Genomic DNA, 71,442 nt, shown 5'->3' with positions numbered 1-71,442 from the left:
AAGACTTTAATCGTCACAAGAAAAGAATAGTCACACAAAAGTATTTTAAACTGAACTAAGGGTGTAGCAAGGGTCTTCTGCCTTGAATTGTCTGTAGGACTTGGAATTAAGTTCTGCAAATGTATCTGTCTTTTCGTCAATCAGACAGAGCAACCTTCTGTACCTAAACCTAGCTTTTGTGAATATTCTTAACCTGAATATTAAGAATCGATCCTAACTTTATGCCTAACTTCCTACAAAGTAACTAGGCAATCTTTTTGACATGAATTTCCTACTCGGGCACAAAGATGTTGGTGTGAGAGAACTGTAATTTTTAAGTCCCCTGTTGGCATCCGCCAGTGCAGCATGCTGTCACTCATGGGACATGCACTGTCCTAGCCCTCTTTAAAAGCCACCAATTGTTTAAAAGTTGTTTGAGTTCAATTTCACCCTAAATTTAGCTGGTTTAGGAACATAACGTTTTCACCTCGTTTCATTTAACAAGCAGTGCCAAATTGTGGGGAAAACAAACATGCCAGGTTTCATTGTGTGGGTGTCAGTCTTTGGAGGTGAAAATAAAGAAGCTTGTTTCTGATTTATGAAGAAGTCTGTAGCAGCTGCAGGTACTCAGCATTTTAAAAATTCAGACAAGTCTACTTAACAAATCAGTGGATGATAAAAGTTTGCTAAGCATTTTTATTGAATGAATGATTTAGAAATGTGGTGGTATTTCTGAGGATAGTAAGCAAGGATTATATTATAGAATCCAGCAAGGAACATTGGTGTGATACATAAAGAATATAAAAAGCATAGTAAATTAGTCTTATTTTCATTGATGTATGATATCACAGTGATAAAATGTTAGATGAAGGGATTGCTCAACAAAATACCTAGATTATTATTAACACATTAGTACAAAATGAGACACTTCATTTGTGGAACGGAGATCCAAAGGATGTCCTAAATTTAGGCACAGGCTGAATTTTTAAAGTGACTGGATAACGTGCTGATTAAAAAGGCCTGTAGCTAGGTAATTTAATGTAGGGGAGATAAATTTTTACTTCTCCCAAAAGTACTAGATGTCAGCTACTGTCAAAAGAAGGAATTGTGGTGAAGAAATCATTAGGTCTTGCCCAGCACAGAAGTTGCATTTTGCTTGCTAATTAGCTGTTCTGTTGTAAAGTCAGAAAGTATATGTTTATTCCATTTCAGGTCATCATCTATGGGTCACGGAAGTGAACAGAACAGGAAAAACTATGTAAATTAAGCTGCTCATACATAAATGATGCTGTGACACCATGCCAACTGTTACATAAATGTCCACATGATCTGTTCTTTGTATCTCATTATTACAATAAAATATATTCAGGAATCAGGCTATGAACCTTCTATCCTTCTCTGAGAGAGTATCTTCATGACTCAGCTGTTAAAGCTGTGGGGTTTTTTTTTCTTTTTATGTATTTTTCTTTCCTCTTCCTCTTTCCTCCAGCTAAATGGAATACTTACAGATGATTTTCAAAATTAGCCTTACGAAAGTTTTGCCAATAAAGGGAATTGACTGGCTAACCAGGCTTGGGTTTTATAATTGGATAAACCTGTGTCATATTGTTTTAATTTTTTATCAACTGCCTCATGTATCTCTAGGTTTTCATGTGCTTTCATCTGGTTTTGTTTCAGAGAGGGTGAATCTCCCAAGTGGATATGATCATTCTCTAACATGTTGAATTTTACTTGTATCACTTTGACATGATTTTTTTTCTGCTTGCCTAGATTGCTATAAGATTTCACGACATTTTAGTTGTGATATCTTGCCAATGTGTTGCATACTTAATGAACTCTATTCTGTTTTCCCAGAGTATTTCCTCAACAACTATTTGTTCTATTTAGTTCAGTTAAAATGAGAAAATCACTTTTTTTGTGACAGTTTATCACAACTTTATCTGGTGAGGACTCTGTTTTCAGAGGCCTTACCAAAAATGTTGTGAACTTCTATGAATGTAGTTAAAGAACATGTCTGTCTGAATCCAAGGACTTGAATAGAGTTGCTGAACTGGTGCTCAAAGGGTCTTAAAATTGAAAGACATATTCTTCTCTCTTGTTTTCATAGGGAACTTTCTCTTGCATTTAACTGAGTTTAACTAACCCTCTCTGTCAGCTAAAATCTAAAACACTGATTGAAATATAGGTAATTGCATTAGGCTATGCTCCAGTCCAAGTCAAACGCACTCTGTTTAACGTTTCCCACTAATGTTTGTTTGGGATTTGAATGCCTGATTTCGCAGACCTGTGCAGAATGAGCCTCCACAGGTTCAGAATACTCTTGAATATATAACCAATCTTTAAACATATGGCCCATGATATCATTTTATTGCAGCGATAAAAGGATGCTGCTTCTCCTGTATTTCATTCAGAGGCAGAACTGTTCTTTCCTGTGGCTGAATTATTTATCATTTTGCGCTGTTTTTTCTGAATTTCAGGTATTTATCTAGTCATCCTCACGCTCACCATGCTGCTCAACTGCAATACCCTCCAGTCTTCTCAGGAATTTGAACCACGATCAGAGCATCTTATGGACATGGAGGACAGACTCCTTCCTGAAAAAATTTCTTGCCGTGTGACATGGCCATCTTTATCAAATGGAGGTGCAGAATTTACTTATTCTTAATGCTGCTCCTGATCCCCCCCTGCATAAGTCTAAATCTGAATAAAGACAATCAGCCAGGATGTCAGTGTTCCCCTGCTTCTGCACTCTCTTCAGCCCGTTAGATGGTTTTCTGCACTTGCGTGTCTTCACTTTGTTAGACAATCTCAGTCCAGCAGCTCTGAGGTCTGTGGCAGAGCTCCCTGAATCAGGGAATGCAGTTGGTTGCACTTAATGTTCTGCCCCGGGCTGGACCCTTCAGCTGTTTCTTTGTGACAAAGAAGAACTATTTTCTAGGGATCCTTCCTAGTATTTCAAGGATACAAATATTCAGGTGCTATTGTATGACTATCCCTAAACTGCCTTTAAAATCCTGAATACCCCGGGGACATATTTATCTCTAGCTTGTTAGCTGAGATAAGAAGGAAAGCTCTGCTTGTTGGTACCACAGCTAAAAGCTCCAAAGCTTTTACCAAGGCCTGAACATCTAGAACTTTTTCTTGGTCATTTCAACAGAACCAATTTAGTTTTATTATTGTAAACACCTTTTCCGTACTCATTTGGATTAGTCTTTGTAGAGTTTGGTTTTGATTTATAGACTGAATTTGATTCATAAAAAGGTAGGTTTAGTGCTGTCAGTTGGGACGTTTGGCATAACTAAAATCTGTTATCTTTTCAAGTTGAATAGTTGCTATTCTGTAATTATTATAGACAATATGGGGAAAAAAAAAAAGAAGATAATTTTGTTCCTACTTTTCTTGCTGGAATCCGGAACGCTGTGGAATATAATTCTGAACAGCTGGTTCTGAATATGTCAAGTTTTGGTTGACTGAATTATTGTTAAATAATATTGAAATAAATGCCTTATCTTAAAGAAAGTAAGCAATGTGATGCCTTATTTGGTAAACAGTCTTGAGCGTCTGAAAGCTAGAATTAGGTTCATCCTTAAAATAGATATTTAAGACTCCAAAAGTATTTTAAATTATTTTAGTCTTAGAATATGCTCAGAGCTCCCATGCTGATTCTTTTGTTTAAAGAGCACTAGCTCTAGCTTCATGCATAAGTGCTGCGGCATGTCTCTTCTTTCATGTTTTTTGCTAAACAAGGACAATCTAGAATTGCCAGACAATACATTAATATCCAAAAATAACTTTTCTTTGTCATTACATTGGCTTTTGGATTGACCTATATTAGGCAAATTTTTTATTATGTTTTAAAAAGTTTTATACATTTTAACTGATAAAAATCTGATCAAGTTCAGCTATCAGTTTTCCTGAATTTGTGCCAGCTACATGAGCTGAATCAGTCTATTTTGAGTTACTCCCAAATAAATAAGTGCCAACAGCATTTAGATTTAGTTGGATAAGTAAGACAGTGAAAGTGCTTTAGAAAGACACCAATACATCGCTCTCCAAAGCTCCATTTAAGACCTGTGTTTTATTTCACTAAAGAGACGGCAGCGTGTGTGAAAGAAGGAAAGGTAGGAAAAAATAGCAAAAAATGAAACTTGGAATTTTTCACTCCCAAGTTTAAAATGTGAAGGAAGGAATACCTGAGGTGGAGAAGCTTTGGGGAAAGTGTATTTAGATGATGATCTCATGACAAACCATCCTGAACTGCTTTGGTTTCATCTTCATGGGTGTGGAGAAGGACATCAGCTTGTGTGTCCCTAACAAGAGTTTTCTCTTAAAGATTAGGGCAGTTCATTTTGCTTTAAATGAAAATTATTTCATCAGAAAAAAAGGCTTTAATTTAATTTTTTTTTAACAGAACTGTTGGCCTCCCACTTGAATCAAACATTACTTGAAATATTTTTGAATCCTATAGGGGAAAAGCCGTAAAAAATGTGTATTTTCTTTCTCATTGCTTCACAGTTTCTTCCCTCCTATCCTTTGAAAAAAAAATAAAAGTAAAATAACACACCTCTGCCCGGTTATCCTTAGTTGCTTGTCTTTCACTTTCTTCCCTCGTAACTGTCTTCTGTCAGGGTGATTTTTTGCCTCTTCACCTACTGACATGTATTGTTCATATATAATAGCTAGGTAAAGTCTGTATCGTTAAAAGAAACTTCTTGCAAATAATAGTATGGGGCAACAGCAGGATATTGTTTGTGGGTCTCTGGAGCTCCAGGGCTTAACCTGTTGAGAACCTGCCCTTAGCAGCAGTGTAGCCATGCTAATACAGTTCTGTCTCTAGTTAATAAATCCTGGTAGTTTCAACCAGTCTGGCACTTGTCTATGGTATAGTTAATCTACAGCCCAGAGAGACTACTCAAAGATAACTAAGCGATTATTTGGCATATACTTTCTTTCTTGCCACATCTATATAAAGCTGACCTCACTGTGTCTTGCTTTTGCAGATGACACTTGCTGGTCTCTCCTAGAACATGCAAGTCTTGAGTTTTTTTGGCTTTGTAGCTGTTACGTGCACAAACTTCAGTGAAACATCAATAATATTTTAAACCTTATCATAAAAACATGCAATACTTATCACTGAACTCCACCTTCAGTTATCGAGTTTATTTGTCGTACAGATTTTACCCATGTCCCAGACGTAGAGCTGGTGTCATGCAGAGCCAGGCTGTTCCTGGCTATGCTTACTGGTGCAGCACTCACATGAACTAATACAGCTGTTCGGCTTCCAGCACTATTGCGGTTACACATTTAGCCTAGCTGTCCCTTGAGCTGCTTCCGTACACAGTCGGAGAACGATACCCCAGAGGCAGGCTTTACCAGTGTAGAAGGCTTCTACGTGAGTCCAGTTTGGTTGCACTGGGCTCTAACAGGTCAGTCTCAGCATGAACCTGCTGGACTTTCAGGTGAGAGTCATTCTGCGAGACATCTCTGTGCTCACCTCCCTTGGTCTTTAGGTTCCCAGAAGGCTAATTTACTCGTGACCTCCATTGTGTGAGTTTCTAAGCCAGCCCTAGTCTGCGATTCTGCCTAAACTATTAAATCTTCCCTGGAGTACTGGGGAGCATGAGTAAGAGCCAGCAGGGCTTCTGTACGACATCTACTTCCAAGTAGCAATGTTAAGCCAGAGCTAACACTAAAAAGATCAGCTCAGCTTGAACAAACTCCATGCAGAGCTACTTAGAGGCATCCCTGTCACGCTCTCCATAACCTCTCACTTGGATACCAGGTTTTCAAAGTTTTTCTCTTCGTAATTTGAAGTAATGGAGCCCTTGTTACTCTAGATACTGAGAGTTCATTGTACGTCCCAGTACAAAAATGGCAGATTTGCCATTTTTAGGAGTTATTTGTAAATGCCGAACATTTCCTGTGTAATGTAATGCAGTTTTTAAATGAAAACAGTGAACATGCAAAAGGACTTAACCTGATTCCACTGAGGGAGAATCTGCCTGTGAGAAATCTCTACAGCAGACTGAAATCTCACTGCTATTAGTTTATTTGCTGGAAGAAAACCAGACCACCATTTTGCCCACTTCCCAGAAGAGAGTGTCTGTGGGTGTTCTCTTTTCTTTCTCACCACTAATAGATGAAATCTTGCAATAAGACCCGACTGCTAGAAAGACTACCTCAAACAAACTATTGTAATGGAAAACACTGACATCAGCCCAAGATCTCTGTTGTTGCTTTTGCACCCTTCCTGTGGTGCAACATCAGTAGAGAATCTATTGCTTATTTCTTGGAACAAAAAAATACAGCAAAAATTACTAAAGCTGGCTCCAGTGCTTTGCTGGATTGTTTTGCTTGTTTAGACCCTTCTTTATGCTAACCTCTAATTACAGTTCTCCTGTGCAAATACAGATAGGAGAAAAAAAATATTTTCAAATACTGAGTTCTCCAGGAACATGTGGTGTGAAGATGATGGGAAGTGGCTTCTCCTACTTGTACTCGTGTGTCCCAAAATAAAGTATTCCTCTGTTTTGGAAAGAGATATTTACGATGTATATTATTCCTTTATCCCAGAGGACAAGGACCCAGCAGAGACACAAAAGCATCGTGATTTCGAGTGCTATAGGAAACCTGCATTCATGAGTCTTTGTTACACTCATTATAGAGGCTGGACACCCGACATTAGCAGGTAAATACATTCAGTTCCTGTCTTTGGACTGTTACGAATCCATTAAGAAAAAACACACAATCCAAACTGGGTTTCTATTCCCTTTAGAGTTTTTTTCTGCTTCCTACCAGTAGAAAAGTTGGACATCAAAGAATTATTACCATAAATCTTTTAGAAGTTGCCCACCTTCAGCTCTAGTCATACTGCCCTTATTTGGTTGTCACTGCCCACCACCTGGAGGTTACTATCTCTACAGGTTCCTACAGAAGTATGTGTAAGAGTGCTCCCTACTCCCCTGGCAAAGTCAAGAAGGTTGGCTGAAACCACCTTCACTGATGGATTAAACTGAACTGGTCCGCTTTGCCGGAAGTGATAAAGGATTACTTACTTCCTTGTATCAGCAGACTTAGCAAATATTAGTGTAACACTATTTTCATCCACCCCAACGTCACAAAGCAGTTACCCTTCTGGGTACTTTTATACAACCTTACCCCTCCATCCATGAAGGCTGTGTTCCTAAAAAGTGCAGTGATTAGTAAGTCAGCAGACAGCAAAGCAGTTTTTCCTATAAGAATGGATGTAAGAGAAGGGAGATACATACAGCACTTAAGTACAATTTAAACATACGAGAACAGTGTATATGGCGTGGAAGGTGAAGAGTCAGAAGCAGGATCACCAACTGGAGGAGATGCTGGCTTTTTGACAGCTGAGAAGTTTCAGTATGATCTGCCACAGATTGCTAACTGTCATCATTACCTCCTTCTTCCATCCTTCGTCCTCGATAGATAACTCAAATTCACTCAAGTTAAAGAAAGATGATGACAATGATGAAAATGTAACCGTCCCGAAATAGGCAGCCAGAAGGCAGACAAGGTTAAGTTCAGGCTTTCAGTCTTATAAAAGTGACCAAGTTTGACAGACACAAAGCCACAAATGGTAGCCCCCAGAAAGCCCGCACCTCCTCCAGATGACAAGCCTGATGATCTTACTGCCTCCTTTTGAATAGTTACGCTTTTATCACTGTCATCATCTTCCTCGGATGAATTAAGGTCATTAAAGCATGAAGGATGGAGAAATAAATGGGGAAATGGTGGTGAGCAGGGAAGGCTGTTCAGCTAAACAGGCTGACAGCTAAAAAAGCAACAGGGCAGGATGTTGCTGTGCTGTGTATTGAGGAAGTGGTATGAGACATTCTGGGGCTGGTCTGCATTCAGCAAAAAGGCAAAAACTTTCCTGATGATAACCATGGTGAGAAGTTCATGTCTAGCTTAAGCTCTCCATCAGGTACTAATACCAGAGTTTATACCATGGAAGTCATGTTCTTCCTTCACTGACCCTGAAAATAAGCTGTAGCATCATTATATAGTCACAGGCTTTTTATTCAGCAGTAATCCTGCCTGCTTTGGTGCATCAGATGAACAACTCAGTATTGTTTTGCCTTTGTAAATCAGTGTGTGGCCCTCAAACTGATTTATTACATATTGTTCTGAAGACAGAGCTATGAATTCTCTTAGGAGTTTTCCTCACTACAGAGCATGCATGTGTCCCACAAAGCAAGTTATTTTACTGTTGTTGTAGATGAGGGGTTGCTCCACATACAGAGCACATTTCAAAATACCTGCTGATTTTAGTTGCCTAATCTGAGGCATTCTGGATCCGGTTTGTTCAAAGTACTTGCAATGAATAGCCCTGCAGATCCCATTGCTCTTACTATGAGTTCTCAAGTCTTTTGCAAGTAAGAGCCTGAGATCTCTGGCCAGGCACACAGAAAATTATGAAACATACAGTTGCAACCATTTAAACACAGTGGAATTTAGTTCTTCGTGGTAGTATGAACTGAGAGCTCTTTCCTCTCCTAGCATCCCTGTAACTACTCACTGTCATTAAAATTCATCAGGAAAACACATGATGATTCTAAGAACAAGCGTGTCCTTGCCTACACAAACTCGGTTCATTCCTAGAGGAAAGGGCTGTGAACAGACTAGAAGGATGAGGAGAGAAGACACAGCGAAAAGGGGCAGCAGGCCACACAGCAGAAATCTGAGGTCCCTTTGACACATGATGTCAAGCTGCTACATGTAGTCACGTAGTGAAGACCATCACAATTCAAAAGGGGTTGCAATCAAGCTGTATTTGTGAGGTAACTGTCTACAGCCACGTGTATAACATGATATGTCTCCCTAGTATGGGAACTGAAGATAAGAGATGCATTTGTGAGAGGCCCACCTCTGGGCAGAACTTGGAAAGGAGGATGCAGCCACCCAGGTCCAAGGCTGCCAAGAGTGCTGGGTGTTCCTCTCTGAGAACACAGCTGGGGCTACAGCAGTGTCACCTGCTATAAGTGGGCCCTGGTCAAGTGAGAAGGTGAGAAACCAGTTGAAGAAACAACAGAGGAGCTGAGCATACAGTAACATCAGAGAGGATGAAGAGACAACAGGATGTTCACAAAGAGAGACAAGAGTCCAAGCCCCACATTGGGCAGAGGGAGGAATATTAAGATCAGTTGTTCTCCAAATACCCAGCTCCCTGAGCTGGAAGACATGGATGGGGAACAGAACAAAGACTCATAATCCAAGGGGAATTGGTTAGTGACCTGCTACACCACTCAGACACACACAAGTCTATGGGTCTGGATGGGATCTACCCAAGGGTACTGAGGGAGCCAGTGGAAGCGCTCATCAAGTCACTTTCCATCATCTATCAGCAGTCCTGGCTAACCGGGGAGTTAGCAAACGTGACACCCATCTACAAGAAGGGCTGGAAGGAGGATCTGGGGAGCTACAGGCCTGTCAGTATTACCTCAGTGCCGGGGAAGGTTGCGGAGCAGGTTGTCTTGAGTACCATCACACGCCATGTACAGGACAACCAGGTGATCAGGCCCAGTCAGCATGGGTTTATGAAAGGCAGGTCCTCCTTGATTAATCTCATCTCTTCCTATGACAAGTGGACCCTCTTAGTGGATGAGGGAAAGGCTGTGGGTGTTGTTTACCTGGGCTTTCATAAAGCCTTCGACACCATTTCCCACAGCATTCTGCCAGAGAAACTGGCTGCTCATGGATGGGCATTCTTTACGCTGGGTGAAAACGTGGCTGGATGGCTGGGCCCAAAAAGTTGTGGTGAATGGACTTAAATCCAGTTGGCAGATGGTCATGAGTGGTGTTCCCCAGGGCTCAGTACTGGGGCCAGTTCTGTTTAGTATCTTTACCAATGATCTGGATGAGGAGATTGAGTGCTCCCTCAGTAAGTTTGCAGATGACACCAAGTTGGGCAGGAGTGTTGATCTGCTTGAGGGTAGGAAAGCTCTGCAGAGGGATCTGGACAGGCTGGATCGATGGGCCGAGGCCACCTGTATGAGGTTCAACAAGGTCAAGTGCTTGGTCCTTCACTTGGGTCACCACAACCCCATGCAACGCTACAAGCTTGGGGAAGAGTGGCTGGAAAGCTGCCCAGTAGAAAAGGACCTGGGGGTGTTGGTTGACAGCCGGCTGAACATGAGCCAGCAGTGTGCCCAGGTGGCCAAGAAGGCCAACGGCATCCTGGCTTGTATCAGGAATAGTGTGGCCAGCAGGAGTAGGGAGGTGATGGTGCCCCTGTACTCGGCACTGGTGAGGCTGCACCTGGAATACTGTGTTCAGTTCTGGCCCCTGACTACAAGAAGGACATTGAGGTGCTGGAGCGTGTCCAGAGAAGGGCAATGAAGCTGGTGAAGGGTCTAGAGAACCAGGAGGCTGAGGGGAGACCTCATTGCTCTCTACAGTGACCTGAAAGGAGATTGTAGAGAGGTGGGTGTCGGTGTCTTCTTCCAAGTAACTAACGATAGGACAAGATGAAATGGTTTCAGGTTGTGCTGGGGAGGTTTATATTGGATATTTCTTCATTGAAAGGGTTGTCAGGCATTGGAACAGGATGCCCAGGGAAGCAGTTGAGGTACCATCCCTGGAGGTATTTAAAAAATGTGTATATGTGGTGCTTAGGGACATTGTTTTGTGGTGGACTTGGCAGTGCTAGGTTAATGGTTGGACCGGATGATCTTAAAGGTCTTTTCCAATCTAAACAATTCTGTGATTCTATGATAAGCTATGCCTCTGGTAGAAGACAAGAGAGATACTGGTGACCTCCACAGGAAGCTAGAGCTGTTTTTCTAACACCAGCAGTTCAGTTGGAGAGCAATGACAGGGTCCTGACAAAAGGAGGAGCAAGCTCTGACAGAAGAGGCGTCTGGGCCAGGCATGCCTGACTGACAGGTGGGAACCAGGGCTCAGAAGGGAAGCAGTGGATGACAGTGCTCAGAGATTGCTTTCTGTGGGAGACAGGAGTACCCATTTGTTGCATGGAGCTGCTGTCTCAAGAGGGCTGCTGCTTGCCCAGGGCCTGGCTTTGGGACATTGGGGATATACTGCTGAGTAATCTGGTCGTTGGAATGCTATGCTGCTGCTCTTCCATATGGGCACTAATCATGCTATACTATTAGTGCAGACTTTGAGGCGGCTACTGCAGGGTTCTGGGGACAAGGGCGAAGGGTATGGAGCTCTAGACAGCATTCCTCTCAACCCTGCTGATCAAGAGGAGCAGTTCAGGTAGGAGTGGAAATTCAGATCAGTATCTGTCTGTTTGGTCATCAGAAGGGGTCTGGCCTCTACGACCATGGGAGTCTGGAGACTAAGAAATGCCAAGGAAAGACAGCATCTGTCTGAAAAAGTGGGGCAAGGGCATGTTTGCCAGCAGACCTGCTAACTCACTAGGAGGAAGGTTTTAAACGAGATTTAAGAAGCATTTCTTCGGAAAAAGATGTGAGGGTCCTGGTGGACATGAGCCCAATGTGTCCGTGCAATGGTGGAAGCTAACTGCATACTGACCTATGTTAGAGCATGGCAAGTAGACTGAAGAAAGGGATTATTAAGCACCAGTGAAGCTACATCTGGAGTACTGTGTCCGGTTTTCGGCCTCCCAAGAGATCTGGCAACAAACCAGAATGGCTAGAGGGCTGCTAAAGTATTCAGGGGGATGGCACATGGATGATGAGAGACTGAAGGAACCGGGCTTGTTTAGCCCAGAGAAAAGAAGGCTAAAGGAGAGGAAAGAGGGGACTCCAATTGCAGTCTTGAAGTAGTTCAATGGATGTTAGAGAGAATGGAACCAGACTCCATCATCATGGAGGTGCACAGCAAAAGGAACAAGAGGCAACTGTCATAAGCTGAAGGAGAGAAAATTAGTTACATGAGAGTAATTGGCTATGATGGAGAAAGACTGTAGCATCTCCACCCCTGGAGTTTCAAAACCCAAGGGACAAGGCTCTGAGCAACCTGCCCTAACTTTGTAATTACTGTACTTTGAGTGGGTATTGACTTCAAGAGCTTCCTTCCAACCTATTTTTTTTAATGATTCATCTCCATTAGTTATCGAAGTTCTCATTTACTTTAAAGTTAGCTCCTTGTCACTACAGAGCACAATTTTCTGTTCACTTAAATCACATTTCATTGTTGCTCTGAGGCTAGAGATAAAGTTCTACTATTTGATGTTTCACAATGAATGTTTATCTGGCTCTTGGTGCTTTGCCAGGGATCACAGAGGAATACTGCGGTAGGGCTAGAGCTGCCATATCACCCAGCGCAGTTATCCACATCCAGCAGCAGATAACGGCAACGACACCCTCTGCGTACATTAACCGGATCTCCCCGATTCTCTCTTTGCAGGTCACTACGATGGGAATGAATCACTGAAGCAAAGTGTGGTTTTATCACCTTGACAAAGTTCCCATAATTGCTTTCTCATTTTGAGTCTAATGGACACCGTTCATCAGTGACTGACTGAGCAAAGGCAGCTCCCGCCCCGCAGCTGATTCCACAAAGAGATGGGTCCCCTTGCCGTTCTTCCACCTGTCACATGTTAAGAGTAAGGATCACCTACCAACTGGGGCAAAAAGTCCGGGTCACTCAGCGTGTGAGTATTGCTGCCTGTAAAACAGGAGTTATCTCATGCAGCGAAGTCAGAAACGAAATGAGGTGGCGTGGGAATTTTGGCTGAGCAATCAGGAGTTGCCTGTAACCTCTGCACGAGCCCTTGCTGAGGATCAGCTGCAGCTTCACAGGGACAGTTACGGTGAACTGGTGCCAGCTGGGTTCCATGCACGGCCACGCTCCTGGTTCTCAGCTTGCTTCGCTGGGTATTCTGCAGCACCTGTGAGCACAGCCACTGCTGGGATCGTACCTTTCTGCCAAGGCAGGGAGCAACTGCGAGGCTGGGAGCAGCCACCCGAGATCACAAGGACTAAGCAGTGGTTCAGGGACAGTGCAGAAAGCTGCATTTCTGAGAGCTGTGGTTTTCTCTTGGGTGTAACACAACACAGCACAAACTCAATATGTTTTGATGCAGGATTGGCTGGAAAGGTGCTGTTCTATAGCGCAGCTACCTTCAGGTCCAGTGCGACAGCAGGACAGAGGAGGTTCTCTGCCAAAAAGTAGCTCATCAAGTTGGTTTCAGTTTGCTCGGTTTTAACATAGGTGCTTTCCTACTCTTCCAGACACAGCAGTTACCGTTGTGAAACCATGCATTTCTTTAAAGTTGTAAGAGGAAAAAAAGAAAGCCAAAGCAACTCCACACAGTCTCTTCACTATGCTATGGTTTACATTATGGAAATAATTAAGAATAACATATAGAACTAATCAAGCATTATTTCTACTCAGTGTTATATTTGCACTCTGCAATTTCTTTTCTTAAGGACAAAAAGGGTTTCAAGCACTGGTCTGTCCTAAACTATCCATAGGCACTTCGGGCAACAACAGTGTTGAGATTCTTCAGCCTGTACATACAACATAGCTGGTAAATACTCTTCTAAAACAGCGGGCAAGTAAGAAACTGGCAAACCAGACATCACGCCATAAATACACCACCAAAAGGGAACATGTGTGAGTGGCACTTGCCAGTGCTGACAGCTCAGAAAATCATTTGTGCGCAGGCAGGTACTGGAGGACGCACTGTGAGATTGCCACACTGATTTTGTACATGTAATGCATGCACATGTGCAGATTTGCTGTGAGATAAGGGATTCTAGCATTCCATTAGCCATTAACATGTAGTAAAATGCTCTGATATGCAACTGTTTAGACTATGAGCACTGCAATTCTTTAGGCTTTAAGCCCTAAAAAAGTCAGTAAGGAACCTCAGTAGCTTTCAGGTGGATATAAAGATCTGATATGGAAGCAGATGCTTTCTCACAGCTGCAGGCTTTCAGTAGAAAATCTTAAAGTCCTTTCTTTGTCTGCAGAACTCCTACATCAGATCTGTTTTGGCTCCATCTAGAGATCCATTTACAAATTGACTGTGGTACGGTCACCTGCCATGTTCCCACAGGCTTTGTGTAAGAGACCAAAAGGTACGTGGAGTTGAGTACCTACAGCTATTTTTAGATTACTATTGGTTCTAAACCACATGTTCTGCCTTTCCCAGCCATTCCTAGAATGTGGACCCACAAAACACACATGCTTAAAAGGGTCTCTCTTTGTCTAACTGAACTTTCAGAAAGCGACCAAAACTTTCTGCGGAGGTTACAGCTTGACATGTGCTCTGATACATCCACTTCATAGGAATTCAGCAGCATCCAAAACCATAAATTTATCACATTACAGGAACTGTATGTCACTTGTGAAGGCTCCAGCTGGATAATGGGCAGCTTTTGGACAGGGAGCTATTGTATCTTCCCAAACCAAGCCTGCAATTTTAATGACATTTAATGTAATAGCAATATTGTTGGATCTTGGTCTAAGCACAATTGCTTGAAATAAAATAGTTTCAACACACCAGAGCAATTGCCTCTTTGTAGCCTTCACCTATGAGCAGCTTCGTCCAGGGGTGTTACCAGGAGGAACATTTCCACTGCGTGTTACAGCAGAAGGAGCTTTTCTGTCTCGTAGAGCTCTCGGCGCCATTACCTTGGGCATCTCGATAGGATCTTGAAGGTCATAAAGACCCAGAAGCTACTCATACTACTTCTGTACTATGAATACACAGGTTTAAGTTCAGCACTTCAAGAGGGCACATTGCAGATGTTTAATTAACAGGAGTCCTTGGGAAAAATAATCCGTGGAGGGAGAACTTCATCATCCTGATTCCCAGCTGGAGAAAAGTCCTGCTTTTCTTTGGAGATACACAGACTTTTGTCTGCAGATTTCCTTCCATTTCCCACGTAGAACAACCGTTACCCACACACATTTATCTATATTGTTAAAACACATCATTTAAAAAAACAGGAAGAATTCGAATTTCTGTATGCTTTTTCAGAAGTGACAGCTTATCATTGAAAAAACAAAATTATGTTCACTTCAAAAGCTCAGCTTCCGAGCAAAAGTTAAGAGAAGTTTATTCCCATTACAAAATCTTGGTTCAGGAACATTCAGATTGAAAACATGGTAAGAAACTAAATACTAGAATCAAGATCTGCATTTTGAAAAGCATAATTCAGGCAGAAATAGCCCCTTTTCCTCAAGCACACACATTTTCTGAAAGAAGAAAAGAAGGCAACAATGGAATGAACAAAACCAATAATAATCTAGGCATTTAGCAAAAAGTGTGTTTAAATCTAACTACGTATCAATGCTTGTAAAGCAACGTGATTCACTAAGATTATGTTTTAAAGATGACATGTATGTGCCATCACTTGATTTACAAGCTCCATTCATTTTACAGCTTCCTCACTACAGTAACAGACTTCCAGAAAGTGCTAGCACAGCATCCTGAACCAAAACTCTGCAAATTTATCTCAGGTCTTGGCCTGCTGCTCCAACACAACTGATTACTAATCTAGATTACTTGCACAGCGGAGAATCAATGGGCTTGGTGAAAAGAAGCACGTTAAGGGAAGGGACAGAAATCAAAGTGTTATGGCGTTCCCATTCCCTGTTTTTTCACAGCTTAAGTTTTCAACCCAGGAGTAAAAACTGTAAGAAAAGAAGCCAATTTAAATAAAAAGAAGCAAGTAGTGAGTACAAGAGGGCCTTGCTCATCCGAATATATGAAAAAGAACAGACCTAAGAGGGAGTAGTCCAAGGGTATTGCTGCTGTGCTGGTCCAGCCCAACCCTCACTCCAACCAAAAACTCCGCTGGCTCAGACTTGGCTCAGGACCCAGTTCCCTTTGCAGACAGGTACCTGAACTGGTATTTAAAGCGTACCTACCAGCTTAGTCCTGCAGGACTACAGGAGCCAAAATTGTCTCCTAAAATTCTCCTACTGTGCCTGTCCAGAGTAACAAACATTTTGGCAGGGCAAAGAATCTCTGTATTTATATCGTCTAAATTTATTTAACATCCACTATAGATATCTATAGACCAAAAGATACTCGAGCCAGCAGGATAATTCAGACCATATGTAAAGCCGAGTTCAAAAGAAAGCATAGCCATTACTCAGAAAAACTCAGTTTCTAAGAAGCATGGGTCATTTGTGCTGCAGACTGATAAATGTGAATTTGAACTCATCTCAGCCACAGAAAATTACTGAGTACACAAGGACAACCTCTTCCCCAGCAAGTGTGCTAGACTGATCTGCTGAAAGAGCACAGACTGTTACCATCTCTCCAGGTACCTCTGAAAACCTGAGTGGGGGATTGATGTTCGAGAAGACTAAACCCAGGACAGGATTTTTGTCGGTAGGTCCCAACCTTGCCTGCAAGGACAGCTCAGCTGGGGAGTTGTGGGGAGGGAGAAAGCGATTGCAGTTTTATAACGGTAATTTCTCAGGTACATCTTCCCCCAATTTGTGATTGTAGTGACCTGGTTCTGGAGCCCTCCCTGGTCACAGCCCATCTGCTGGCACAAACCCTGTTCCTAGCCACAGCCACCAGCTCAGAAGCTTCCTCCCAGGCTGGAAATCCCCCTCCTGTTCCAGCGGGATGAGCTGGGGCTCGGCCACCAGACTGCCAGGTAAACCTTGGGAAGCCACATTGTCTGCACAGGCATTCTCCCAGCAGAAAGAAAAGTGTAGTACTGATGTCAGTAATGACATACTTCGAAGTCCACTAAGAAGAATGCTGTCACACAAAAGGCTTTAGAAATGGAAGCTGTAGAAAAGTAGTTAGAAACATTTACCCTTAATTTGGGAAAGCCAGGGACTGCAATCCAGCAGCGCAGAAATGAACACCTGACAGCAGAAAGCCAAATGTTAGGACAGGGAGGCTAGCAGGCAGTGAACTCAGTCCTTCTTCACAAGGTGTTGGAAACAAGCTAGCCTGGAAGTACTGTTCAAAATATGTATACTCTGGGGTCATTCACTTCATTCTACATCGAGCCAGCTAATTTTTAGTTTTATATAGTAAGTAAAAGCAAATGAAAGGATTAAAGGACTGTTGTGGGTTTTTTTCCTAAGACTACCTAGTTTACCAAGTTTCATGTCCTGAAAACAAGTACTTGAGAGCAACAGTTTCAGAGACAGTCGTGAGAAGTTAAAACAGCAAAGATCATGCAGAAGCTTCGAAGAACCACCAGGCTCTAAACTGACAAAGCAATCATTAAAACTAAACCAGAACAATTATAAAAGCAACATCATACAATCATAGAATCATGAAGGTTGGAAAAGACCTCTAAGATCATCAACCGTCATCTACCAGTTAACGCTGCACTCAAGCCAGAGCTAAACCCCCCTCACCTTCAACACTTTGGGTTATAAACAAATGCAACACTTGCATCCTGCCTCCTTTAGTCTTCTAGAGTAAAGATTGGTATAGAGCTTGACACTACTACAGAATTAGTTCACTTTCTTCTTAACACATAATTAACATTTCCTCTGCCTAACTAAAGCCAATTGAACTGTCACCCACTGTTTATGCTGCTTTCAATCCTGATGGCTTCTCCCACAAAGGGGGTGTGTGTATATTAGTAGACCATTTGTATAAAGAAAAGCCTCACATAATTTTTCTTTCACCTTTCACAAAAATGTATTTCAGTAGTAGTAGGGAATAGCAAAAATAATAATAAAAAATAATTTCTGGTTAAAAAAAAGCACTTAATATTATAAAATTAGAATTGGTACAAGGAAGTGCCAGTATTACATTCTACTGGTTAAACTCCTTATCTTACAGTTCAGTTAAATAACACCTGGCAAAAGAAGCGGGGGGGGGAAGTCTATCTGTTTTTCAAACTAAAACTAGAGATGCTTAGAGCCTTCCTTGAATCCCATTTTCCCGCTTGTCTTGGCTCACTGTATCTTATTTCTTTCTGTTTTGGAGGCCTTGTTGTGTGATATACAGTATTAGTATCAAAAATTTAAACATGCATTGCGTTGAAATTATTAGGTACTACTGTGGTATTCCATACATCAGATATTCAGAGCAATCAGGACTTGAAAACTTCAATGGGATTTTATCGTGCAATAAAAAAAGACCGTCATATTGTGGGTAACAGATGCCACCAGATACGGCCGAACGAGGTAACCCTTGCCCAGCTCCTAACGAAGCGCAGTCAGAGTGAAAACGCGCCACGGGTAGAGCTCCAGGACACCGCTGCGGGGCCCGGCGGCAGACGCTCCCCACCAGACGGCCGGTGCTCCGGGCAGAGCCCGAGGGCTGGTCTGGTTGTGCAGAATGCCTCCGGCTGCCAGAGCAACTCGGGGTGGGAAGCATGCGAAGCATGTGCCATGCTGGCCAGTTAAACTGGATTTACAGCCCCTCTGCGCTGCCAGAACAGTGCTCAGCGAGCGAAGAGCAATACTGCTGCTCCCACCTCCCGCTGCTCCCTCTCCTCCTCTACCCTAAATCTTGCCCTGCGCGTGGCTTCTTCCCCACATACACCCCGCGGCCCTACGACTGTACACTCCCTTGCTGCTCATTGTTTTCCTCCAACCAAGTACCTGCTTGTGTCATAATGAAAGATATTTGGTGTAATGAGTAGTTCATATTAAGAAATCCTTAGCTGATAAAAAACTGCTTCTGTGGGGTTTTTTGTCTTTAGAAAAATAATTCAGGGAAAATCGCTTACAGCTCTGAACTTTGAAAATTGGCTTTTATTTGCAATATGACCAAGGTCACAAGTACTTCTAGTTTTCATGGATCAGACTGGAAATGACTGGTGTGATCACCTACAGACAGACTGAAAACTGATGAAAACTTTGTGTAGAAAACTGTTTCTGAACATCCTTGTTCTTTCTTAGCACCTGCAATCCATGCGCTCAGTACTTGGTTTTTCACTTTTCAGTCGAGAAAAACTGCACCATGTAAGAGCCTGCTTACATCTAAACCTATGTTTGGGCAGGGCAAAAGTATTTTGGGGATCCTAGACGCCTGGAGTAGTCTGGTACGGTACGAAAGCTTTTAGAAAATACCAGTATGCCAAGAACGGGAACTTCACAAAAGAGAACTGGCACAATCACATTAAAGATCCCTGAAGACACAGAAATTCCCACCGCAGCTTGCACATAGTGAGCAAGAGAAGCTCCGGGACTGCCCCCAATGAGTCTCTTAAAAGTGCAGCATATGCTTTCTTTAAAGGAAGAAAAAACCCCAAACCTCAATTTAGAAATGACCACTGACAAAATCTGGCACAGCACCAGTTAAGTGTTCCAGTGTCCAATTATGTTCCATTAAAATTGCTTGCTTAAAGCCAAAATTTATCTGCCTTCAAGACATTTCATCCTACTACAGCTTTGTTAGATCAAAGAATTCTCTGTTATCAAACTATTTTTCTCCATGGAGGTAATTATAGGTAGATACTAATTTTGTAACCACGTCTGCCTTCAAAGTAAGCTCTCCAAGCATTACAAGGCACGTGCTTGACTTTTGGCACAAGAACTGGATACTGCATTTGGCACCAGCGTAAGCACTACTGGAACAAAAGTGGCGTTACCTCCCCCATACCATTTGATATTCCCTTTCTAACGCATCCAAGAACTGCATTTGGCCAAGTGGGAGCTTATGTTCAGCCGACGATCCATCACGTCTCCTAACTTTCTCCCAAAACCCCGATTCTTGGGATGGGCTCCCACTCCATTTCCAGATGTACACTCGGTGGTAGCAAAACAGGCTGTGTTAGCTGGACACCGGCAAAGAAAGAACACCAATTAACCGTAAAGCCTATAAACCTTAGCATGCCTGAAAAATTTGTGAGTTGTTAGCATTTCAGTCTCCTGTTGCTGCTCCAATAGCTATTAGGTAAAGATTCTGGCTTCAGTTCTGAGGAAAAAAAGGAAGATGTTGGTCATTCTGAAAGAGGAGAAGAGTTAATAGAATTTTACTCCAGAATGTGTCAGCAGCTGGCAGTTACGGACAGTGAGAACACAACTGCATGTTTGCAAAAACGTGAACTTTATCACAGAATGTTGACAAAGGATCTGCATTATTTATTGTTTAGAGACCAAGTGATTGTCTTCATCAGCTACATTTTTAACTCAAATTACCTCATAAATGCTCCAAAATGTACTATTCCTGCACTAAGTGCACTGTGCCTCATTTCCAGGGCGAATTTTGACCTGAACTATCGGATCATGAGCTGTTTCTGTAATTGCCTACTACAGGACATGCCTGAAGTGCAATACTAAAAAACGCGAAAGCTGGGCTAGTATAAAATGTGACCACCTACGCAGGATTACCGGCTTAAACACAGATACACTTTAATATTAGTTCCCACACTATGTTTTAACATTTCGCAGCTGTTCTCTGAAAGTGCATTGCAGAGGCAGGTAAGAAAAATTAGTTGCTCGAGTACCATGAAAACCAAATTATCTTTCCCCCCGCCAACGCTTCAGTGCATGTATTCCTTAAAACAAAAACTTGGGACCCACAGGGCTTTCTCATCAGACAAACAAGGTCCTACAGCACTCATTAACTTCATGAGTTCATCTTTTGTTCTCTATACCTATCATTCAAAGTTTGCTATCCATTTGTATGGCTTCATTCTATCCAGGAAATGCATTTCTATTAAGAATATACTACAATGTGTGTATGAGTCAAAGGAAAATAACTGAAAGCCTTGTAGCAAAGTAATGCAAGAACTCTACCAACTGAAACAAGGATACCGAAGTCAACAACAACTTTTCTCAGGTACATCCTCCCCCCGTACCCAAATTTCATTGCCCACTGGTGCAGATTTAGGCTGAAAGGAGTCAGACTGTTCTCTTACAGGGTCAAGACAAGAACTGAGGTTTCCCATTAATGGTGTAAAGTGATTATTGTAATTTTCACCATAATATTTTTTTCCCCTTCATCCCAACTTTATGAAAATGTTTTTTCCTTGTAAAACGCACTGCTTCTCATTTTACAAAGATGCCTAACCAATGAAGTACTTTTATGTTTTTCACCTTGTTCACTCATTAAACCCTTTTCAAGCACGTATCAGTAGTCTTGTTGCTTGCACCGCACAGCTGTAATGATGCCCAAGTTCTTCTGATTCAGTGCAGTTACCAGTTTAAATGCACAAAGGTGTTGGTACTTCCATACTTGGACACAAGAAGCTGTGTTACCAGATTTTGGAGCTCAAGTCACAATAGGGGAATTGTCACTAAGTTTTAAAACTTGGTTGTTCAAGTATCCAGAAACACGACCCCACCTGACACTCAGCTCTGTAGCCAACGTCCTAAAACATTTAACAAATGAAAGCACGCAACTATTTTCAGCTAAGCCACTACATAATTTCCTGAGTTATTTAAAAACTAAACTAGCTTTTGACAAGCTTTAATAAACTAGGATTGTTGCTAAGAAGTTTTGAAGTGCAGAAATAAGCTTTTGCACAAACTGAAAGTAACCCAATGTCAATGAGTTTTAAATGGACATCCTTCATCGGTGATGCATGTAAACACAGCTTGCCTGTAGCTGAGAAAAGCATTTTGGTCAGAGCAGACGCTATCTGTTGATCCGTCGTAGAAAGCGCCTCGGCAGGCTAAGGCTCCCTCTGTGAATTGCTCCAGAGACCACAAGTCAGTCCGATGCAAGCTGAGCTACGCGTTTCTCCAGTCCCTGGGTTTCAACCCGTACTCTACCAGACCTACGCATTACCAACAACTGTTCATATCCTCATGAACCCTGCAGTCCCCACTTCTATAGTATCTGAAATAAAACATTGCAAACAAATTACGTAAAGCTGAATAATTATCTAGAACATGAAATATAATTTGCTATTTTGTGAAGTATTTGATGTTTCCTTCGGTAAAAAACACCTGACGATGTTCAGAGCTGGAAGTAATTATTATCATCTGAAAATCAGGATCCTAACAAGAACTGATTTACCCTTGCCTCTTCTTTACACGCACAAAAAATCTTCTCACACACCTTTCTGGTGCACTACAACAAAGTAGGAATCATGTCCACTCAACAGCATACAGCTCAGTTTGTCATTTACTGTACTTTTAATCACAACAAAAATAAGTAATTGCTGCCACTCAAAAACTAATCTGTTACCTGCATGAATTCTTCCAAATTTTCTTCCTGCAAATGAAGATGAAATAGTACTATCTATACACTGCCAGTTCAAACTATACACAGCTCTCTGTAACAGGTTACTCCAGAGTTAACTTAGCAACCACCACCACCAGATAAGAGGATCACAAATAGAGACCAATTGAGATGACACACTGTTTTGTGCAAGATGGTTTTATTAACAGACCAGAGTTTGAAAGATTGCAGCTGGGCATCCAAATCTGAAAGGGGAAAAAAAAAAGTAAGCATTACTAGACATGCATAGAGCTGAAACTACTTTGGCCACACGAAGAATTAATACATTTCTACAGTTTGTAATTTTGTCTGAAAATACTAATTTTATTTCACTGGTAATAGTCTTGCACACCATAACTAACTTCTGTATTAACACCTCTCCACTCTAACAGGATAAACATTTCTACCTTGAACTACTGGTATCTATTTTCCTATTTGCCTAAAAGCATAGCAGGAAGGAATCTGATATTTGAAGAGATACTGAGGCATTGTGCGCATTCTAACTTTTGCTGCAGTGACTCTATTTTCAGCACATTTCAGGGACTGTTTATATACAAAAATGAAAGCAAAAAGCAGACTTGAGACCAGTTCCTGTCAAGTTTGCTTGAGAGCTAATGAAATTCACTATTTTGTCAATACCGAACTGTCAAAAATCAGTATCAAGTACTATGCCCTTTTTCCCTAACCTATAAGAAGGAATCAGTACTGGAAGTCTTAACTTTTTTAAAATTTGAGAGTACCAGTGAAGTAATAACAAATTAAGACAAACAGCAGGAAACCATCTACCTGTAAGGAAGAGGAATACTCATCTTCAGATACATGGCCCTTCAGAATGACAGTACTTCAGAGTACTGCCAGTATCTCATCTGAATCTACTGCTCTAGTCACCCATTACTGCAGTAGAAACTACAATATTCTTGTATTTTCTACATGTAAGTTACTTGTATTTTAAACATGCACTCTATCCATAACAGTAGGAAAACAGCAGGAATAGCAAGTGTAAGAAACAAGATCAGTTATCTTAGCTTCACACCATAGGTCTGTTTGTTTGCAGTCCCAAACAGAACAACTAACTGCTTGTAAACATAAAATAAGAAACTCCAAGGTCACTTCCGAAATTGAAAGATGGAGTAAAGCCCTGCTGTCTGCTACTTACGTGGGATGCTGAGCTAGAAGTCCAATGAAAAACATGAGCAACCAGCCGAATATCCCTAATTTCTCTGCCAATGTACTACTCCTCATAGCCATTTATAGCCACTGCAATAGTGAACTAGAAGTTTCCCTCCTGTAGGAAATCTCCTGAAAACTCAAGACCACCAGGATACTTCTGATGTCAGTGAATATGGAGGAGAAAGGATCTGCACTGACAGAAAAGCTGCAGGATTTCAATTAAAAACAGCAGTTTCCATCTTATGCTCAGAAACCAGACAGAAGCATGCACTCAAAGTAGTTTTGCCCAATCTTGGTAAGCCTCCTGCAGTAACTTAAGGGAAACATCTGCCAGTGCTGAACTTGTTTACATTTGTGCCACCAGCAGTAAAATTTCTACAAGAATGCTAGTATGAGTAATCAAACATGCACCAAACATTGCAGCAATTCTACTTCTCTAAGTTACCCATTTCTTCCCACAGTTGAACTAAAAAGCTTTACAAAAACACCGTCCCCAGTAAGCAACTATTTCCCTAAACCACAAGTTTCCACGTGCCATGTAACCAGTGCTTTAAAACTCTGCTGCTTCACAGATGGAGACAACAAAACAACATGCAAGAAGCTTGGGGGAGGGGAAACTGAGGAAGAGCTTACAAAAAAGCAATCAGTCAAATGGAAAGATTATTTCACAGGTCTCCTTTAGCTCCTTGGACAGCGAGCAGACCTCGATGAGCTCAACTTGCTATGCCTCGTCAGCTATAAAAATATTTTTAAAAGGCTTCAGAAAAAAAAAAAGAAAAAAGACTTCTCTCCCTTCAGATAATTTGATTTCTGAGAACTCATCCAAACAGAAGCTGCACTTGTTTAAGCTGTAAAGTCACACCACTATCCACTACTTTTATTAACCAACTCTCTGGAAGTTAGGAATTCCTAGCTAAACTGGACATCTGATTTCTAAACCAAATACAAACCAACCAACAAAAAACCTTCTTGCCTTTGGAGGAATGAATTTGAGGAAAACTGGGTCTTTGCCTGTTATTCTTTCCAACCATCCTAAGACAACAAAGTTTTCTTAAATTCCAGCATATGTGTCATGCCAATAAGGCATTTATCCTTGACTGAAAACAAGATATGGGCAACACCAAAGCTAGTTAAGTGTGTAAAAAAGGTGGAAAAAGAAACAGGAAGTATGAGAATGCTGAAAAAAGTGTTTTGGCTTTGAACAGCAGACTTCTCATCAAAGCAGGAACAGCAGAGTGACAACAATAGATGGTAAGACAGATTGTTTTAGCTAGATACTAACTTCAGGACTCAGCTATTACTGTCAAACTGCTTTAAGTGTTAATAATCCTTCCCATTTCTAAAGGACAGACTACTCAAATAGGCAAATTAAGTCTTTCAAAATTACCACGTTGTTCACGTTAGCACGAAGGCTTAAACTGAATCATTTTGAAGGCTGAACAAGCTGCACATTTAGACCACTAAAATGGTCTAGACCACAGTGCTAAACAGGCTTTTATAGCAGAAATCAGACAATCTCAAAAAACACCGTACTTGCAATCAAAAGACTCTGACCCTATTAACAATTCATTAATGAGGGCTGAAAATTTTAGCGAAGTTCTCCAGGCTTCCCATCATAAAACCCAACTAAATTTTTTTTTTAAAAATAAGCTACCGGTAATGTTTCTTCTTCCTAAACGTATCAGCTATAGTGAAGATTTCATTTCTTCACAAATGTTAAAGCTTTAGTAGAACTTTGAAAATAAAATCAGAATGCTGTATTGCCCAAGTAGCTTTATACTGTAGGTACCACCCAAGCATGAGTGAATATATATCAAACCTGAAGGTTCAACTAATAACGGCAACAGCCTACAGAGCAGAGACAGAACAGTGGACAGTGTTGGTATTATCTCACCATTAGTTCATTCTCCTTATGAGTCTGTTGATCTGATCTTCTCTGTTACCAGCATCCCCACCTTCCACGAAGTGGATCGTTTTCTTCTTCATTCCACCCCGAGGAGAGGATAACTTGAAGGGCCAAAGGAAGTTGTTCACAACTTTGAAGTTCTTGCCAACAGTGTAAATTTCATGGATCACATCTTCCATGCAGATGATGCCAAGCTTTCCTAAAATTCAGCAATGTTGTTTTCAGAAGGGCTACAGCGCTACTGGTCAATGACAAGCTAAAAATTATAAAATTATTACTGTCATACCCACTTATTTAGATCAACTTAAAGAAGCCAGAAAGCACTCACTCTGTCATAACACCCAATAACCAACTTTTCAAATTAAAATGGATTAGCTGCAGTCAACTCAACATTATTTAGTGGTTACATTTGGCAAGAGGCATCAGCTTCAACTGCTGAATATTTCTACTAGCAATGAGGAACAACAAAAAACAAACCCCACTTAGTGCAGCTCAGGAAAATAGACTGTGTTCTTTAAAGAAAAGCTAGATGAAATACACTTAAACCCTAGTTACGCATAGCTCAGGGTAATTCACTGAACTACTCATGGTGTTGAATAATACAACTGTGTTTTCTTAACGCCTTTCCAGAGTCTTCAGTGACATGCTACCGGTTAACTGCTTGTAAAATACAATGCTAAAAAGGAGAGTGATTATTGTATAATACTTTAAGTTTTAGAATCTGATTATCTACTGCACTGGAAAAGAAACAAACACGACAGTCAAATTTGAAGTGATGCACAAATCTAGTGCCAAAAATGGGACAGACATGGGTGTCTGCTTTCATTTCTTGCATGACTGCAAGGAGGAGCCTCCTAAAGCAGTCTCTTTCCTGATAACTTAGCACCATGCTTTGTTTTTACTAAATACACTAATAGCTTTTACTAGCCAGTTCTTCTGACGCAAATTTTAGCAAGTCTGTTTACCAGACCATGAAGGTCTAAGACACAAGCAATGTCTAATATTAAACTTCAAACTTTGGAGGTATGTATGATAAGCTTCTTTCCTGCTGCAGCACCTTTTCATTACTGGAAGATCTACCAGCCTATTAAAGGTCAAGCAGTTTACATTTAAAATGCTGAAATTGGATTCTTTACACTGGTTTTCAATACTTTGTAACAAAAGTTACTCCCAACTTGCTTTTTATTAAGCTATTAAGACAGAAGTAGAGACCATTAACCAATCGCTACTACTCTTCAAGGACAAATAAGGACAGTTGTCCAGCTAAGCACTAATCATCCAAATGCAACAAGTTGCTTGCTTGTTTTGTTAAGTGAAGCGGTATTTACCAAGGCGTTTCTGGATCAGGGAATTGTCGGTAAGCGCAATGCGCTGCTTGTGAATCTTGCCATAGCCACGTTTGTAGATCAATTCATGCACAGACTTCAGATTGGGGTAACTGAAACAGTAGAGTGAAAAAAACGAAACAAAACAAAAAACTAAGTCTTCGCAAGCCGCATTCCAAGTTAGCAGCCCCGAATGAAACTTCCATAAAAAACAATTTAAGGTTATTTCAGCAAGTGCGAAATGTAAATACAAAAGCAACATGAGAAGTAAATCTTACTCACACCAAGTTCCCAAGAACACGAATATGGAAAGTGTAACCACATGTAGCACGCATTACCTTTTAAATCACTGCCTTAATCATGTTTTCAATTCAAAGCAAGGGAAGCACACAGAAGATGTAAAAAGATTTTGAACATAAGGGAAACATGCAAGTCTAGTGTAGCAAAATGCAAAAGGCACTCAGCATTTGCACCCTGACTTTATAAAGTGGCCATTTCACTCACCCCCATGCAATATAGGGTTCAACAATCCGCAACATGTTGATAGAAGCTTTGTTGAGTTTTACAAACGTGCCATTAAAAATCTGACGCAGGCGAAGAAGCTGCAGCACCTTGCGGACCTTAGGGCTGACACCATTGGTACTAGAGAACAAAGGTAAAAAAGCCTAAATTATCTCTGTCCCACAAAACACTAAGTATCAGGTGAAAAAAAATCCACAATAATATTGTTCCCATACGAAACACATCACTATTTTAACAATTACACAAAGCAAACTTAGTAAATAATTTGCTACCTCTATATATTTCAGTATTAAGTCAAAACATCTATTTCCATATGAACAACTGAAATAAGCATTATACTGCAACAATTTTGAACTATCCTTGCACTCTCCTGAACGTAATTCTTCCAATCACACCTTTTGTTAGTTTTCTGTAAAACTTTACCACAGGAGAATTAAACAAACACTTCAAGCAAAGCTTAGCAGCATGTTAGGGAATACTGGCACGTAATTTTATCGAGATTAAGATGAAACAGAACAATGTCTACATGTATTTGTAGCCTTGTGCTTTCTTACAAATCAGGGATTCCTAAAAACAGTAGACACAGCCAGCACAACGATTTTGGACTTAATTAAATGAGCCTTTGGTGCACATACAACATACTGCCAACATACAACTTTCCAAGCCACCAGTGGAAGCCTCGATTTTATTTACATATTTAAGCCCTCAGACAGATAAGTCAATTTCAGTGCTTTTGAAGATAAAATTGTTTACACCTGTATTCAATCTTACCCTCTTATCCTGATCACAAATGCCAGTTTTGGTTCTGCTGGAACATAGTAATTGCCAGCCTTCCGGGCCATCCTGGCCATACGGATCTCCTGCCTGTACATGTGCCTGTACTCCTTGTGGTAAGCTTGGGCTCTCGTATAGATGAGTTTTCTTTGTGCCTTACGGTACTGAAAGCAATTGAAAATAACTTAAGATTATATAATGCCTTTTAAAGACATGAAAATCACCCTCATGTAACGTAGCATATTCTAGAATTACCCACAAATAACAGAGATTCAAGTAACATCTGCCCATATGACAGAGTTCAGATTCACTCTCAGTGATATTCTAGAGAATCTGGAAGACTGTTACACAGCAGCGCTGCTTTACCTTGAACAACGTCATCACACACCACGCTTACCCTTGCAAAGGCTATAACCTCTTGCCTTGTAGAGGACTAACTTTAATCTTACAGATGACCGTACAGTTGCCCTTACTCTGCTCAGAACCTATTTGTTATTGATTTTTTTTTAAAATACGTTAGTATTTAACACCAAAGCATTAAGAAAATATTAACGTGCTAGACCTAAATACTGTAAGTTTCTGTACTGTGTTGCATCACCAGTAGTAGCTGATATTGCAACAAATGAAAAATTCAAGCAAAGGAGTAAAAAAAAAATTCACCTTTTTTATAGCCAAAATCTTCTTCTGACGTTTGGCTTTTACAGCTGCATAAGCCTGCCGCTTTTTCAGCAGGCTTTCCGGTACAGATGGCACCTTCTTTGCTCTAAATCAAAAGAGAAAAAACAACTCCTCTGTTAGCTGAAAGGAAGAAACTGGGCTCTAAAATGGCACATGACAAACATCAACACAAACTCTTAACACAACGCGTACGCAGGGCCCACTGCTTCGAGCCAGCTCACCGAGGCATCGTCTATGCTCCCAGCGTCACCGGGCCTCAACGCAGCCTGAGCAGACCAAGTTCTGTGCCGGACGCAGAAACCTGACAGACCAGCTGTTGGGCTGCACACAAACTACACACGCAACCGTACGGACCGAGACCACTTGAGCGACGAGAAGTTTCTGCCCTACTTTGCTACAATGTGACTTGTTATAAAAGAAAGTCTGTTTCAAACGCATCTCCATCAGATCAGTAAACACCTCGACGTGTATTTTCAGAGAAAAACCACTATGGCGGTAGTCTGAACTTTATTTCACGTTCACAGCAGCTTAAGTTTACTCAGACTTTACGCTCCGACACTGACAACACTCACAGGACCGGTGCTGACCCAGCCATAACCCCCGGGCGAGCTCCTGCCCGGAACACTCCGGGCTGCCCCCCCACCCCGAGCCCCCCAGCGCCGTGCCGCCCGCCCGGGGAAACCCTGCCGCCTCGGGGACCGGCTCTCCCTCCCCACCTCGCCGACAGCCAGCGGGGCAGCGACCGCCGCCTGCGGAAGGCACAGGGCCGGTGGTGGCCGCCGCCCCGCCAGGCCCTACCCTCCCGCTGCTCCCAGGCCAGGCCACCTGTGCCCCCTCCCGCGTCGCCGGCGGAGGCGTGGCGGCCGGGGGACGGCAGGCAGCGTCCCGGTGGTGGGGGCAAGCAGCAGGCACCGCCACAGCTGCCGATGGCGGAGGATTATACCGGGCCGCGCCGGCCACTTACTCCTTCTCCGCCATGATCAGCGCCGGAAGAGAGAGGGCGAGCGCATGCGCAGGGCCGACCTAACCCTCCTGCCCGCGCGGGCAGGGCCCTGGGCGCCGGCAGGACCCCGGGTTTGGGCTTCCTCGGCGGTGCCTGACGGCGGCGCGGGAGGCGGGGTGGCCGGCGAGTGCCTGAGGTAAGAGCGGTCGGGACGGGCTGTCAAACCCGGCCTGCCCCGCGGGAGGCTGGCAGCACGCTCTGCGGCGGGCCGGGGCGGGGTCTCGAACCGGGGGCTTCCCCTGCCGCGGGCCTAACGGCCCGTGTCCCGCACGGACGCTGCCGCCTATCCGCGGCGCCGAAGCGCTTCCAGCGGGAGAGCCCGGGCTGCCAATGGATGGAGCCCGGCGTGAGGAGCGCGGCTCCCGGCGCGGGGTAGCGCCCACGGACGGCGTTTCGGTTCGGATGGGTGCTGCTGGGGGCGGCCGCGTCGTCGTTCGCTTTTGTGAAGCAGCATTACTGCGTGCTAGTGCAGGCGCCTGTGTCAATTTTATTAAAGCTACTACAAAAGGGGGCAATTAAAACCAGCATCGCGCAATAAAACACCCGCGGTATCTGCCGAAGGAAGGGGCCGTCTGCGCTTCCTCCCCAGAATTTTAAAGCGGGACGGCGGGGCCCACCCGCGGAAAGCGGCCTTCCTCCCCCCACGGGAGAAAAGCGCCCTGAGCGCGGCGGTGCTCCCGCGGCGCCGCCTCGGGTGGCGGCCGGCCGGGTACCAACAGTCCTAACCGGAGAACAGCCGGGTTCTCCCCTGGAGCTCAGCGGGGAAACCCGAGTGCTGCCGGGGCCGCAGCCTCAAGATGGCGGCGGGGCGGGGGGCGCGGTGCACCCTGGGACGTGTAGTTGGCGCCCTCCCCCTTCCCCAGCGGGAGGCGGGGTTCTGCCCGCCCCCGAGCGGCGCCGAGCACCGGCCGGGCGCGCTCCCGCTCCCATCGGGCGAGGCCGGGGGCGGAGCGGGGCGAGGAGGGGCCGCGGCGGGGGCGGGGGGGTCCCGGGAATGCGGGGCGGGCTGGGCCGGCTCGGGGGAGGGGCCTGGCCGCCCGTCCCGCCCTATATAGAGGGGCCGAGCGAGCAAGATGCTTACGGCTAGCAGCGGGGCCGCGGGCGTGCGGGGACGGGGAGGCGGCAGCGGGCGGGCAGCGCCGTGTCCGGGCTCCCGCCTTGGCGTGCGTGGCTGAGGCAGGGCGCGGAGGGGGAAGAGCCCGGGACCCGCGGGGAGCGGAGCCCGCTTCCCTCACTCGCGGCCCGGAGGTCCCGGTCAGGGGCGGCCCCAGGTGGGGGGAGGCTCCGCGCCGCCGGAGTCCCGTCCCGTCCCGGGTCCGGCAGCATGAACATCGTGCTGGAGCTCTTCGTGGTGACTTTCCGGGTGCTGTGGGCTTTCGTGCTGGCCGCTGCCAAGTGGCTGGTGAGGCCCAAGGAGAAGAGCGTGGCCGGGCAGGTGTGCCTGATCACCGGGGCGGGCAGCGGCCTGGGCCGCCTCTTCGCCCTGGAGTTCGCCCGGCGACGGGCTCTGCTGGTGCTGTGGGACATCAACACCAAGAGCAACGAGGAGACGGCGGGCATGGTGCGCCACATCTACCGGGAGATGGCCGAGGCGGCCGCCGCCGTCCCCGGAGGTAAGGGGCGGCCTGATGGGGCCCGGTTGCTAAGGCTGGACCGGGCCCGGGCGCTGCCTCTCACTTGCCCCAGGGTGGTGGTGGGGGGGGGGGGGGGGGCGTGGCCGAGGCTCCGCGCCCGGGGGTCTCCGGAACGGAGCCGCTCTCACCTGCCCGCCGACGGCCGTCGGCGGGCAGGTGAGAGCGGCTCCGTTCCGGAGACCCCCGGGCGTGGTGGCATCAAACCCCGTCGGGCCCGGGCTCCCTGTTCGGGAGCGGAGACCCCCTTCGCGTAGCCTGGGACTGCGGCTTTAAAACCTGCGGTGGTTTGGCGTTTTGTTGTGTTTTTTTTCCTTTTAAAAAAACCACTTTGGCAGCGGTAGCAAACAGCCGCCGCGGTGACACCAAAGTAAACAGAAGTTTTACCCTGGTTGGGAACGCGTTCGCCGTTCCCGCTCGGCTGTTTGTTCGCACGGCGAAACACAAGTAAGGGTTTTATCTCTCCTCCTCCCTCCCCTCTCTGTTCTCTTGTCCGTGTTCCTTAGCAGCTGGAGATGGAGAGAAAGACGCGCTGCCCCACTGCCGCTTGCAGGTTTACACATACACCTGTGACGTGGGCAAAAGAGAAAACGTCTACTCGACGGCGGAGAGGGTCCGCAAGGAGGTTGGCGAGGTGTCCGTCCTGGTTAACAATGCCGGTGTGGTCTCCGGGCACCATCTTCTGGAGTGTCCCGATGAGCTTATTGAGAGGACCATGATGGTCAACTGTCATGCTCACTTCTGGGTAACTATACGCTCCTTTCCGATGCTCTTCCTGTCAGGTTAATTTAAAAAAATTAACTGCTGTTGCCTAACTCCCATCTCCTAGAGTTTTGCACTTGCTGCCTTTTGTTTGCAAGCTCGTCACTTTGTGGGTTTCTTATTTTTAACTTACCGTTCTGTTTAACAGGAATGGTGGGTATTAAAGTTATTAACAAATAGTTTTAAATCAACTGTATCTTCCTAGAATCCAGAGTTCTAAATTGAGTGCCCTTTTCTGCAGCCCTGGACGTGAAATCCTTTGCAAGCATAACCTCTGAATCTGATTAAAGGTTGTTACTGTTAATGAATGACTTCTCAGCCTTCCTTCATAGTCTTACGCCAGCACGTTAGCAGCTCAAAGATGCTGTTTTAATGATGGTTGCAATAGCAAATGTGCGCATTTCTGGGGAAAAAAAAACTTATAAAACTCCTGCTGGAAATGTTGCTTGGATTGCCTTGGAGGCAAATTGTTCCTTTTGAAGGCTGGGAGGGAAGGCGAAAAAGATCTCTCGATAAGTCAAGCCAAGAACACTTTTTCAGGAATCCTGCATATTTGTCCTCATAGCTTTCTCTGAGGGCTGGCAGCAGAAGTAAGAAAACCTTTAATACGATTTCTGGGGTGGCATTGTCTCCATAACTAGCAAATGCTAATCAGGGAGAGCGAGCTATGTGATCTTACTCTTTCTGTCTGTCTAAACCTTGTTTTCCTGTGTGGTTTATTTTTAAACTCATTGTAGTGTGGAGTTACATAAATTGAAATGTCGAAGGAGGGCATGATGCACACACGGGTTAGCATTAGCTGTCAGACTGAGCCCATTGTTAGTGTTAAAACTGTTCTTTGGTCCTTCAAATAAGGTTATGAAATACACTTGCATAACAATCAAAGGATTAAGCAATCTGAAATATACTTCAACTTAAGCCTTCTTTGGCTGTTCTTACCTTTTCATAATAATTTTTTTTAAAATGCCTCATCTTCAAAACTTAGAAGGGCTTCCCAAACCTAACTTTTTTAACGCAGAAGTGAAATGCTGTTTCATAACCCTGAAGGAGCCCCTTCAAATCTGTGCTGTGAAACACTTAATGGCAGAGCAGTCTTCTTCCAATGTGTTGCAAAGCTTGCAGAGAGAATACTTAAACTTCAGTGCACATGAGATTGTGTGTTTAGAAACTCTTTTAAACTCTGAAAGTGTATTTTAAGGCAGTCTGAAGAGTTCTGAGAAAGTTCGTATGACTTCTTACAGCTAAGAGCTCTGCTTGTTCCCCTTGGTAAAAGTTAAATTGATACATAAGTAAACAGAGATGTACGCTAGATTTAATGACTGTTATTGATGTGGTTTAAATGCTGATTGACAGAGTTTCCAAGAACTCTAAATTATGACATCACCATGAACTAAAATATGGGAGGATTCTAAATTCTCCAGCTGTTCTTCCTTCAGGCCTAGGTCATACATTTATTTACAACATTGTTTCAGAGACCTTTTTAAAGCACCCTCTGTGTGTTCAAAGTCTCTTACAGTAACAGAAAAGCTAAACTTAAGAGTCTAGTATTGCTATGATTAGGTTTCCATAACAGTTTCATTCATCTCTCAACGTTACAGTGTGAAGTGACTTTAAAATTAAAAAAAAAAAAAAAACACCACTCCAAGAAGGTATAGTTAGATCTGCACTGTGGAACTTGAGATCTTGGCTTAAACTTCTAAGGAGCAGTCAACACCCTTTATATTTAGTGGAGGATCTGTTCATATGTACACTTCCTGCAAATCCGGTGTCCTGCTTTGCTTTTCCTTTTATTTTTTTTATGCTGGCAAAGCTTTTCTCCTTGTCTTCCCCTTCATCATCCCAGAAAACGTTGGCTTGACCAACAGTGGGTGGACTTCTGTTAAAAATAATAGTACTTAATTCATACGATATCATCTGAATCAGCTGATTTGAAGCCAACTTTTTTGATGCAAGTCAGTGCTGACTTAAATAGAACAATGTGTCTAGATGTGTGAAGTCTTGTACAGCTAGTCTTTTCCATGTCAGCTAAACCGGTGGTCCAAAAGCAAAGCTAATACTCTGGAGCATTATGTAGGCTTTTAACTATTCTTGGAGGGCGTTTCGTCCAAAAAGCTGTAAATGGATTTTACAAAGACATGGATCTTCCATGTAATGTTGCTTCAGTAGTTAAGTATACTTTCTGGGGTTATGGGTTTTTTTTGTGTGACGCAGGAAATTCTTCTTCATCCCTTGAGCAAGCCCCCAGTGTGCTTCTATGTAAAAACCTAAAACAGGGCTCCGGTACTGTCCCCTTGAAACACCTGAAATAAGAGTGATTGCCCGCGCTCTATGCACAATGCAGGTGATCTGAGCTTGCTTTACGTTAGCAGCTACAGTCTGAAGGCTGCGCAACATCTGCAGTAGGCGGTGACATGAAAGTCTGTCGCTGGTTTGCTATTGTGACTCCAACTGGGCTATGTACCATATCGGAAACTGGCAGTCGAGAGAGCTTTAGCAGCATGCCACAGCCTAAACAGATGCTTTCCATTTTGCTGACATTCATGATTTGTATAATCCTTCCTATGAGTGTTCTGTATAAACATGTCACCACTGCATCGTGTAGCAATTTCCACAGCATAAAATCCACTGCAGTATTAAAAACCTGTTATTTCATGCTGTGATAACTTGAATGCTTCTGATATTGAAAACGTAGGGACAAAATCCATTCCTGGTTTGAAACAAGCCAGATCTGGTTTACTATAATTTGCAGATGCCTAAAACTATAGCAGGAATGTAACACTATCTTTCCTGCCAGTCTGTTGCAAGAATAATTACTTACTTGGCTGCACTTGTCAATTACTGGAACTGAACTTCTGCAGGCTAGGAAATTTTCTTTCTGTGATATGTCAGGATTCGAATTTGAAAAATCTTAAATCACACTGTACGATAAAGCTGTTGTGTAATCATTTCTAAGCAAATATAGGAATAACAGTTTGTCTTTCTTGTGGTTTTACAATAAAACTAAAGTGAAGTATCAAAATACTGTGGTTTAGGTTGTGGAACTGTATTTAATAAAACCGTTTGAACTCTTGTTTCAGGACAATGTGAGATTCTTGTACCTACTCTGACACTTTTTTTTCCTGGAGGAATAATGCTATTGCTGAATAAGTAGGTTTTAATATTGTACATTAGCTTAGTACCTGGGAAATCCTTCTAGATTTGATTGTTGAGTGGGACTCATGGAGGGGCGGGGGCAAGGTGGTAGTCATTGGCGTCTGAAGTTCTGTGACATGAAGGTCCTTCTGTACAGCAGACCTTCCGTGATCAGCATTTCCCTATCATGTGGATCCTCCAGAACTTTCAGCTTAAAGCTTTCCTGCTAGAAGAGTTCTCTTCAACTTACCAAAAGGGGGAAGCAAAAGCATTCAGCTCCATCGCGGTCATATTTATTTAAAAAAAAAAAATCCGTGTAGTGAGAGACTGGAGCCCAGAGCTTGAAGACTTGTGTGCTGCTGTCTTAACCAGAGTAGTTATGTTTGATCACAAACTACTTGATTTTTTGAAATTGTGCAGGTATTCTTGTCTTTGTAGGAATTGAACAAATCTTTTAGGTGGCCTGATGTTGATACAGGAAGAGATAAATACAGAGTAGCGAGGGAGATACTATTAAAGTAATTGAGAAGTTCGTAAGTAGTCTATAACTTCTAAAACTTGAATGTACCTTGGAAAGAAAGTTAATGCAGAGTTACTAAATCAAATACCTGTTTATGCAGCTGCTGTAGTTGTCAGTCTAATTAGACTGACAGGATTGGTAAAGCCTTGGAAAATAACAATGGTTTGCAGTTACCTATAATGTATCAATACTTACATATTGTTATTCTAATTTCTTCAAGCTCCCTGGTGTTAAATAAAGCTCACTTATGCCTGTGATTTGTTTAGTTTAAATATGAAAGTGTTGTGCTTAGTGTGCACACTGGATCTTGTACAGAAGAAAAGACAGCTTAAGTTACGTTATTTGCAACTATACCATACTGAGTCTTGTGGCCTGTTGGCAGAGCAGTTTGATTTTTCATCTCTAGGGTTCTAGTGTCTGTGATCAAATATAGGCACAATATTCTACCGACAGACCAGCTAGATACATTTAGCATTTTGCATGAGTGGAATTAGCTGCTTTAATTGAAATTTCTTTTTTTATTTCATGATAATGTATTCCAAGATGCGTAAGTTTACTTAGCAAGTTTAATCTACAAGCTCTTGACTTTTTTCTGAAAAATTAGTTGGATAAAGTACAAGTAAAACATGTGCATGTGATCCAAAAAGTGTCATCAAAACTAACTCTTATCTTGCAAAATGATTCTGACTGCATGCCATTAGTAAATTACCCTGGACAGCACATGTGTTCCATATACTGTGGTAGCATGCTGAGTAGTGAATATGAAGTAGAAAGCAGTCATACTCTTAGCTACGGAAGTAGTTATATTAGTTGTACTTAGAAGTGCTTTGGTATGATTCTGAAGTTCATGTGTTCTTAGGTTCATTTGTCAAGAAAATAGAGGGAATCTGTCAATGGAGAAAATACTATCTTCCTGATGCATGCTCTAGAAAACCGCCCTTTCTCATTTTATAAAGGAGTGTACTTAACACAAGTTTTAGAAAATAAATGGGTGAATATATATTTCTGGAGCTTGAGTGGACACAAGACTACTGACTTAGAGCTTTCCTCACAGATTTGTTTTATGGTCTAACAGGAGCTTGTCTAGCATTGTGTCAAGCACAGTTGTCACCAGCATGCAATCTTCAATTGTAGTCTTGTAGTCACGTTTTAGTTGTAGTGATCGTTTTCAAAAAAATCACCGAAAGTTTTTCAGTTTTCTGATCCTTTTTTGGGGGGGCACCAACCCAAACCATTTAGTTAGGTACTTGGATGTCTAAGCTTTGGCTGTAAAAGCAATCTTGTTTCAGAGTAGACATAGATGAGGATAAAAATGGCTCTTAAGACAGTATACTTACCTGAAGAGTCTGCAGGTACCATTAAGCACGTTGGGATGGGGTTGTAGCGGGGTTTTATGCAAAGCGCTCCTGCATCTGCCTTGCGTAGGAATCCTACAAATTCAAGCACCTACAACTGGGATCCTAGAGTGCTGCCCACCGAGCTGTAGTTGTTCCACAAGTTACTCAGCTCTAGTCCCTAAGGTCTCTTGAGGCTGTTCATTTATGGTTTTCCATTGTCTACGGTATCTTGATGATAAATGAGTAGTTACATACCAAGGAGTCTGAACAAAACAGCTTACAGCACTCTTGACTTGTTTAATTAGCAACACTTCCATCAGGGTAGTGGGAAAACCGTATCGAAGATTCTTTGAATGTGTTACTCACAGCACCAACCTTCCTACACATACTTTGTGTGCTAGACTTCTTCCTTGCATGGTGGAGAATGCTGACCTCTTGTTCAAATGGCAGCTGAATTCATGCATTTCCCTTCCTTCTTTTTAATGACATAAAGTATTTGATTTTCATTCCAGTCAGTTAATGAATCAAAAATGACCATTCAGAATGTTTTCCTTAAACAGCTTCAGTTACGCCTGAGCTTTTGTGACATCTTCCTCAGGCATACTTTGGAAATTAATTTGCTGTGCCATTTGAAAGGTGCATGGATCTTAGACTCTCAACAGAAAATAGAGATTCTCAGATTGTGACCAGTGGATTGTTTGTTGCCTGTAGATCGGTGTCCAAGATGGTAGCATAGGGTGTGATCAGCTAGTTACTTCCATGTGTTATGTGAAGCTTGAAGAGTTTAGGTGAAAACAGTAATATATTTCACAGAAAAGCAATGTGAAAGTTCCATTAAGGAAAGAGAAAGTTTTCCTGAAGAGACCATGCCAAGACTTCTCAATCTGTTTGAAACATATTTGAAGTATTAATTATTAGTGGCTTGTCAGCAAACCGTGTGAATGCTTTCAAGGATTGCTGATGTACTGTGAAGAAATGGTCCTGGGTGAGCGATCAGGGCGATCATTAAATGCCTGCTTCTAATGGAATGAGGTAGGTTGGCTGAATAAGCAAAAGCTGCTGCACTGACTCTGGTCTGGTATTATGCTGTTACTCATGAAGGATTTGGGGAGACAGGAAAACTCTGAATGGAGCGATAGTTTTTGCCAGCATGGTGCCTAACCTTGCTAGAAGTGGAGAGAGTGGCTCTTCACTCTTTTGGTGAAATACTTGGTCTAAAAGATTGTATGTATGCCTTCCTTGTTCTGTGGAGGTTAGGAAAGCAGCAGAGTTTAAAGTTCCAGATTCTTCTATCTACAAGTAACATCTGCCTTTTTTTTTTTCTTATGAAAAGCAATGAAGTTAATGAGATCTCATTATGTTATTAATTTTCTGTAATAACCAAGTGACTATAGCACAATTCTAGAAGACAAGCATGTTCACCTGCTCAGCTGTGGAAAAAAGCAATCCTAATTATGGTCTGGCTAAGTGTCCTGCTAACCCAGCGTTTGAATCACTGCCTAAGACCTGTCTTACCTGATCTGTGTGGGTGATCAGTCCTTTTCCCTAGCTCTCAGTGTCATCAATTACTCTGACTAGACAGGTTGAAGAAAGATGAATGTTATGTTTTCTAGCACCATCCCTGCCACTTTAGCACTTTTAAAATCTTTTCTGCTTTTATCTTTATCAGCTGCAAAGTATTATTCTTTCCCAATGCTTCTCATGCTTTGATTTCACTTCTGGATTTTTTTTGGGGGGAGGGAAGGAAGGTTTATGTTACGTATCTCTAGTATTAAACCTTTCCACAATCCTCTGTGTGTAAAAGCCAGAGTATCACTCTTTTGATAAACCTTGCTCCCTTGACCTTTGAGGTTTTCTGGCTATTCACACTGATGGTAAAACTGAGTTACTGACACCCATCTGTCTTTTGTGCAAAATGGTAGAGGTCTTTCTGCAAAGCCAAACTGAAGCTGATTTACTTGTGATGCTACATGCTTTTACCTGTGGTTGTAGGCGTCTTGGTCTTTTAAAAAAAGAGAAAATGTCTTTCAACATGCAGTTGCGGTATAGGTGAGTAGGCATAGACTTTGAGATTGGTAGAATCTCAGTTTCTGAGGGTTTAGTTTGAAAGAAGATATGGCACAAACGTGGGAGAGATTTACATCTGTGCTTACACTTCTGAATGAACACTTGGTTCTTGTAAATAATTATATTAGTATAATGATTTATATGCCAGTCAAATTAACACTTGACATGAGTGAGTTATCACAACTTGGATGGGACGGCGTGGTAGGCCAAGGAATGCCGGAACAGCTGCGGAGCCGAGGTGGCTGACTTGGTGTGAGCCTTTTGAAATTCAAGTTTGTTTGGCTGTTGAATTCTGCACCTAAATGTGCCCTGGTGCTGGTCACTCCTGCCATCTGTTTGAACTTGTGTGATAGCTTCTCGAGCACTCCCCTTTCAGCACTGGTTTGGAAAAGCGCTTAAGTGTATGCTTAAAAATAACTCATCCAAAATTTCTGTTGACTTAGGATGAACCTTCAAGGCAGCTTAGTGCTGGTGAGCTGTCACGTGGGACCACCCCTTGGATCTGCATCTTAACTTGCACTAGTTTGGATATTCATCTGATCCTTGGGTGAGCCAGTTTAGCTCACTAACTTGTCCAGAGGGCGGGGAGGAAAGCTGTTAATTTTCTTGTCCAAGTTGATTAGTTTTTCTGTTTAGAGGCTAGAATCACCTCATCAACATTTCAGAGTTGCATTAGCCAGAGTGTGTGAGGTGTGTGTGTGTTTGGGAAAGGGTCAGGAGGAACAGGATAAAACCGCATAGTTGTGAACAGGACCTCTGCGGCTGTCTAATGAAACCTCATTCTTGGAGAGACTTTCTGGAGTAGGATTTACAGGCTCTAAATAGTTAAATAGTCATAAATGGCTCCAAGGTATAGCAAATCCACCACTGGCGTGATAGTCCGAATGTAACAACTTTGACTTCTAAAGAGATTGCAGTGTTTAAATTACACACTATTAAAAACCCTTAGATAAAGGTCACTTAGTATCGATGCAAGGCAAATAAGCTACAGTGGTTAACACAACATTATTAGATGTTTTCAGAAAACTATGATTACTGTTGCATACCGTTGAGAACAACAATCGCTCTGCCTACTGCGCTGTCTGACTTCTGTGGAAAGCAGTTGGACTAAGACTGTTTGAATGTGGAAAAAATGGGCCAGAGCCGTGTTTCAGCTTGTGGGAAATGAGCATAGTTTCCACAGGCAGGCAAAGGAAGGAAGTATCTCTTGGTCTTTGAAAACTCAGCCCCATCAAAGTGAGTAGTTTGGTTAAAAAGCCTGTGCAAGTACAATCTTTGAAAATTGTATTAGTTGCTCTTTTGGTTGCTGTATTGCCTGGACTTTTTTTGTCATTTTAACCTTTGTTGGCTTATGAAGAAAAAGTTTACCTGCGAAGACCATTTATTTTCTGCAGACCCGTTTTTGAGATGCATGAAGCAGGAAGACCCTCTGTTTTTTTAAAAAACCTCTAATCTCCATGCATTTTAAAAATGTTGTTTCTTAGTCAATGACTTCGTAGTAAGCTGGGGCCTTCTGGGGTCTTACTGTTGCCTCAGCACACTTTGAAGATAAATTTCCATTCAATTGTAATATCTTCTTTATTTTTCTGTTTCCACTAATTAAGACTGTTATGTGAAATGGGAAGCTTTCCTTCTTTTCTTGTTCATCTTGTGAGATACTCAGTTATGGCATAATCACTTTCTTTTTTATAAAGTAATTGATTCAAAACAATGACTTAATGAGTTGGAGAGGATGAGTAAAGTGACTCAGCTTTCATCTGCATGCAAGTACTATAGAATTGCAGTGCTGTGGAGGTACTGGCCTTAAGGTATCTATGAAATGTGAGGCAGGCTTCTTCTGTTAAGCCACTTCTTGAACAGTCTGTTGCATAAATTGTAAAACATGAATGATGACTTCGTATTTTCCGTAAGTAGTTGTGACAGTACTGTTCTCTAGTAATTTTTTGGAAACATGCAGACTAAAATACCAAATTTTACTAAATATTCCAGAGGATGACTAAGCTTATGGCAAGCTGGAGAAAAATGTGTGTTTCAAAGTTGGATTGTGTTCTTGTTCACTGAACAGAATATTCTGAGCTCTTATCTAATAGTTGTTGTAAAATGAATTTGTTATGTGGATTTTTCACTGACTCATAGGGGCATGTTTTCATTTTTGTCAAGATTATCAAATAGCTGGCAATAAATAACTGCTCTCCAAATGGTTGGACATTTGCTGCAAACTTGTGCTAATGAAGGTGAGGGGCTAATGTGTTTGTTACACTAATGTCAACATAGCTCCAAAACACTACAAATCCTTTGACGCGGCCATTTGTCAGTATATAAACAAAGTAGAATTTCTAGTCACTTGACTTCAACAGAGCTTAAACCAGCTTTTGTGGAAAGGAGTAGCCATGTGTTGACTTCTTGTATCACTTGGCCAACAAACACTGAAGTAATTTCAAATCTGACATTTGAATAAATGTAAGTTAGGGTGTCTTTACTGACAGATCTGCCTGTGGAAGAATACGAGATTGGTCGTGGTATCTACTGGGATTGTAATGTAAGTTCCCGAATTTACAGGAGCATAACTGGGCTGTCACAGCCATGTTGGAGCTCTGTGATAGTCTTGAGTATGTGGAAAGCTCAAATGCTGACATGTTAGGGCCGAGCAGAAGGATTCACTTTCTTTAAACTGCATGTTACTTCTCAGTGGCTGCTGCCAACCATGTAATACTTGCTCTGAATTGAATAGTAATTGTGGTTTGGTAACTATGATAGTCTGAGAATATAATAAGACTAATATTTGTGGAGAATAAATATCAACTTGTGTAATCACATGTCTTTGGGCAGGAGGGAAGAGGTCAGCTTTTGAGCATGAGTACTTAGAAAGCTTCAGTTCTCATGCTTGGTTATGCCTTAATTTTGTGCTGGCTGGAGAAGTCTCCATTTGTTCCCAAGGTGCACTTCAGTCTAGACTTGTATCTTGCTTGTTTTGCAGTGTTAAGGCAGACTAAACACATAGCTGGGCCTCCAACAGCCCTCTTACCATGCCATCTTACTTACTGCTAATCCTTCTCAGCTTTTAGATTAGTTTGGCATTTGAAATCCACAGCAAGCATCATTGGCAACTTACATTCTGCGCTTTTACATTGCTTAGGCAGAGACACCGTCTTTCTCCCTGTTCATTGCTGGCTGTTGAGAATCCAATATGATTGCTCTGTCCAAGCTTTAAAAGCCATTAAAATGCAAAGCAGGCAGAATTGTCTGTGAGGGCTCAGAATACCCTTTAGAAGCTGGGAAGGACATGTAGTTACTGGACAGCATCTCATAGCCAGGGGAACATCGTTAGTTCTTGAAAGCAGCGTGGTATGAGTATGTTCTGGACTCAGCTGAAAATATGTTAGTTCCACAAGAAATTCATCTCTGCACCGCTTCATTGGACCCTCTCTCCAGCTGAAATGACTTGAGACCGAAGGACAAATGGAAGTAGAACAGACACTGTTTCAGACAGAGCAGGATAATTTATTGCAGGCAAGAGCTCCTGTAGGGGAGATACAGGAGAGAGATGGCAGAGGCGTCAGCATCCTTTCCAGTTAGTTAAGATTCTGTGTTGATAATCTTGCAGTTAACATAGGGACAAGGAGTGCAAGGTCTCTGCTGGTTTATGAACTTCTTCCTCTGTGCGAGGAAGAGAGAATGGGCTGTTGAGCTGGGAGATGGTGTACTTGACTCAAGTGGAGAATCACAGAATGGTGGAGGTGGAAATGGGCCTCCGGACGCCAAGTCCCCTGCTCAAGCAGGGCCACCTAGAGCCGGTGGATCAGGACCATGTCCAAACAGCTTTTGAGTATCTCCAAGAGTGGAGATTTACACAGCCTCTCTGGTCAACCTGTGAGAATGTGCTTCATTTTTTATAGCAACATGAAATCAAAGATTTGCAAAAACTGGAGGGAAGTGGTATAAATATACAATTAGTGATTTAAACATTAATTAATTAATGATGTATGCCGCTGCATATATATGAAGCGGTTATACATGAACAAAGTGATATTTGCAAGTACAGGTGAAAGTAGAGAAGTTGGTGTGCATGTGTGGTAGCATATATACAAGCATGTCCACTAAAGGCAGCTAGATGCTTCCACAGGAGTGGTTGGTGGTGTGTAGTCATTAGAAAGATCAGAAGTTGACGAGACAGGCCTGAGATCTGAGGGTAGAAGTAATTTAAAAAGCATGTAAATCTAAAATCTGTTTCCTTTTACAAAGAATATAAAATTTCCCAGGAACAGAAAGATGGAGACTGCATACCAATAACATGAAGGCTCTAACTTCCAGTTGCTGGTAGAGAAATAACAAGAGTAGTTCAGCTTGAATACCTGAACTTCTTCATGCCCAGAAAGCATACAAAGTAGTGGCCTCTAAACAGAAGTGAAGTGTTCTTAAGCAGAAATCAGGGCCACCTTTGGCTGCGTTACATGTGCCTAAGCCCCTGCCCTATGTAAAGGTGCTCTCAAAATCTAGAGTGATGCAATGGTGGGGGTGCAGAAAAGGTTTATGTAAGAGAGCTGGGAGTTTGATTAGCAGCAGACCACTGTAAAACTTCGGTAATGATACCTTTCCCACTTTGACTCTCAAGAAGAAAGTTTTTGAAGCAGGAATTGTATTATTTAGGTGGCGTTCTTGAGTGCCTAAGCTACACTTCAGATGAGAGGGAGAACAAAGCTGTAGTCTTAGTTACCCAATTTGGGGTAAGATCACAGGAAATGAAGCCCACAAAAGAAGGAGGAAGGGGAGACAATGTAGTGACATGATAAGGCAACAGTAACAAAAGTTTCTGTTGCGATGTTCTGCCCTAATCACTTTTCATATCCCACTCTCTGTAGACAAAACGCTTTTTCAACTAAGTCGTGTTAACAAACTATACAAAAGGTGATTTAGCCAGGCAGTGTTCAGTCGCCCTAGGCAGGGCATAATTAGTTCTAGTAGTAAAGAGTGGAAATCAATGATTAATGTTTGAGAGATAACTAGTGGTATTAGTTTCCTGTGATTTTTTTTTTTTTTTTAAATAGCATTACTTATCTTATCTTTGCTGTCTACCCATTGTAAACAGCTTTGTGGCACTAAGTTCTGATTAAGGAAACTACTTAATTCAGTTTCAGCTTTCTTCTGAGATACTCAGCATGAGTTGACTCCATGTAAGAGGAACCACTGCAAGAACTGAACCATTCACAGAAACAGTACTAACTATTGGCTTTGAAAATTGGATAAATTTTGTAACTGGACCCTAAATACTACAGATGCTAAACAAGGTATTAGTGTAAACATAGACTGTAACATACTTGTTCTTTAGCAAATGTCATGACAGACGTTTGTTACTACTAACAAACCCACTTACAACTTCAGTAAATAGGATTTAACCTAGTTTTATACAACTTTGGTGCTTCTCAGCTTATTAAATGTGTCTGAGAAGCAGGAGGTTTTATGTGTATGGATTCATCGTGAGGGTGGAGAAAATAGGGACATTAATTACTAAAATGAATTAATTAATAATTAATTAAAAAGCAAGTGGTTCAAGTAATAGCTTATGTTTTTACAAAGCTAAGACTTCAGGTACTTCAAAGCAGTATTTCATGCAGAGTTGGAGAGAGAAAAAAAGATGCTTATTTCTCTGTAAATCAAAAACAGTTTTAAATTAACTGATGTTGCTTTTCATTGTGACTTAATTCTTCAGGGTATTTACTTTATTTTGTTACCTTCACCTCTTAACCCAGGTAGATCTTATCTGTAGTTTCACTCTGTCTCCATATGTAGGATAGCCAAAGTATTGGTGTGTGTGGCTTTACTTCCTTGTTACTCGTCATCATTATAGACTCCTGTTTAAGTCTATCTCGTTCTTTCATGAGCTTCTGGTTGCAAGGCAACTGTAACATTATTACTGTGCCTGTATGTTAAGCATTAACTGCTGTTGCAGTTCAATATTAGAGGAATCCCCATGGCCCCAAAACAGTGGGTTTTTATGTGAAGGACAAATAAAGCTTTAGTGAGAAATTGAAGGTTGTGTTGCCTGCCAGGAGCTAAATAACTAAGGGACTCCTTTCGAAATGAAATATTGGAAGGTCTAGCTTTTTTGTTTTGGACGTAGGGCCTGCCCAAGGCACACTGGAGGGCAATCCTTGAATAGTTTCCTTTCATGCTTTTAATACAGCTGTCTATGGAAGCGTGGCTTGAGGACGTCGTGTATCTCCTGATACTTTTTGCTCTGAAAGGATCTGGGTAGATCCATCAGCAATCCAGAGAAATCTGTGACTTACTTTATTACTTCATTACTTTAGGAAGACTGAGTAATTCTGGCCTATTTTTCATTATCATTTCTTGAGAATAGAAACTGAATATCAAAAATAGCACTAATTTCCACAGCTATTCAAATATTTACTTAGACAGTGGCTAATTATCCAGAATGGGCCCAGCACTTCTTGAAAACAGTCAGCAGAGACATCTGAGCTCTTTTAAAGTACAGCTTTGGTCCCTTATGTTAGCAAGGTCAACAGCAGTGGTAGACTGCTGTCTACCTTCTGTACTCAGCCTGTTACTAGCAGAGCCATGTCCTTTGTACTCTGCGGTCTCTCTGGTGTTCAACTCAATACTTGGTGTTTTCACGTAGTCTTAGTACAGTTACTGATCTTGCCTTAACCTAATATTTCAGAGATGCCTGCATAATAGAATCTAAGCAGGATCTAGAGATAATATGGGAAAAATAATAGAGATGGTAGTGCAAATGAAAAGTAATTACTCTCCATTCTGATTGGAACCAAATAAAAAAGCTAGAAGGAAAATAAATGGTTAAATCCAGGCTTGTTAACTGCATGCTTTGGTGCATGAGAAGGCATTTTGGATAGTATAGCCTCTAACTTCAATAAATTCTCTTTTGAGAGCTACACAGTTCTAGGGTATACTTTCAAGGCTTCATCTAAAACTATTTGGTGATGGCTTTCACTGTAATCCTGTAAGTGAAGTTTTACCCTGTGCTTATAAAATGTATTTAAAGTGATTATGTTCTGAAATAAGATGGGTGGTGTGGCTAAAACTGAAAATAACTTCAGGCTGTCTACTGATAAGCTTGCTGTGGGTTTTTTCTGGCTTTCAGGCACCTCTCCTTTTTAACATACAGTAGTGAATTAGTGCTATACTACCCAGTTTGGACAAACCTACATTAAGGCAAGGCTGCCACAGCCTGTCTGCAGAAGAGTTAGAGGTGCTATTTTGTCAGACCTTTGTACATTCCTTCCCAGTTACTGGAGTGGAAAGAGAAATTAGGGCATGGGGAAATCTCTGGATTTCATTCCATGGTGGAGTGAGTGGACACATGCTATCCCACACGGGAGCAGGAGAATCTGCAGCGTGTCCTGTGGTCCGTGAAGAAGAATGGGAAGAAAAGAGGCTGAACATCCATGCTGAGGAGGAGCGAGGATATAAGGTGTATTTCAGACAAAAAATTTAGAACAATATTTTCTTGTTGCTGGGTCCGTTGCTTCATGATAGCAGCTATAGGATTAGCTAACACACATGGCAGCAGTCTTTTACGATCTCTGGTACCTTAGTCCCCAGAGTTGTCTGGATGAGTCCTGGACTAATCTCACCAATTTTGCTTCTTGGGTATGGCTGAATAGTGTTTAACATGAAGATGAGCCAGTACATTTATCCAGATGTTGCACTTGTTTGCAATGTTACGCAGCTGTTCTGGCAGTCAGGAATAGCTGTGGCTTGAGAGGAAATGTCTTAACTGTTTTGGAGAAGTATAGCAATGTAAAAACTCACCTGTTTTGATCAGCCCCAGATAAATAACCATGCTCCATCCTCCTTACCTGAAGGGGCTATATAGTAAATGAGCTATTGCTTTGGCATAAAGGCATTTCTGCCTTACAGTAAAGCAGCTTGTTTATACCATCAAAATAGTTTAAAAGGGCTGTTGAACATTTACAGAAGAAAAATAGAAACTTAAAGGACCTCACATGTTGGTACCCACTCTGTTTCTTTTTTTGATATAAAGACAACTCTAAACACGAGGTAGCAAGTGCTTTTCCACTTCAGTGTGCTTTCTGCATTCAGTATCCATTGTCTTGAGCTGCATACAGCTAACATTGTTTTCTGTGGATGCTTGCTTTCTACTTTGAGTAATTAATCCAAAATTTAATTAAAAAAATCACTTTCCCAAACACAGTATTTCTTCATATTCTCATTTGCTGTATTTAGACTAATTTGTCTTGACATTGCAGCTGTGCTGCTCTTTGTGTTGCACAATCTTTTGAGTTTTGTTTCATTAAGAATGGAACTAAAGAATTTGGGGAAGGGGAGGGAAGAAGTGCTAGACTGTTAGAAGTTAATTTGCCGTAAACCAAAATGTTGAGAACAGATTATGAAAGCTATGAAGTGACATGTAAATGCTTGCTCAATTTCACACTTGTGAGAAATAAGTCATTAAAGCTGTGTGCACATGAAATAGATGTTTGGTTACAGCTACTGGGAATAGTTTGTTCGTACTGGTATATTCAGAAGCATAGAGAAAAATGCTTAGAGGATTACAAATTGATCTCTAGGCTCCAAAAACCTTAAACTAGCTGGAAAAACTAGCTCTACTCTCTGTTCAGAACAACTTCATATGTTCTATGTATCCTACCTAGCTGCTGTATCTAAACTATACTGCAGCTTAGAAAACACGTTTGCATTATGCCTTTTGGGTTTTCATTTTTTCTAAAAATAAAAAAAGAAAGAAAAAGCTAATTCTGAGTGAAAGGGATGCTTAACTTTAATTTCTTGATGTTGAACACTGGATAACTTTCCTGGTTCCTCACCCTGATGCGGCACAACACAATTCCTTTCGTCTGTTGTATTCTACTTACTGGTTTCTCCTCAGTGTTGAAAAGTGTGTTATGTTTGTCATTAATAAAGACCCAGCTCTGACTTAAGTACTTAACTGTTGTGGTTAAAAGTCTTCCTCTGCAGCTGTAAGAGGTAAAACTGAAACTTAAAGGATCAAACCAGAAGGCAGATAGTTTGATTAAATCACTTGATTTGAATTATTTTGAGGTCCTGGTTCATGACCTCTAATGTCATGGACAATACCACATGTCTTGCTTGGTATCTTCTAATACTTTTTTTTATGGAGGATTAGCGTGTCCATGCATCACCTCGGGAGACTAATGTGGGCTGTGCTACCTGTTCAGACAAACTCCAGATGGGAAGGCCACCCAGGAGGCATCTTGCCCCTGAACCGGTCAAACTCTTAACTAGTTTCTCAACAGCACAACAAGCACACAGAAGACATCAGATCTGGTAGGCAGATGTAGCTGAAGCCAAAACTAGGTTGATCTGGTTTATGTAACATGCAGAAAAACTGGGGACCAGAGTGTGAAGGAAGCCGCTGTGATCAAGAAAGTGAGCTGTGCCAGGAGCTCAGTAAGAACACTGATTTATTTGGGGATTGCTTATACCACGGAAGAGAATAACTTCGCTTTGGGATTGTTTTTCCCAGCAAGAGGAGGCTGGGAGAAGCAGTGGGCAAGCCTTTACTCTGAGGCTGGAAATGCATCCCCCCCGCAGGGTGTGTCTGCCTCTGACAGGGCTCATCTTCAAGGGCTGGCTCCCAGTTGCAGCAGATGGCTGGAGGATGGCAGTGGCCGCGATGACTTTCTCTGGCATCCGCTTAGCTGGGACATTGATAGCTGGCTGCTAAGTTTTGTACGTATGGTAGCTGTGCTGTCTTTATAGACTGCCTCAGCTTCACGTTTTAAATGGATTTGTGGGATGAAGTCCCGTGACAAAGTACAGGGGCCTGCTATGAACAGGCTGTTTCAGAACACTGAGGTTTCACGCAAAGATTTCCATGAACTGCTAATTGTCTTCAGAGCAGAGGAGCTGTGTTTTTCCTATGTGGCTGTAAATGGCCTTTTAAGAGATGACTTACATGGAGTGACTGTAGTTCTGCTGCTGGGAGTTGTTCAGTCTGCACTTGAAGACACTTTTGGGTGACGTCTTCAGCAATTCAACGGGGTTTTTTTGTCACGTGCTGATGTCCTCTTGAGTGAAAGGGGTTACTTTAGCCACAGGCTCTGAAAACTCAGTCTTTTTAATCTTCATACTCTGAAGGAGTCTAGCATGCTTAAAACTGAACTTTCTGAAGTTTGCTGCTCTGCAGTTGCTCTGGGTATTATTTCCCATGTCTATGTATACTCTTGTGAAAATTCTCCTTTTCTTCAGCCATAGATACATATAGACATTTATGGACACCTAGTTACAGTTCATCATACTCAGAACAGTGTTACAGTAAAGCCAATATAAAAGCCAATCCGACTAAGCTTGGTGCACTTCCCTGTTGTTTACCTCTTGGAAGAAATCATTGATTCATGCCTGGAAAGTGGTAGGGGGGAAAAAAAAAAAATCTGTTACTACTTCTTTCACTTCTTTCTCTGCCCCGAGACAAACTCCAAGGAGAGTGCCCGTTCATTTCTGTAGTTGCTGTGGTTTCCAGCCAGAGCTTCAGTCTGTATTATCAAGCTTTCTGGCAATGCGAGGTGGCAATCAGTCATTCCAATGCGATGTGGACAGATAACTGAGACGTAAGTGGAAACTGCTGATGGAGCTGACTAATGCTCCAGAGGGGAGTAAATTGTTAGCAAGACTGAGTTGGGAGCATGGATCCCTGATGGGGATGACGTGGAGGCTCAGGGCTAGTGTACGCACCGTCGGTGCTGGGGTGCATAAGGCAGGCTGCAGATAAGTAACATGCTGCAAAACTTCAGTGCTGTCCGAGCGAAGCCTCTTGCCTTTTCAGATGGTGCTGCCCTGTGATGGCTGGGCTTTGTTGCCATGCGACATGGGAAGAGAGGCTGAAACTTCGTGTGCCTGGCACAGATTAGTTTAACAGAGAGCTAAATTCTTGTCCGAGGCTCTGCATAAGAGGCTTAGAGATCCCTGTATGAGGACAGAAACAAATGTCAGGCAGCTTGCTCTCCGATTATTTTTTATAATTAGCTTTGTTATGCAGTTATGACAGAATCTAGGAGTTGTATGAATCAACAGTAGAAAAGGCAGGGAGTCAGGAGGTCTGTTAATCTTCTATCATCTGCCAGCTGTCCAGTGAAAACACTCTTTTGTGTGGTGTTAGGAGGTCTGGATTAGTCATTTAACACCTGCAGGCAAAAATGTTGTACAAGAACATGTGAAAATCATTAGAGCAAAACTGTCCTGACGTCTGTGATTGGAAAATGCAGACAGCATAAGAATGGAATTAGATGGATTCAGCTGTAGTTTGCACGTCTCTTTAAGAATGCAGCTGACACCACTCAGACCAGCAATTAAGCAAGTAGCAAATACTTAAGGGGCATTTGCATGCTCTGTGTTTGCATCCAAATTATATGGGACGACCAGGTTTCTGGAGGATTAAATATTCATGGTACCGAGTGAATTAGAATAGAATAATAGCTCTATCATGAATAGATTTATATATTAACTAGGGATGTTTGTGATTAAGAAGCATTGTATGAAGTTATTTGGCATTTTAAAAGTGATCTCAGAGTACACTGACAACCTAGAAGCTGAAGTAAATCATAACAACACATACCATTTTACTACTTCATTGATTTTTTTTTTTTTTGCATATGTGGTGCTCTGTTTAATATTTACTTAAAAAAGGAAAGCGATGAGTCAGCTTCAGAAAATAGACATGACAAAGGTAGGTATTCTAGCAGAGGTGATCTTCTAGCAAGTGCATTCAATTTATTTCTTAAAACTTAATTTTTTTGAACATGTTAACTCTGACTTGGGTTTTTAAACAGAAACAAACTTTGTTATAATCCAAGCATAAAAATTGGAGGTTCAAATCGAAGTTTCATCTCGAGACTTGCTTTTGTTTTCTTTTATTTGTTTTGAAACTCTTAAATTAAGGAGTTGATAATAGAAAGGTATATGTTGTCTTTTTAGTTAGAGCAATGCTTATGGATATTAATAAAGATGGAAAGTAATTTAGACTAGTAGGTATTTACTGTATTTTATATGCAAAAGTAACATCCAGCAAAAACTGCCTCCAGTATTTCTTTTAATGTAATGCCCACGATGAGGAGTTAATTGAATAAAACTAACCATATATAACTTCCAAAACACATTGTCAGTAATTAGAACTATAATTGGCACTGGTCTTAACACAAATATGCTGGGTGGCATAATTAAACACTTTGCATTCCTTTTTCTGTCTTAAAATGGAAGTCACGTTTTTTTTTAGGGTCAAATTATCTCCTTCTGATAACTAGTCTCTTGCAGAAAAATAAACACGTCTGAGCTCAATTGATCCTTTAACCTTAGGATTTCTGGAGATATAATCCTTGCTGCCTTGCTGTCTGAATTCACAAACAAGCTGTAGATTTTCTGCTGGCATTTTTGACAAACTCAGAAATTCAAAACCTGTACAGTGATCTTACTTCTAAATTCTTGATAGTAAACTGAGATAGAGGTTTTGAACAGTTATCGCTAATGTAGTATGTTCATGGTGTGGTTTTTTATTTTGTTTGTTTGTTTTCTTTGTAGACCACTAAAGCATTTCTTCCCAAGATGCTGGAAATGAATCATGGACACATTGTGACAGTTGCAAGTTCCTTGGGATTGTTCAGTACTGCTGGAGTGGAGGTTTGTTAGACTGTAACTAACAATAAATGTGGCACTTCTTGCTTAGGACAAGTTTTTTTTGTGTTATCACCTAGAGAAAATAAAGTCAAATCTGCAAAGATACTTGGAAGCTATGGTGCTGACTATCATATCAACACATGGCTCCCTGTGAGTGGGATCCGCAGGACTCAGGCAGCCACCATATTCACCTACTTTGAAGCTGAACTTGCCACTTTCAGTGAAAGCCTAGGATGGTTAAGGGTTTTAAAATGCTAAATGATCTTTGAATTACCTGCTAGATTTAGGAACCTGAAAGGTGCCCACCTATGTACTCCTGTCAAGATCTTCAGTGCTAAGCTTGAAGCCAAAGGCATGGATTTTCAAAAGTAATGTTTTCCATTTCTGTGAGGAAATGGCTGCCAGCCTTCCTTCCAGAGAGAGTATTACGTCTCAGCTGCTATACTAGGCTCCCAGTTACAAGTTTTAGGTTGTCTAGTTGCCAGCAGCTGCTTGAGAACACCAGTTTGTGAGACTTGTTTGGTACATAAAGCTAGGTTAGGATTAGAGCCTATTATCTTGCTTTTTGGGTCATTAGCACAAACGCAAGTGTGAACAAAAAGCATTCAGTTAGTGAAAATTAATTCATGTGTTTAACAGAATAATGGTCATTTTACCCATAAGCACAGGCTTCTTTGCACGTAGGTAAGGCTCAGGCCAGGGGCTTGAACTGCAGCATTTCGTAACAAATTGATGAAGCTAGTGTAATTTAAGGCTGTTTTACCATCTCGAGAAAACTACAAAGAATTTCCTACACTGTGGGTGTGACCACCAGGAGAGGTGAACACATCCAATGGAAAACTCGAATGCTACTGCTGTCTATGCAATTATTTTTCTGTGTTGCTGAACTTAATATTTTTATGAGATACGCAAGCTATATCCTCTTCTGAAAATGAAATAATACACTCAGATCTCCATTATGTTTTCTGTTGAAACTAACCTTAAAAATAAAGCATTTAAAATTTTTACATCTACACCCTGCCAACTCTCCAAGCTTTTTCAAATGTGACCCAAGGTAGTATTAGGTATTTCAGTCCTTTGTTGTAACATTTAAAATTAAGCTAACTGGTAATTGGAATAACTTGCTGTGTGAGCCTGACTGATTCAAAGACTTGAATCCAAGGTAATATCCTCCTACATTCAGATTTCCTGCTTTCATGGTTCTGTGCTAATTGCCTCAAAAGTAAAGTGAGAAATGAGTTGATGTGATGCTCTGTTCAGTGGGTGTCTTTTGTTGTTGCTTTGAAAATCTGTGCGGTACCACCTCAGATATGCTTTGGCTTTGAACATGATTCAGATCTGTCCTTTTTAAGTTGCCTTTTTGTTTTTTTGCCTTGTTCGTTGCCAACGCAGGATTATTGTGCCAGCAAATTTGGAGCTGTAGGTTTCCATGAGTCTTTGAGCCATGAACTGAAGGCTGCTGAAAAGGACGGAATCAAAACAACTTTAGTCTGCCCTTATCTTGTAGATACCGGAATGTTCAGAGGGTGCAGGATCAGGTGAGTTAAAGTCTTCTGCTGCCCAGTGTTTGTGGCATCATAAAAGTAGTTGAAGGTAGCTAAACTGCTACCATAAAAATATTAAAATAAGTATTATCTCTGCTTTAATATACTTTAGTGTGATCTGTAATCCTGACTCCAGAAAGGGACTTTCTGAATTCAGTGAGTATCTTCTGTCCTTTTGTACTTAGGCAACACAAGTTTTGAACTATAGTCTTTGTAACTGAACAGTGGATATAAAAAAAATTGAAGTCTTTGTCTTTGCTGAGGCATTTCAAAGAAAGTGAGGTAATGAACTCTTCACTGAGGTCTGCAGTCTTTCATGTATCTTATTAATCTGTATTAATCAAATATTTCAGAAAAGAAATTGAGCCTTTCCTTCCACCCTTGAAACCAGAATACTGCGTGAAGCAGGCTATGAGAGCTATCCTTACAGACCAGCCAATGATCTGCACACCTCGTCTCATGTATATGGTCACCTTCATGAAAAGGTAGGACCTGAAATGCGAGTTCCTTGGCAGTACAATCTACAGAATACTGATAAAAAACATGAGTGTGTCCGCTTTCCAGATATAAACACTCTCCCACCTGCACAGGCCACGGGTGCTATTGTGTTAGAATTCATAAGTCTCTTCCTTGGCTTGCATGAGTGTAGGTTGCTTGCTTGGGAAGCTCCATAAAACTGGGATTCTGTATATTACGCATCCTTGTTTTACCCTTCTGGTATCTTCCTTTCTGCTTAGATCCCTGTTTTCTTTTCAAGATAATTTTCTTTCTACTGTTTGGGTTCCTCTTTAGGAATAGGCCATGAGGCACCTTCCAGCAAAGGAACCTTTACCTGTTTGTCTGTAGAACTAGTGTGTAGGAGGCCCTGCCTGCAGATTCTCTAGGACTTGCACAGATACGGTAGAGAAGCTGAAACTCTGCACATTCGGAACCAATTTTCAGAGTCTGAGTTTGGAGGAAGGGCTATTTAAAGGAATTACCTCCTTTGCCCTGTCTAACGCCCGACAGGTTTTGGATGGGAACTCTGTTTAATCTGTAACAAGGCTGACATTTTGGTGATGCAGGGTAATACCGTAGTTGGCTCAATTCCACTGATGCAACATCACTTGCATTCTAGTTTATAAAGAACAGCTTCACAGCTGTCTGAGGTTTTTTTCTTAATCTGTAGTGTGTAGGAGGAACCTTTAAAATACAGCATTGTCTTATTTTCCTTCTGCGAGGGATGGTTGAAACTGAGAACCTTGGTGATTTTTATTCCACTACAAGGCAGTGATGCTCCTCTGCCTCAAGGCTCTCGTGGTGGATGGGATCACCAAAGACCAGAAGAGCCTTCGATGCCCACCTCTTTCCTGGAAGAAAGTATGGATGTGTCTCTTCTGCCAACAAATCAAGGCCACTGTCAGCATCTTTAAGAACTTGCTTCTTCAACCAGAAGCGCAGAGGGTGCTCTCTGCACCAGCAGTGTCTTATGCAGCAGTAGTCACATCAAAGGCCTTTTGGGTTGTCTTGTGTTCAACACTTTAGCTTCCAACAGGGAGATCAAAGCTTCTGCCTAATCCATGCCCCAGGCAGCAGCACTTAGATCAAAGGCCCTCCAGTGGCTACTGCACAAGCGGTACTGCTGGCAGTGAGGACACCTGTACCAGTGGCATCTACTTCTTTGTGCTTCAGTGGTCATTACTCCTGATGGCTAGATTCTGTGCATTGCTTTCCACTGAACGAGTGGCTGCCACTGTTCCCAGGGGCTGAGGAAATCCCATCTTAGTCCTTCAGTAGAGCCCCTGACTAGTATGCTAGAAATAAAAGTAGTATTTTGTGGATGTGGGAAGGAGGAGAGGATCTGTAGCCAGGTATCCATCACATAGTCACCTCTTGGAATTTTATCTGGAGGGGGAAAAGGGAAATTGCTCTCTTTAGTTTGGATCTCTCTTTTTGAGGATGGATGACTGAGTTTAGAACTTGTCAAGGTTGTTATGTTGTCGCTGGTGATCAAAGAATGACATTAACTAACGCTAATCCCTCATTCAAGAATATCTTGAATGTCTAATGACCTCTGCTGATGTGGCCTTGAGCAGATGCTTTGCTTTTAGCAGGCCTTCTGTGATGCCCTTGCCCCCTGCCCCCCTCCTTTAAAACAAGCTATCACACTGCTTGTGAGGAAGTGGCAGGAAATCTGGTCTAAGCTGGAGGCATGTGAATAAGCAGCTTTCTCCTCCTTTCTGCTCGCCTGTGTGGTTGGGACCCTAGAATTTCTATTTTCCCTGTAAGCATCCCTGTGAAATAAAAATCCTTAAGTCTGTTAGCAAGCCTCTCCAATAGCTATGATGTTGCTTTTAAGAAGACCAAGTACACAGTGTAAATAGAAGTTTTGTTTTATACTGTCTTCTAACAGCTTTATAACCTCCTTTTCACAGTATTCTGCCCTTTGAAGCAGTTGTGTGCATGTACCGGTTTTTGGGAGCAGACAAGTGTATGTACCCTTTCATCGCTCAAAGGAAACAGGCTACAAACAACAATGAAGCAAAAAATGGAATTTAACACTGTTTTGGATGGACTAACATTTAGAGGTGAATATGATAACGTCACATGACTGAATTGCGAAGTGCACTTGCATCTAACAGATGCAAATGTCAACATCTTACTGTGGCATTCTCCTGGGTCCTAAACCTGTGTACTGAACTCTAAAAATCAATGGGGTTTTTTTATATACTGTAAATAAAACTGACTAGAGTACTTGGAAAATGTGATAGGTAAGCAAAGTGAATTTACAATGTGTAGCTGCCATCGTTGTCCTTTAGAATATCACTGTATGTACAGTAAACTAGTCATACTGCTTCGGGTGGGGATGCACTGTGTGGTGTCTCTTCTGAGCCTGCCGAGGTTTGCAAGAGCTGTCTCCAACCAGAAGATGCAGTGTTTCAGAAGTTGTTTGTCTTTCCCTGTGTTATTTGGGAAGGGGGAGGGAGGGAATCTCCAGTCTGAAGCTACTGCTCGTGAACTTTTAGCAAATTCAATGGCAGTTTCTGAATGCATCCCTTCACTTGTTCACCCAAGCTCTCTAAAGGACGCATGGCCAAATTGTGGTGTAATTCTCTTTTGTAGCAATCGTGTGTGTTCTATTTAAACAAAGATAAAAATAAATTTGTAAATCTCTGCCGATTCAAAGGCAAATGAATGTCTCAAATACTCTCAGAGCAAACTTTTACTGGGCATCTGGTTTTCTAGGAGTGCAGTCAGTGATTTAAACTGACTTTTTTCAAGTCACTTCATTTGAAATATGCTGTGTTCTGTTTCCCTCTATATGTCAGAGTCCAATCTAATATTATGGACTCTATGTTTCTTTTCTTCCTCCTCATTCTTCCGACAGAGTTCCCCCACCCCCTGAGGAAGCTGTTGTATTAAATTTCTGTAACTGGACTTGTGCCTAAAAGACAAAGCAGCTCAGCTGAGATACAAAATGTTTATGTAAGTGCTGGTCAGATGCCAATAATTAGCAAAGGAAAAATAGAAGAACTCCTGATGCAACTCTACATGCGGAATATGGAAGGGTGTAAAGATTTTTTTGGCGTTCTACTCACATTGTAGAACAGGAAATGACATTTTTACAGTATTTTTTGTAAAGCAAACAATTTTGTGCCTTGAATAATTTGGTAATCTATATTAGTGAAGCATTGTAAAAGTGAACTTCTACCTCTGTATCTTAATGTATACCATCCACTTGTAAACTACTATCGGACAAATTGTGATTACTTTTTTAGAATGTCGTGTTAAATAGTGACCAATGCCTGTGGTTATTAAAGTGAGCCACCTTTTCCTTAAAGCAGTGATTGTAATGCTTCCTTGAAAGACGAAACTAGTGCAAACTACTTGTGCCTGTCCCGTAGCTCTTCAGTATCAAGACAGTTCAAATATTTATTGCTCAGTTCCTGTATCTACTTTGTCGGCTACGTGGTTTACAGTGTAATCTCTTCAGTCTATCAGTAAGTGCTGTGAAATTAGGCTTTAGGAGCTGACTTTTCTCTAGTTTCTAAACTCATCGATGAAGTAACTGGTCAAACAGCTATTGAAGAATATTCATTTTGTTTTTCTATGCGCCTTCATTTAGATCTGCATAAAAATGACCACATGTGGATGCAGTTTAAATGAATTAAAGTCAATGTAGTTTCAGTGCAGCTGCAGTTATTACTACACATATATACATCTCATACATACAAAAAGAAATCCGTATCTGTGTGAAGAATAGTGTTGCTAACTAAGCCTGTTTAGAAATTAATCTAAAGTAGAAGCAATTGTTTACATTAACCCTTACTTCAAATTCCATGCTCTTTTGGAAAAGCCTCTTAATGACTTCCCTAGGGCCAAATTAACTCCCGTGTTCTTACAGCAAAGTCACTAAGAGCAAGTACAACAAATTTCATTCTATTACATAGCATGATTTTAATGCACATTTGTTTTTCTAAGATGTCTCGGTCTATATTGTTGTCTCAGACTAAGATGCAACTTTTAAAGTTTGATATATTGATAATCAAGACACTCTTTAGCCTGACAGAAAAGGAAAAATAAGAAGCTGACCAGTAGTATTAATTTTCTATAAAACATCAGGCCAATTTGCAGTGGTTATAGACTTACTTAAAAAGCAAGTTTCAGGGCTTGTAAGGGTCTGCTTTAATTATCGAATACATTGTCATCCTCGTTTCTCTGAATTTACTACCATTCCAGAAATATCCCGGTCCCTCTCAGTTCTTGAAGTGTGTGGCTGAGGGTGGCTCATGACTGGTGAGCTCTGTGAGCGTGTTTCTAAAACTCGTTCAGACCCTTAACTTTTAATCTCCTGTGCAAAAGACGATTAGATACATACAGAGAAAGGGGATACCAGGTACCTGGTAGATCTGGAAAGAACTGATAAGTGCTGGTGGGGAGGATCTTTGAGGCTCATTTTACATTATTCTGGTTTGTCAAGTCATATCAAAGCTGTTGCACACAGCATCCCTGGAGACAGCTGTGGCTCCAAGCCTAAGAAAGTGGATAGTGCTTGTCTCGCAGAATGGGAGACTTGAGCTTAATTTCAGTTCAAGCCTCCAGAGAAACAAATTCAAAGTGTTTGTTTCTCCTGATACAGGTGAGCTGTTTTAGAAACAATCCTGAAAATTCTGTCACCTCTAGTCACACTTTAAAAAAACACCACATAAAGAAGCTGGTCACCTATCCAAGAGGGGGTTTTGTTGACTTGGTGGCTTCCTAGTAGCATGGGTGACTCCTGCGAAGGAGGAAGAGAAGACTTGTGGCTGCAAGTGGAAACTGGGGTTTCCCCTGTTTGGATTACCCTAAACTGCTGAAGATACCACATGATGCTGAGAGTTTCCTTTAATGCTATGATCAGAAACTATGACAATTACTGTGTCTCTTCAGGGTTGTGGCTGCCCACCAATTAGCTGATAGACTGCATTATTTCAGCACAAAGCCAGTGCAGTTTAAGTAGCTCAGGTAAAAGTTTTATATTAATATGCTAAGCTAGTAACTTGGTGTAGGAACTTTTTCCTTTATTCTGTAGGACAATGCCCCAAAAGTTTACTGTTACACCAAGATGAGCCAATATGGGTGCTCCTCTTGAGGTCTTCCTGGATTTGTCTTGCTGTAACAACCAGATGGGACGGGCAGCTGATGGAATTTTTCTCGGAAAGCTCCTATCTTAATGGTGCCAAGCTTACAGTTGTGTAAACAAGGGATTTGAAGATCATTCTATAGAACTGTATTTCCCAGTAAGTGGGACAAATCACACCCTTGGCACTTCTACAGTGGTGTGCTAGGGTTAACAGTCAGTGGAGAGAAATCAGTGCTACCTGATTTAAGGACTTGGGTTTTTTTGATGTATTTTAGTTGTGTTCCTATCTGATGATTAGATACTTCTACAACACAGGAGCTGGCTACTTTCTCGCTGCAGAAGATGTCTGGATGACCACTTCAGGCGTTGTCATCAGTGCGTGGTCAGAGAAATGATACCTTAAGGGTTTGTATGTGTTCTGTTTAAACCAAAGCTCAGAAGGTGTGAGATACCTTTTCCCTCTCTGAGGAATAAAATTCCTCACGTTTGCCCCATGGTAAGTGTATGTGCATAGGCAGTTGTTGCAGTGTAACTGATATGGCTGAAACGTCTTCACAACCAGGCTTACCTTGTGGTGGCTTACTCGTGGGCTTATGCTTTGAGAATTTGCCTGTATAGTTCCCATGTAAATGTCTACACAATTAGTTCTTTAGCTCCAAGCTCTTTCCAGTGGTTGCCAGAGTCAGGACTAGAGACAATGTGCAAACACTGAAATCGAGGAGGTTCCTCCTGAACGTCTGGAAACACTTTTTCACTGTGAGGGTGACCGAGCACTGGCACAGCTTGCCCAGAGAGGCTGTGGAGTCTCTCTGCTTGGAGATACTCAAAAGCCATCTGGACATGGTGCTGGGGAACCATCTGTAGGTGGCCCTGCTTGAGAAGGGGTTCGGACCAGATGACCTCCAGAGATCCCTTCCCAACTCAGCCATTCTGTGATTCTTCTAGAACAAAGGGAGCCTGGTTTCTGGTTAGTAGGCATGCTATGAACGTGAACTAGCATTTCTTATGAGCTTGACCATTTAGGAAGGAAATGTAATCTGAATTCACATCTCCTATATGGACAGTCCCAATGGGCAGTAGAGCCTGGATTAATCTCATTAACTTTATATAGCTAAATAGGAGCCCCTAAACCTAGACTTTCCATCTATCCATGTGACGAAGGTGTCTGGGGGAGCAAACTTATCCCTGTAAAATCTAAGCTGTTCTCAATGTGAGCCTTCCTTCTCTTCCATTCCCTAGTCTTTAAAAGGAATCTGAGGTCGCCAGGTTTCTAAGCTGGGTGTCTCCATTAAGTAATTGTAGTGAGATAAGACAAGTTTGGCCTTCAAGTATCTTTGCTTTGGTGTTAGTAGTTTCTCGTACCATATACTTGTTGGTTATTTTATTGGCTATTACTTGTTGACTATTAATTTAGTTGCAGCCTGGAGCATGGAAGCTAGATGCCCAATATAGCATAAATTGTTCTTTCCCCCACACCCATTAGGCCTGTTTGGGTGGTGTGTGTAGAGTTGTTAACGCACACTAAGTGCATACTTTAACTTACATCATACTGCCGTGTGCAGAAGACCTCTAAGTGGGGTAAGCTAATCAAGAACAATAGCCTTGTACTTCATAATGAATAAATAATTCAGGAACAATCTTTATTCTTTACATTCAAACACCATCATCATCTGTCATAACTTCTGTGTGTGGACAAAATCTGACAAGCCTTGTCTTCAGGAGCAACTTGGGAAAATCCAGAGGAATCAAAGCTGTGTAGCACATGGACGTAAATTAAAGGATGAAGTTACGGACCACTATGGTTCTAAAAGTGTGCATCTGCACAAGAGTTTAATGTGTACAAAAGCATTAACTTAACCTCTGAATCTGAATCCTAATTTTTCTCTGTGACTCTGAGTAGACAAGTCCTAAGCATCTGTTCAACAAAACCAGGTGATCATAACACAAATAGTAATCCAGTAAGTATTTAACCACAGAGTCTGTTTCTGTCCATTAATGCTTTAAACCCGAGTTTTCCAAGTACAGAAACTTGGGGGGGGGGGTCTTCTCCATTTTCCGTTGCTGCCAAGTTCATACCCCGCGAATGGGAAATAAAACCGCCTGTCACAGAGATAAGGTCTTCTAACGGCCCCCAACACAGGGGGGTAGGCAGAATTGGTTGATGAGGCCACCTGATTTAAGGCTGACTCTCATGAAGCTCCTAGCCCTAAATTCCGGCTGTTCAGTCACACAGCTGCTCCCTTCCCTTTGCAAAACAAGCTGGGAAGTCTGGGGATGGTCCCCAACAAAGTGTGTTTCATGTGGTTACATAAAACCCCAAAACCTGGTGTCATAACTAGCCTGTCATGTTTCAGCCTGGCCATTAAATGCTGATGTGTGTCATGATAGCAAGTATGGCTTTATCATGCCATCAAAGATATTAAGAAATTAATACTAACTTTGTTTAAACATAATTTAAGTGGACAACCCAAACATTTAAAATAACTTTGTAAGTAACATCCCAGCTTACATACTTACCTATGGGCTTAACGCTGACAATACACAAACAATTTCTTCCACAAAAAGACATTTTTGAGCTACATGATGAATGTGCAGAAGTCAGGATCAAGTGTTTGTGTGTGTGTGTTTCTGCATAAGTTAAATTGGCAGGATGTTTGTTTCTCTTTTCCTAAACAGGGCAATCGTAGCTCTTAGCCCAGGAGCCGCAATGTATCTTGAAAAAATGAAATTTTGAAACACATCCCTGTCTGTACAGGCTGACCAAACTGCCTTCAAAATATTAGCCTGCTCTGATTGGAAACATTCTGGCAAACAGCATGCCTGGGCCAGTGTCTATGGCACTGGGATAACTGGAACCTTTCTTTCCTAATCCAGTTATTGACAAAAGCTGCTGTGGCAGTGAGACGTAGGGAATAGCCAGAGCTGAGCCACTAGGAAAGCTAGTAGCTGTATCTGGGGACAAGTTTTTAGCAGGAGAGGAAGAATGGGGTGCTAAGATGGCTCTGGGGATCTCCCCGCCATACCCCATGCTAGCAGCTTCTGTCGCAAAGCGCGTGCATGCACCGCATCCTGCTCGTGTGCTGACATCCAGCCCTCTCTTCTCGTCGCAGCTGCAGGCAGCCACAGCCCTCAGCTCGTCTGCCAGCCCTCGTCTACACACATCCCTGCTCAGCAGGGATGCTGGAGCCGCTGCTCTCAAGTGTGTGCCTGTGTTTGTGCATGTGTGTGCGTACCCTTGTGCTCTGCAATGAGCATAAACTGTTCCAGCATAACTTAAACAAGAACGATGCTCCGGGGGAAGGAGTTCTGTGCTCTGGGACTTACTCAGGACTAGCCAGAGCGTTTTGAATGCCTGTCGTACTCTCATCTACATCAACTGTCATGTCTAAACAAGCCCTTAGAAGATAATTACAAACTTTCATTGGGACGTGTCCACTTAAGCTGTGGATAAGCAAAGTTAGCTTAAACTTGTTCTGTTTTCTTAACAGGCAAGAACATTTCGATCCACTGTTTAGAACGAACCTCACTCGGTAGAAGTTAGGTCTTTACATACGTCAGTAGTTAATGGGCAGGCGGAAGCGTGCCAGGGTAATTAAGATGTTAGGTTCTCCTGCCATGCGGAGAGCCAGGAAGATTGACCTTTCCAGCTGTTTTAGAAAGGAGCTCCTGGCTAGTTAAACTGCTGGCATGTAAGGTGGGGAGTTTCATGTCAACAGTAGGTTTGGAAGAGAGGGTGGAACTGAGGTCTCCCAAGTATCCCAAAATCAAGCTAGTGTCAGTGCTCATCGTTTTGCGGGCGTCTGCACAGAGGTTTCATCACCAGTTCTTGTCTTGTTGCTCCTGCTAGTCCAGCCTCACGTCGGGTAGCAGCAGTGGGAGCCCAAACGCAGACACGGCTCCAAGGGACCAGCGTTTCCTCAAGGCCTCCGCTTTCCCAGGGCTTGCCTGTGAACTGCAGTGCTTGAAATGCTGAGGATTGCCAGCTTCTTTTCCAGTAACTGCTCGCAGTGGTGGGAAAGAAGCGTGCGGCAGATGAGACCAAGGCTCCAGTGGAGGGATCATAAACGTCCAGCAATAACATTGATGCATACCTTTTCTCATCTCTCGCTTGTGCCCACAATCCAAAAAACCTGATAAGAAATGCCAGCTTTCCTCTGCTTGCAGTGACTGAAAATAAAAATCATTTAAACAATTGCTCTCTATATTTTAATTCTGTACTTACAGAAGTGACCACTTGTCTGGCTGTTTAACTAACAAGTCTGACATTTAAAAATAACTCATGGCTCACATAATGCATCATCCGTTAGCACATGCAAAAGAAGACACTTTGTTAGTCTCAGGGCTAAACTTGGAATTTCTGAGGAATACTGGGGTGGTTCTGAAAATGCAGGTTGTTCAAGCGATAGTTCAGTCTGGTCTAACATTCTTTCACATCTTTATTTTGTGTAGCGAACTAGAACAAATGGAGCAAGAAGAAGATGTCTAAGTGTCCTGACTAGATGGGGGAGCAAAATAAGCTCTCTGCAGTAATGCCAGGTCTATGAAAAGGTTATAAGCTTTGGGAGTAAGTTCTTAAAAGTAATCTGAGCTATATTTTAATATAGAAACCTTATTTATAGGCAGAGCACTTCTGAGCCACAGCTGTTGGTGAGATGGTGTTTTCTCAGGGAAATAACTCATTTCTCCTTTACTGAAAGAGAGCAGTAGTAACTTTCACCAAGCCACTGTCCAGCTTGGGCTGGGGCTGGGACTGGGGCAAGGACTGGAAGAAAAGTTGTGCCTAAGTTCTCCATTGCTCGAAAAGATGCAAGATTTTAGCTGAAGTTAGCAAGTACAGTAGACTTGGAGGTAGGTGTTCCCAGAGTCTCCACCAAGGAGCTTATCAGTTTCTCTGGGTGTCCTGGGTTCGGCCAGGACAGGGTTAATTTTCACCAGAATCCAGGAAGGGGCACAGCCGGGTGGGCTGACCCAACCCCAACCTGGCCAAACAGAGCCTGGCATTCCATACCCTGTGCCGTCATGCGGGGTTCCGGTGGGGGGGCGGCACGGCGGGAAGTGACTCGCGGCTCGGGAGGGCACAGCGGCCGTTTGGTCCGGGAGAGCGGTTCTGTTCTGCGGGTTTGTTTTGTATATTCCCCTTTTTTCTGCATCGTTGTTGTTCCTGTTCCCTCTGTTTGCTGTTCTGTTAAATTGCCCTTATCCCGACCCACCAGTTTCTGCCTCTTTCTTTCCATTCTTCTCCGCACCCCGGCAGGGGGAGGGCCGGCCGCGTGGCGCTTTTGTTGCCGGCTGCAGCCAAAACCAGAACACTGGGTTTTTGGTATTATAAATTTTTGCAGTCCCTTGTGAAGGTTCTCCTCTGAAGACCTAGAGTATCTAATAAGAATAGTCAGGTCACCCAAGGTAGCCCCTTTTTATTGAAGGGGCAAAATAGCACATGAAATTCCACGACCCTTGAGCTTGTGGGACCCGAGTTTCTTGTTTTCTCAATTTTGCCTTCCTCCTGATGCTTGAGTGATCAGATGTGAAGATGCTGTCAGTGTTCCTGGGATTCACCTTGGGAAGCCGAGCCTTTGTTACTGAGTATTTGGAATGGAACCTAAAATTATTCTCTCACTGGGGACTCATAACACAATCTGCTGCCTTGAAAATTCTTACACGAAACAGCTTGTGGGGCTGGGATGGCTGGGAAGCGGAGAAACTAATACAGCACTCTGGGCCAGAGGGAGCAAGGCAGAGCAAAAGCTAAAGCCCCCCTGGGAAATTCATTAACCACAGCTCCTACAGCTGCTGTAACTTCCTGTTCTGTCACTGTCTGGAGTTTTTCCTCGAATCCAGCTCCCTGAAGGCAATTCCAGGGTGATGGTCAGAACTCTGAGGTTTCTCACCTGTCGAGGTGCTGCATCCTCGCCTCCTCTCCCTGCTGGGGTGACGAGTCTGATGCCGGGGGGGGGGGCCAGGAACCAAACCGCATGGGCAGTGCCAGAACTCCCCATCTTTCTTGTCGTTCTCACGAAGGGAAAAAGAGAAGTTATTTACCATCACCTTCATGTTTTTGCTTCTCTGCCAGCCTATACTGGGAAATTTCAAGCACCCACAATGAAGTGGGAGAGATAGTTACCTCTTGCAGGCTGGTCCATGCATGGCAGTGATTTTTCTAGCCCAGCCTTCTGGTGTTGCTCCAGGGCTGGAGAAGTTGCCTCGTGAGCCATTGCGCTGCAATGTCCACCTGCAGCGCCATGAAAGCATCTCCAGCCCGAGAAAAATGAAACACAAGGCCACAGGTGGAGAGCACATATCCTAACACCCATTTCTCCTGGCAGAAGAAGAGAGCATGAGCATATATGTGTGTGAACAGGAGTGTATGCAGACGGTTAGGAACCTCCGACCTCTCTGGCAGAGCGGTGTCTGCAGGTAGCTCCAGTACCCCCATGGGCAGTCATCTTCTGTCAAGCACCTTTGACTTCTCTCCAGGTAGAAGCCAGTTGCACGTGCAGATTTTCCAACAGAAAGCCACCACACCTCACCCCTTAAAAAGGGCAAAGTGATGCATTTGTTCGGGAAACGTGGAGACAAGCCCTTCCTGGCCTTGCCACTACCCTGGTCTCTGAACAGCATGTTGTGCCTGCCAGTGCTATCAGCCACATGCAACAATACGCTCGAGGAATGGCTCCAGATCGCGTTAAGCTGTTCCACATGGCAACCGTGGTTGAACTGCTTCCTTTTCAAGGATCAAGGTTGTTAGGCCAGATCTGTCACTTGAAGCCATCCAGACAGGCTTCCGTTAAAATTAGTGGGACTCTTTGGGAGGTGAAGGATTTCTCTGTTGAAACAGCCACTGCTCGTGCACCACCAGCAGCAGAACAAACCCAAAGAATTTCTCTTTTACTCTATAAATAGCCCTCTTCTCATTAGATAGCCTGGCAGCAGTCTGGACAAGACAAACTGTTAACTTTCCACCTGGTGTCCCATGAAGGCGTCCTACTGCCGTTCCGTCTTACAGCTTTGCCTGTCCCGTGCCAGTGCTGAAGTCACTGGCTCATGGTGACCCAGCCGTGAGTTCAGGCTGCAGCTGCAGCTCCCCAGCTGAGCAGAAGTGCTGGAGAAGGACAACTGAGATGCAAAGGGGAGGAAAGCATAAAGGCGTGCAGGAGACCCTCCTCAGACAGAGCTGTGTAGTAGCACTGTGTCTCTAGTCATTAAATCACTGCCCGCTGCGTGTCTGAGCATTTCACTGCATTGTTCAGGCTACAAATTCCTGGTAAAAATTGTTTTTAAGATCTCACACATTACTAAAAATAATGATTTGCTTGTCATTTTAACTACTGAAGCATCTCGCTTCTTTGCAAAATGCTTGCTGTATGAACAACTCTGCCTTCTTCCATAGACACGCTGTGTTAGATCAAACCACGGATTTTCACCCTGTTCTAAATCTTCGAGTTTGCAGTTTATCTCACTTGGACCCTTCATTTAACTACTAAAACTGCTTCACAGATCAGATCTGTAGACATCTAAGCAGTGAGAGCTCTTGCAAAGAGCAGTGGTTATTAGCAAGCGCACACACAAGGCAGACTGGCATTTGAAAACAAAGCTCAAACACAGAGAAACAGAATTTTATAGCTGTCCACCATGCATAAAAAGCAGATCCAGCACACAAAAATAGCCTCCTAGTTCTTAAATCTGTATTTTGAACTGACTTTCAACCAGGTGTTTCCACTTTAATTTGATCCCAGGCATTCCTAGAGGTGATGTAAGATCCAGATCCACAAGGTAATAATGAAGTCAAGAGTTGAAAAATTATCAAGGCCTAATCTGGCAATTTAGTCCCTTGTAAATCATTGTGGTTAGTTATTGCAGGGCCATTCTTACCAACCAAGTTCTCCTGAGACTTAGCATTAACTTCGCCACCTGTTTCACTGTCAAAGAGATAAATTTCCTTGAAGGGAATCTTCCACTCCTGACTTTATTTATGACTGGGGGGAAGAGGATGGATTGACTGGGAAACATCAGCAGCAAGGGTCTGCATATGCTGAATCAGGGACTGATGCAATTCATTTAATCTGTTTGATATTACACATAAGGTCCCAAAATGAAACATATAGGATTAAGAAATTCTGGCCTGTTTGCTGGACAGAGAGCTCTAATGAAATGTAGTCAGTTGCTGCTTTTTCTTCTTTTTTTTTAACAGTCAGACCCAAAAGTCAAAAGACCCCATCAGAGCTATTCTGTAACCTAATGCTGCACATCTTTCAGAGCACCTGTGCACTCAGCATCGCAATGGCTAATACCCAAAAAGTCCATCAATGAGTTTGAAAAAGCTCCTCTACTGGGAGATAAACAAAAAAACAGGATAATAAAAATAGCTCAGTGGGATGGATCCTTCAGCTAACTGCCTGGGTTACAGGAGCAAACCATGTGACAACTTGTAGGTCTGGAGCTGTATTAGTGAACTGAGCAGCTTGTGTCTTGAATCAAAGATAAAGAAAAATACTTTCACAAGCTCAAGCCTGAGACTTCTACACAAAGCATAAGCTCAAATTGCTGCTCAGTCTTTTTTTCTATTTTTTTTTTCTTTTAGGAAAGTCCTTTGAAACAACTGAAACCTGAGTAGACTAGAAGTAAAGAATAAAAAAGAGATTTTAGGTTTTAAATCTGTTATTTCCTGCACACACCAATTGCTTCTGACAATATTTTCCTGAGTTTCTTCAGTTTTAAATTATACGGCTTATAATGTGGGGTTTGTAGGGAGAGGTACTCGGTATAGACCCACGCACACACTCCACGAAACCTTTAGCCTCGCCTCCTCTCATTCAGTGAGAATCTGCATCCAAACCACATGGCTTATTCCATGTAAAATCTGTCCATGTGGCAAGTAATTTTCTACTGCTCACAGCAGTTTTGCATAGATTTGTCATAAGTGGTACCATATTAAACCCAGCCACTTGAAGCTTCCTCTGATGAAATGCAAGAAAAGAGCTTTCACGGCTTCTCTACCCCATCCGTGTTCCTCAGCACACAAAGCAACCAGTGTAAAGAAACCTTTTACCTGAATTTACACAGAGTGTCTCATTTCCTAAGCTTTTTAGAGGTGCTTGTTTTGTTATTCTGTACTCTTGGAGACTGCTGGCAGCGGTGGAGGGGAGGCTGTGCCTCCGTTGGCACGAGGGCAGAAAGCTCCTTGTTCCTCCAGGCTGATTTACCTGCCAACACAGTAAGAATAACCAACAGGCTAGTCTTTATCAACAGGGGGTTTTCAAAGATTTATAAGAAGGGGTGGGGTTGCGGGGGAGGGGACATCCTTTCACCCAAGGGGGAATGCCTGTATTGAAAGATACAAAGTAGGGAACACATCAATTGACAAGAACCCGCAGAGCTCTGGAAGATGCTGTGAGCAAAGCTCGGAATAAAAATGCATCTTAAGGAACTGGACAAAGTAAGAAAGATGATATAGAGCTAAGGGAATACTCAGGATATGATACAAAGACATTTCTTTTCAGGGTGCGTATCCTGCATGCTCTTTATATTCCGCCGTACAGTGGGCAATGCCAGGACTGTGGTCTTCAGCACTGGTCCCATGCTCCCTGGTAGCAAATGGGGAACCAGAGTCAAAGCCCTCAAACACTTTTGAGGGCACTAGAAACGTCTCCATGTGGGTGGAAGCCTTTCTAGGCTCCCTGGGAACACAGGGTTAATCAAGCTGTCAGTGAGGATGTACTCAATAACCTTTCCAACACCCGCTGGCATTTCTGGAAAAGACTGACAAGTTTCAGGTCCAGCATCCCAGCAGTCCACAGCCCAAATGACCTTGGGCTGTTTAGAAACCATTCACTCTATTAAATTCATTATATTAGTTTTGATTATATTAATGTTACCCTTTTTTGACCTAAACTTTAGCCAAATTTGTGGAGCTGCAGGTGTTGCACGGGAAACTGAAGATGGAGTCAGCTGTCTCTCTGCAGCAATCTTGTTTACTTACAAAAAAAACCCCAGAAACTATGCTTTCCCTGGAGGTCTCAAGCTGCAGGTGACAGTCCTTTTGCTCCCTGTTTCACGTCGCTGTCAGCCAGCCCTCTGCTCAAGGCACAGCCTCTCCCCAGGCTTTTCTCAGAATCACATTTCTGGACAAATTGAGCAATGCAGGAATCTCCCAGGTGGCATAGGAAGGGGCATGACACCACAGCCTGGTTTTGGGGAGGCTTGGAAATGTGTTTTAGAAACTGGCTGGTCACTGAGTTAAAAAAGAAAATACAGAAGAAGACACCGGAATTCAGTTGCTTTCCAGACAAGTCCCACAACATTCAGCTGTGGAGCCATGGTCCCGTTCATGCTGCCTTGCTGGCCCAACAGCCTTGCTCACTTCTGGCCCAGCTTCAGCCAAGGAAGGCTCTGAAAAGCTGCACGGTGGGCAAGGTCCTTTCTCATGCAGGGGTGCCATAGATTTGACTACTTCTTCCTTCCTTAGTCAAAACATTTCAGGTTTGTTCCCTAGAAGAAAGACCCACCCTTTGTCAGGGACCCAGTTTTCTGCTTTCTTGTCTTGGCCTATGGGCCACATGAACACTCGAAACAAGCTGGGAGGGAACACGTGCATCTTGATGCCCCAGTGATAAAGCGACTGGGGAGAGCGGCTGGCAGATTCGATTTCTTGCTTTCTGCCTAAGTCAGGCCAGCCAGACCTGAAAGCTTCTTCCTCTGTGTGACCAGAGATTCCAATTGGCAAATTTTGAGTAGCTCGGGCAAACAGATGTCCGCAGCTCCCTCATAAATTTCTTCTGCAACACATCAGCCCCACTTACTGCCCATGAGCAGTCAGGTCCGTGCAGGCATAGGGTGTCCTGCATGTCCAGGCTGCTCAGTTCAAGCCAATGTCCTATATTGCCAGGTTGGCTTCAAACTCTCTTGCATCTCTTGCCTGTGGTTCCTATGGCCTTCCTTTGCCTTCGTCTGCAAACTGGGGCTATTTGCGTCCTCTAATGACCTGGGCAGACTGCAGGAAAAGTGCATGGAACACTTGCTGATAGGAGGTGCATTTGTGCATGTGCAAAATAATTGCATGATTGTTGTAGCTTAACCTGGCAGTCAGCAACTAAGCACTAGACAGCCGCTCGCTCACCCCTCTGCTCACCCCACAGCAGGATGGGGAGGAGAAATGGACAAAAGGGGAAACCCATAGGTTGAGATAAAGACAGTTTAATAAGACAACAGAGGAAATAATAATACCACTACTACTACTAATAATAATAAAGGTAATAATAATTAATATGTGAAACAAACTTTACACAATACAATTTTCCTCACCACTCAATGGCCGATCCACAGCCAGTCCCCAAGCAGTGATCACAGAACACCAAACTCGCACATTTTTGAGAATTTTGCATAACACACAAAAAATATGAATTCCCAGAGAAGTTTGAACTCCTGGACAACAGAGGATTCAAATTCATGGAAACAAGAAGAGCAGAAAGCTTCCTGTCCCCTGGCCAATGCCCATTCATAAACGGAGCAGGACATCCATGGTATAGAATATTTCCACTGGCCAGCTTGGCGCTCTGTCTGGCTCTGCTCCCTCCCAGCTCCTGCACACCTGCTCGTTAGCTGAATATGAGAAACTGGAAAAAGTCCTTAATTTCATTGCAACAACTGAAAACATCAGTGTTATCAACATTCTTCTTGTACTAAATCCAAAACACAGCAGCTACTGAGAGGAAAATTAACTCTATCCCAGCTGAAACCAGCGCAATGATCCACAGCCATTTGCCCTCCACTGCCACGTGCCAGAATCTTCAGTGAGAACCACTCTTTGACAGGAGAGCTGGGAGACAGCTCTGGCTTTTGAGGGCCAGGAGCTTAGGAGCAGGGTGGAGAAACAGGGTAAGAGGAGTGAGGGGCCATGATCTGATGAGCGTTTTGGAGGACTGGGCTTGGCTGGCCAAGGTGACAGGGACCCGGGAGGACAGGGAGGGCAGAGGGGGCTGATAAGGGCAAGCATGAAAGTGAATGGTGATTGATCCTAAGTGGAAGCCATCTCCTGGTACATAAGCATAAGAGAAGTGAGTGAGCTTGTGCAAGCAATTCATTCTGGCATTTCTTAACTGTGGAGTCCTTGGATCACTTAATCACAATATTTTTCACTGTATTGATAAGAACATATAAAATATACATATGCTTAGGATATATTAAAATGAAAAAATACCCCACCGCTTCCAAAATGACATTGATCTTATAGAAAACTAATTAATCCTTTCCCAATCCCTCTTTCTAAGAGTTATCTTCTGAAAAATGAGCAAGAAAGGCTGTGAAAGATAAAGCTGAAAAAGGAAGAGCCAATATAATCAGGGCTGCACAGAAATTTGGGGTGAAGTCCCATTGACTCTATTTAAAATATAGCCTTATAGAGAAGATCTTGTGTGTTCAAAGGCACGAACTAAGGCCATGTGGGTCCTAACTCTGAATTTCCTGGCTCGTGTCAGTATAAGCCATTATAAAAATGTGTGTATAGGGGTGTGGGTACTTATAATTCATGCCTTTCAGCCATCTGGGATATGCTTTAGTGTTGTTTGTGCATGAAATTTAACAAAGCCTGAAGAAGTAAATCTTCAATTACAATTTGAATACATGCTCATAATTATAAGAAAACAGCCAAATTGGCCATTAATTTTCCAAACATGTGAGTTTAAGATGATTTACTGGCAGTTGGGTATGCACACATGTACATACACACACACAGAGTTGCCTGCATCCAGCTTTACAAGAAATCTCGGAAAATATCC

At 42.5% G+C, this 71,442-nt stretch overlaps 2 protein-coding genes across 3 annotated transcripts; one reads left to right on the top strand and one right to left on the bottom strand.

Annotated features, from left to right (window-relative positions):
- Window positions 1-22,194: 22,194 nt before the first annotated feature.
- On the bottom strand, window positions 22,195-29,496 carry RPL7 (ribosomal protein L7). Its single transcript, XM_075416008.1, has 7 exons — window positions 29,391-29,496; window positions 28,409-28,511; window positions 27,746-27,912; window positions 26,957-27,094; window positions 26,456-26,565; window positions 25,116-25,326; window positions 22,195-22,257 (listed from the first exon to the last, which is right to left on the bottom strand). Exons 1-6 carry the CDS (start codon window positions 29,402-29,404, stop codon window positions 25,118-25,120), a joined length of 741 nt encoding a protein of 246 aa, XP_075272123.1. The 5' UTR covers window positions 29,405-29,496; the 3' UTR covers window positions 22,195-22,257; window positions 25,116-25,117.
- A 998-nt stretch (window positions 29,497-30,494) lies between these two features.
- RDH10 (retinol dehydrogenase 10) lies at window positions 30,495-56,890 on the top strand. Of its 2 annotated transcripts, XM_075416006.1 has the most exons (7): window positions 30,495-31,042; window positions 31,567-31,805; window positions 51,431-51,529; window positions 52,919-53,064; window positions 53,424-53,555; window positions 55,485-55,637; window positions 56,438-56,890. In XM_075416006.1, the coding sequence occupies exons 1-6, from the start codon at window positions 30,754-30,756 to the stop codon at window positions 55,606-55,608; spliced, it is 1,029 nt and encodes a 342-aa protein (XP_075272121.1). In that variant the 5' UTR covers window positions 30,495-30,753; the 3' UTR covers window positions 55,609-55,637; window positions 56,438-56,890. The 2 variants fall into 2 exon arrangements, with proteins under 2 accessions (XP_075272121.1, XP_075272122.1); XM_075416007.1 differs by having other exon boundaries at window positions 30,496-31,042; window positions 31,570-31,805; window positions 55,485-56,890.
- Window positions 56,891-71,442: the final 14,552 nt, after the last annotated feature.

Source organism: Opisthocomus hoazin, chromosome 3 (genome assembly GCF_030867145.1).
Source record: "Opisthocomus hoazin isolate bOpiHoa1 chromosome 3, bOpiHoa1.hap1, whole genome shotgun sequence".
Taxonomy (NCBI): Eukaryota; Metazoa; Chordata; class Aves; order Opisthocomiformes; family Opisthocomidae; genus Opisthocomus; species Opisthocomus hoazin.
Note: the sequence above shows the minus strand (reverse complement) of the source record. Positions and strands in the feature narration are given on the sequence as shown.

Bases quoted from the DNA above. Each gene is read 5' to 3' on its own strand.
- RPL7 (XM_075416008.1), bottom strand. The intron at 27,913-28,408 runs GTGAATTTTTTT...AATTGCTTTCAG, and splicing joins AGATTTTGGCTATAAAAAAG to TACCGTAAGGCACAAAGAAA. The intron at 27,095-27,745 runs GTAAGATTGAAT...TTTGTTCTCTAG, and splicing joins TTTGTGATCAGGATAAGAGG to TACCAATGGTGTCAGCCCTA.
- RDH10 (XM_075416006.1), top strand. From the start codon at position 30,754: ATGAACATCGTGCTGGAGCTCTTCGTGGTGACTTTCCGGGTGCTGTGG. The intron at 51,530-52,918 runs GTTTGTTAGACT...TTGCCAACGCAG, and splicing joins TCAGTACTGCTGGAGTGGAG to GATTATTGTGCCAGCAAATT. The intron at 53,065-53,423 runs GTGAGTTAAAGT...CAAATATTTCAG, and splicing joins TTCAGAGGGTGCAGGATCAG to AAAAGAAATTGAGCCTTTCC.